The sequence below is a fragment of the Silurus aristotelis genome, assembly GCF_946808225.1.
Source record: "Silurus aristotelis genome assembly, chromosome: 17".
In the NCBI taxonomy this organism is placed as follows: Eukaryota; Metazoa; Chordata; class Actinopteri; order Siluriformes; family Siluridae; genus Silurus; species Silurus aristotelis.
The window spans coordinates 6,992,276-7,053,223 of record NC_139590.1 but is presented as its reverse complement, the minus strand read 5'-3'; the positions used below and the strand labels follow the sequence as shown (position 1 = coordinate 7,053,223).

At 39.6% G+C, this 60,948-nt stretch overlaps 5 protein-coding genes across 5 annotated transcripts; 3 read left to right on the top strand and 2 right to left on the bottom strand.

The window, feature by feature from the left end:
* Positions 1-4,636: 4,636 nt before the first annotated feature.
* On the top strand, positions 4,637-11,234 carry LOC310740571 (GTPase KRas). The gene is made up of 5 exons (XM_083567447.1): positions 4,637-4,949; positions 5,563-5,674; positions 8,611-8,789; positions 9,221-9,380; positions 10,341-11,234. The coding sequence occupies exons 2-5, from the start codon at positions 5,564-5,566 to the stop codon at positions 10,452-10,454; spliced, it is 564 nt and encodes a 187-aa protein (XP_083423573.1). The 5' UTR covers positions 4,637-4,949; position 5,563; the 3' UTR covers positions 10,455-11,234.
* Positions 11,235-11,626: 392 nt separating this feature from the next.
* pold1 (polymerase (DNA directed), delta 1, catalytic subunit) lies at positions 11,627-25,605 on the bottom strand. The gene is made up of 27 exons (XM_083567324.1): positions 25,439-25,605; positions 24,311-24,507; positions 24,121-24,234; positions 23,724-23,864; positions 23,493-23,618; positions 23,232-23,400; positions 23,004-23,118; positions 22,393-22,522; positions 22,102-22,268; positions 21,191-21,295; positions 20,942-21,082; positions 20,731-20,841; positions 20,397-20,588; positions 20,205-20,293; positions 18,995-19,111; positions 18,726-18,839; positions 17,645-17,792; positions 17,459-17,554; positions 17,242-17,379; positions 15,900-16,075; positions 15,664-15,816; positions 15,470-15,572; positions 15,254-15,386; positions 13,784-13,897; positions 13,631-13,683; positions 13,382-13,479; positions 11,627-11,831 (listed from the first exon to the last, which is right to left on the bottom strand). Exons 2-27 carry the CDS (start codon positions 24,495-24,497, stop codon positions 11,744-11,746), a joined length of 3,318 nt encoding a protein of 1,105 aa, XP_083423450.1. The 5' UTR covers positions 24,498-24,507; positions 25,439-25,605; the 3' UTR covers positions 11,627-11,743.
* Positions 25,606-26,944: 1,339 nt separating this feature from the next.
* gys1 (glycogen synthase 1 (muscle)) lies at positions 26,945-47,598 on the top strand. Its single transcript, XM_083567350.1, has 17 exons — positions 26,945-27,631; positions 27,824-28,865; positions 33,056-33,174; positions 35,824-36,005; positions 36,940-37,131; positions 37,219-37,404; positions 38,977-39,121; positions 40,063-40,180; positions 40,280-40,400; positions 40,511-40,617; positions 42,469-42,528; positions 42,609-42,801; positions 42,877-43,003; positions 45,485-45,580; positions 45,811-45,974; positions 46,203-46,283; positions 46,599-47,598. The coding sequence occupies exons 3-17, from the start codon at positions 33,057-33,059 to the stop codon at positions 46,809-46,811; spliced, it is 2,103 nt and encodes a 700-aa protein (XP_083423476.1). The 5' UTR covers positions 26,945-27,631; positions 27,824-28,865; position 33,056; the 3' UTR covers positions 46,812-47,598.
* On the bottom strand, positions 47,239-51,949 carry aspdh (aspartate dehydrogenase domain containing). Its single transcript, XM_083567430.1, has 8 exons — positions 51,860-51,949; positions 51,070-51,126; positions 49,880-50,024; positions 49,651-49,735; positions 49,416-49,565; positions 49,002-49,225; positions 47,762-47,901; positions 47,239-47,679 (listed from the first exon to the last, which is right to left on the bottom strand). Exons 2-8 carry the CDS (start codon positions 51,122-51,124, stop codon positions 47,642-47,644), a joined length of 837 nt encoding a protein of 278 aa, XP_083423556.1. The 5' UTR covers positions 51,125-51,126; positions 51,860-51,949; the 3' UTR covers positions 47,239-47,641.
* Positions 51,950-57,612: 5,663 nt separating this feature from the next.
* On the top strand, positions 57,613-60,365 carry tmem86b (transmembrane protein 86B). Its single transcript, XM_083566139.1, has 3 exons — positions 57,613-58,063; positions 58,360-58,603; positions 59,579-60,365. The coding sequence occupies exons 1-3, from the start codon at positions 58,013-58,015 to the stop codon at positions 60,037-60,039; spliced, it is 756 nt and encodes a 251-aa protein (XP_083422265.1). The 5' UTR covers positions 57,613-58,012; the 3' UTR covers positions 60,040-60,365.
* The last annotated feature ends 583 nt before the right edge of the window (positions 60,366-60,948 follow it).

Sequence of the window (60,948 nt, the reverse complement as noted above, 5' to 3'; positions counted from 1 at the left end):
TTTTATCATTTACATGAAGGGTGTCAATAATTTTGTGTGTGTGTGTGTGTGTGTGTGTGTGTGTGTGTGATTATTTAATTCAAAAAGCACTGAATTGTAATGTGAAGTACAGCATTGAGCAGAAACCTGCTAGACAATCTTCTAAATGTCTCATTTATTATTTACAGAGACACGTGAATTTTCACATACCATCTTGTGAAATTCTGTTTTCACACCTTAAGAAACACTCGAACTGTGGTTCAGTTGAAGCAGACACTCCAGTCAGGGAACAGAAAATGCAGTGTAAAGATAATCAACTCGGGCTCTGTTGTTTAAGATTTAATGTTTCTACTTTATGTTGTTGGGTTTTTCTAGTTCCTCTCATTGTTTTCCTACAATGCCGTGATTATGTCTGAAGAATAAACTAATTCTTAGGTCATCTTTTTTTTTCTCAATAGACATAAATAAACAGAATTGAATACAATTCTACATGTGAAATTTCCCTATGTGCAATAAAACTGCTAAATCAATTACGCATGAATTTAATTATTCCCATTTCTGTATCAGATTTTACTATTTATTCACTGCTAATTAGCATAATTAAGAAATAACGTTAATCATGAAGTAATAGTGCAGGTAAACCTATATTTTCAGTATTTACCATCTGGTGGTATTTACACTATGATTTATTTTCCTCTTGCTTACTTCTCACTTCTTTTTTTTCCACCTCTCTTTCCCTCTCTCTCTCTCTCTCTCTCTCTCTCTCTCTCTCTCTCTGTCCCACTGAGGGCATCTGCTCCACTCTAATCTTTGCCTAAAATCACCAAGATAATCCTTCTTCCCATCTGTCATGAGGATGGGAGATAGGAAAGTCCGACAATCATCTGCATTGGCCTGCGTTGCTGCTGACATCTTCTGGTAAAAGACTGTAAACTCTCTGTCACTCACTGCTTTATAATCAGGCCTATTTTAATGTGCACGAGTGACCAGGAATTCAGATCAGTTCGGTTTTGTTTGTATTTTAACAATGGACAAGGTTTGCAAAACAGTTTGACCTAAATCAATAGATTAGGTATATAAATTGAACATTAATCCCTAATGAGAGAGCCAGGGTGATAATGACAGTGAAGAAAAACTCCCTGAAACAATATTAGATATGAGAGGAAACAGATTAATAAAGGGACCTGTCCGAATCTGCGTGACAGCAAATGTCCATTCATTAGAATAAAGTTAATGTGTGTGCACGAAAGCAGAAGGCATTGAAATGCACACATTACGCATGCATTTGAAACCTGTTAATAATATAACATTACGTCTAGTTTACGTATACGGGCAGTAGTGAGTCATTTTAACCAGTGAGTCATGAAAGCCAGTGTTTCAGTTACAGTGCATTTATAATAAAATAATGCTAATACTTATTCTGAATGGAAATTTAGTGAAGGTAAACAATGAACTTTAAGTTTACCTCAGATACAAACTCCAGGTGGGTCAAGGAGGGTTTTTTCCTCATTTCTTTTATTTTTCATTTGTACAAATCAAAATGAACAATGGATGTGTGTTACGTGGCCATGCAAATGTTTCAACATGGATACTGTATGCTTATTCATCTTCAGTAACATTTTTTCTGTGTGGGATTGTGAGTGGAAGAAAACCAGAGAACCCAGGAGAAAACCGAGAGCTGTGAAGAACGTGCAAAACTCGTGCTGTGAAGTGGCCACATAGGCCACATGATATGGTTCAAATGTGTGTAGAATGTCCCAATACCTTCCAAGTTTCAGTTGTGTTGTAAATTTTTTTATAATAGCAATAAAAAATTTACCTTTCTATAAAATTAACCATTTATAGAGTTTTTTCAATAGTAAAATGTATTCAAAATTTATTTTTTATTTGCCTGCATACTTTTATAGAGGCTTATAATAAAAATTTATTCACCTTGGACATTTATTTAAACAGTTCTTATATATATATATATATATATATTTATTAAGTAGCAATTCAACACTGAACAACATAACCAATAAAAAATAAACAAATATATATATATATATATATATATATATATATATATATATATATATATATATATATATATATATATATATATATATATATATATATATATATAGCTGAGGTAGTTTATATATAGCCAGGAGATAGCCTTTTTTATCTTTTTCTATCTGGTACCATGTAAATACAAAGGCCAATTGTAAATGTATTACACAAACTTTTATAATACACAATACACTATTATAATACACAAACTTTTAAACACCATCCATTTGTCACATTAGTGGTGTTAACTCCAAAGAACATGGTGATTTTTCTTGCTTTCATTCTGCCATAGCAGAGCACAATATCACACACACCCACTCTTAATTGTTGTGAAAGTGTGTGTGTGTGTGTGTGTGTGTGTGTGTGTGTGTGTGTGAGATTTCACTCTTTTTTCAGCATGGTTGTGGGTGTCAAAATGTGGGGAAAAAGCCAAAGAAAGAATTTCCATCTTATACCATTAATTTCAGCATTGTTTCTTTTGTTATCCATCCATCCATCCATATCCATCCATCCATCCATCCATCCATCCATATCCATCCATCCATCCATCCATCCACTCTATCTATCTATCTATCTATCTATCTATCTATCTATCTATCTATCTATCTATCTATCTATCTATCTATCTATCTATCTATCTATCTATCTATCTATCTATCTATCTATCTATCTATCTAATCTATCTAATATTAGTATTAAAATCCTTTCTAAAAAAAAGATGTCAGCATCAGTCATACCTGATAGAAACCAGTCTAAACTCTTGACACTTGTGCTTTTTTTTTACGACAATTTTACGACAGGTTATGCATCGATTATCCAGGATCAGGCGTTCCACACGCTGAATATTCACAGGAATGACTGTGGTGGCTTGAAGTCTTCCGCAGATATCCAAGGGTTTTACACCCTCGTCCACAAGAAACTTCATCACCCCACATTGTTCTATGCACACACTAACACTTTTGTCTGCCACATTGATTAACGGTCTCTAGACTGGCCCACGACATGTGCACCGCCTATCGGTAATAGGACACACCAGCCACTTGCCACTGTGTTATACGACAACGCTAGCACCATTTTTATACCAGTAAAATAAAAAGTCCTGGTTTGACTTGAAGGCTCATTGTAATTTGAGGCTGAGTCCACTATTGAGATGCATTTCACTTTGCTTCGAAAGAAGATACTCAAAACCTTGTGTGGTTTTAATGTAGTTTACAATTCTGCATTCTGGTTAAAAAAAAGCAGAGGGATCAATGAAGGGTTTTATGTCTTCTTTTGAAGCTAGTGTGGAACAACCTGCAAGCTGAAAATGTTGCATGTTACATGAATATGTGCCAAAAATCCTTCAGAAATCTATTATTAGTGTTAACTATTACTTTTATTATTAATTATCGCTGGGAGTGATGAAATGAGAAATTAGAAATGAGTTTATTAGAGGGACAGCGCATATAGGATGTTTTGTAGACAAGATGAGGGAGAAGAGATTGAGATGGTTTGGACATGTGCAGATGAGGAACTTGGGGTATATCGGTAGGAGAATGCTGAGGATGGAGCCACCAGGTACGCGGAAAAGAGGAAGACCAAGGAGGAGGTTTATGGATGTGGTGAGGGAAGACATGCAGGTAGTTGGGTTGAAAGAAGCAGATGTAGAGGACAGGGGGGGTATGGAGACGAATGATCCGCTGTGGCGCCCCCTAATTGGAGAAGCCGAAAGAAGAAGAAATAGTCAAGTCATTTCAAGTCAAGTTTATTTCTATAGCGCTTTTCACAACAGGCATTGTCTCAAAGCAGCTTTACAGAATTTAAGGTGAACGATGTGTATTTATCCCTGATGAGCAGCCATGGCGACTGTGGCAAGGAAAAACTTCCTTAGATGTTATGAGGAAGAAACCTTGAGAGGAACCAGACTCAAAAGGGGAACCCATCCTCATTTGGGTGACATCAAGAGTGTAATCATACATCATTAAACAATACAGAACACTGGAGAGTGAGAACTAACATGAGCACTGAAGTGTAAAATTATGAGTTTCTACAGTCTTTTACAGTCATTTGTGGTTATAAAACTACTGAGCAACTCGTAAAATAGCTCAACATTTGCGATCATCATAGATCCAACTCCAGCTTCTCCATGCCAGAGCCTTGAAACACTCAAGGAGGTCCAGAAGAAGTGTTAATATAGATGTTTTTTTTCTAGCTGGGATGCAGCCGGGGTGTGCGCACATATATGGAGCACTATTGAGAAATGCGGCTCAGTCAATGAGATTTCAGAAAAGAAAAATATATTTAATATTACACTTTTTGTATTTATATTCTATAGCCTTATCAGCAGAGGGATGGCCCTGAAGAGTCTTGAAGGCCCTTTGCTCTCACGGTGAAGGGTGGAGAACCTCAGGCACGGCCCTAAAGACGTCAGTAACTTCATCACCATGTCCTTTTAACGTAAAACTCAAAGCTGATTGGCCTACAGTGACGCTATAACGTTAGGAAAAAACATTCCGCTCTTTGATTGGCTACGCCTCGTTCCCTATTTCCTTTCAGCCAATAGTGTATTAGCTTGTATTAAATAGCAACACCCTATTGGCTAGTTATGTTGATAGTCCCGCCCCTCCGCGCCCACAATGAAACAGGGAGAGTCTTTGCCAAGAAGTGCTAAATGTATGGAGATACGACCATAGTCTCGAATTTGACCCTAATAAATTAATCTTATATTAAAATACGAATAGTTTATTTTTATTCTCTACATTCGTCACGTACTTTTTCGGGGCGAATATAATTGATTTGATGTAAATGCGGATAGTTTTACTGTCGTAAAAGCGACCGTAATGCGGCTCAGCGGCTAATCCGTGCGACTCGTTTACATTCATTTGTTTGCACACGTCGATTTTAAAGCAAGAGGAATTCAAGTTATACACATTTTCAAGGTAAAAGGGATCTATTTCTTATTATTTGTAAACATTCCCAGCCAATGAGTTTGTGTAGTTTTGTTTTTCAGGTTAATTTGGCTGAAATGTTAAGCTGAAGCTAACTCCTTAGCCTGGTTAGCTAAGTTTAGTTGAAAGTCGGGGTTGATAACTTTTTGACAGTTATAACATTTCTTCTAACAGATCATATTAATTCACTATTACCTTTTTTTTTTACACGTTAGTATCGCTCACTTTTCCAGCAACACACATTCCGAGCTTTCGGCACTTTTTTTGAATCGCCAAGTAACTTCTCATCTCAAATAGTTTTATACTCCCTCTGTAGGTCCACTATATAGGGCGATATTAAACCACACTTCCGGTATTCATATAGTGCACTATATTACCTGTGGGAAGCCATTTTGAATCGAGCCAATAATGGATAAATATGATGGCTATTGAGTATGTAGTGGAAACTAAATCAGTTTTTATGGAAATTAATCAGTGATTATGGGTTTCTTTTCTTTTTTTTTTTACCCCTTTCTTTTATTTTTTTTTTTATTTTAATTAAAATTTTTAATAACATTTTTGTGAACTGGCCATGGTGGTTTATTATTTAATTTTTTTCTTCCAGAATGACTGAGTACAAGTTGGTGGTGGTAGGAGCAGGAGGTGTTGGGAAAAGTGCACTCACTATCCAGCTTATTCAGAATCACTTTGTGGATGAATATGACCCCACCATTGAGGTACACTTGTCTGTCTATCTGTCTGTCTGTCTGAGTAACACTATATGAAAACATTTGGTCCACTATGGCAACTGTGCAATGTATGTGTGCGTGTGTGTATATATATATGTGTGTATAATTATATTGTGTGTGTGTAAATATATATTAATTACACATATACCCACACACGTTTAAATAATCCTGATAATATTTTGTCAGGCTAGAGTTATGTAAAACCAACACACTTGAGCGGGAACCCGCCCAGTCATCCAGGCAATGATGCTGTTGAGTCATAGCATGTTGATTTATGACCTTTGTTATTGCTGAAATCATAATAGGAAATGTTTGGTTTATAGTTTGTTATGGAGTGAAGCCAACTCGATACACCAGACAGATTCACTTTCCTAATGTAAACTAAAATGTAATGTTAATGTAACGCTGGATGAAACCTCACTTGCATAGATTATTATTTACGTTAACTCTCCTTGTGCGAATATTTTCAGTCCGGTTTGCAGCCAAAGTGGAGCACATGTGGCTAAATTGTAAAAATTTCACACGGTTGTGTGCGTATTCGAAAAGCTTACTTTTCTTACAACATGTGATTGACTGTGATTGTCACATGATCCTGTTTTCAACAACTCCAAACTGGACTTTAAATTCAGGGGTTCTTAAGCTAGGGGTCTTTTGTTCAATTATTTTACCAATAAAACGTATCAAATGTTACTAACGTTGAAAACTTTTGTGCTCAAATTTGTACAAATGTTTCTGCGAGTTAATAGCATAAATATTTCAGACTGCATTTTCTACTAGCATAGGCGTTGTCATTTTATTAGGTTCTCAATGACAGAGTCTGGCTTAGAAAAGTGTGTTTACCAACTATAGATTTGAGCGTGACGGTAAATAATGTCGTGAACCAACAATGTCATGGCTCAGGGGTCAGAGAACATTCATTTTTGTTTGATGCCGCTTGGACTGAAAACCCTTTTGGGAACCGTTGATTTAACCGGCGGTTCTATTTGGTTGCTATATTTTGTTTCTATTTTGGTTGCTAAACCTGACCATTTTTCTGTATGGGATTCTTTTTTTAAAATTTGATAGTCAGGTATTGTTTTTTAAATGAGCAAATGCAGTGGCATGTGGAAAGTTACAGATGATACATTCCCTTTATATTTTAAACAAAGCAAAAGTTTGGGCACCCTGCATATTTAATATCTATTAGCAAGTATCACAGCTTGTAAACTTTTTTTTTTTTTTTTTGTAACAGCCAAGAGTTTTTCAGTTCTTGTTTGAGGGATTTTAACCCATTCTTCCTTACAACAGTCTTCCAGTTTTGTAAGATTTCTGGGCTGTCTTGTTCGCACTGCTCTTTTGAGGTCTATCCAGGGTAGGATAGGCCTCTTAAGGTAGTCTATCGTGGATTTCAAGGTGTGTTTAGGATCATTATCCATTTGTACTTCAGCTTTTTTACAGATGCTGTTTTGTTTGCTCCTGGAATTTATTCCGAAATGATTTGAATCCATTCTTCCCAATACCAATAAAACGTTTCCCATGCCATTGGCTGCAATACAACTCCAAAGCATGACTGATCGAACCCCATGCTTTACATATGGACTGGTGTGCTTTTCAACAAATTCTGTGCCCTCTGTTCTCCAAACATACCGTTGCTCATTGTGGCCAAATAGTTCTATTTGCAAAATTCAGACACGGAAATTTGTGGTATGGATGCAGGAGAGGTTTTCTTTCTGATGACTCTTTTATGAAGGCCATATCTTTCGTCACTGAACAGTTGAACAGTGTACCACAACTCCAGAGTTTACCGTCAAAATGGAAACCAAATCTTACGAGCAGTTCTCTGGTTTTTCTTGGTCTTTCAGACTTGATCTTGACCTCCACTGTTCCTGTTAACTGCCATTTCTTAATTACATTCCGAACTGAGGAAATCGGTACCTGAAAACACTTTGCTATCTTCTTATATAATTATAATTGATTAATTAAAATAATTGAAATAATTATTGATTTAGATAATTTAATTTAATTGATTACTTAATTACAAATTCATACCAGCAAACTAAAGGTCAAATCTGTGAGACAGTAGGACAGTGAATTTGCACATGTCCTTAAAATCGGTACATTTTTCTTGTTGGTATTGTTTTTTTTTTGTTTTGTTTTTTTACATTGTATTGAAAGTTTGAATGTTTGACAACATTCACTTATTAATTTTCATTATTTTAATTAATTTATTTTTTTACCTCCCTCACACCTCCCTTGTAACCTCCCCCAAGCATCTTATATGAATGAAGTTGTATTTAGATGAAAGTGCTGCATGTTACCGGTGTCTGTGTAAATTAGCTTTTTATTAGTGTCCTTGGAATGTAGTCTGAGGCTGAATGTAGTCCGTGTCAACAATATCGCTTTCCAAAGTTGCTCACCCACACCGAAAAGTCCGCAATCGCACACATGCCTCTGTACTACGCATGAGTAAAATGTAAGACAATGTCGTCCACTATCTTGGCTGAACTGGTCACATGACTAAAAAAAATGCAGTATTGTTTTCAAAAACCTCTACAAACATCGTTTTTCAAATCAATCCACTTTGGAGAGCTTTTTCAAACTGCTACGTTTTTGACGAGTAAAAACGCTGGCCAAAACCAAGAGGACATTTTTTTTTCCCCCAAACGTAATATACTGTACGTGTGTTATTGTTTGCCACACCTCCACCCCTGTATCTTACTCTGTACCATAACCTGCTGTTTAATCCAGAACAATGATCCAGATTCATAATAGAGACCTATAAGACTGTATAGTCGAGGTCTTGGCTCTGTGAATCCAACACACCCATATCTGATTCTCCTTCTACCATTTTGCTTTTAAGTAACGGCTAAACTCGCGACCTCAAAGAAAATATCATTTTTGATTGATTTCAGTCTCGGATGTCGTACTTTCTTTGCTCGATACAGGACTCGTACAGGAAGCAGGTGGTGATCGATGGTGAGACGTGTCTCCTGGACATCCTGGATACTGCAGGTCAGGAGGAATACAGCGCTATGAGGGATCAGTACATGAGGACTGGCGAAGGCTTCCTCTGTGTGTTTGCCATCAATAACATCAAGTCTTTCGAGGACGTGCATCTCTACAGGTATTATTTTCAGTCGGGCTGTGAAAATGTGCACGGACTTTCCCTTCACGTGAGCTGAAAGCTTCCTGCAGGTTTTATCAACACGCATTAAGTCTTATCTTCGATTATTTAAGCACGATCGTCATGGAAATCTCACAGAAGTAATCTTGTTGAGAAATTTACAGTCTAGAACTCAGATTTTTATTTTTTTTCCAGGTCAAAGTCATGCAGATCGTTAGGGTTTTATCGAGGTTACTTAAGCGTTATTTGTATATAAAATTGTCGTAGAAATGAAGCAATGAAAGTTGCTCAGCAATAACTAAGGGCAATTCTCACAACGTTTCACAACTTCCTGTTTTCTGAGAAGCAAAGTTGACGAGCAACGATTTTCTTTCTGCGCTCTGACATGCTGAAATGTTTTCATCTCATCCGTTTATTAAATGTGTGTGTAGAGAGCAGATAAACCGGGTGAAGGACAGCGACAATGTTCCGATGGTGTTGGTGGGAAACAAAAGCGATCTGAGTTCTCGCACAGTAGAGACCCGTCAAGCACAAGAGCTGGCTCGGGGATACGGCATCCCGTTCGTCGAGACGTCCGCTAAAACACGGCAGGTGGGTGAACGCCATTAATGCACACGGGGGAAGGGGGATTCGAAATCTACAAATAAAAAGAAGTTAAAGTTGCGTAACAAATTAGTAGTAGTTTCGTAACTGTAGCGGTTCACAAAATGCTCTCTTGGAAATCTAAGTCCGGCGAGTGCCGGTTGCTGTCTTGCTCATTGTTCAGCAACTTGATCCAAATCAATATGTTCAGTGTATCATGTTCAGAAAGTCAGACGAGACTGTGAGAGTTAATTAAGAACGTGTGAGCGATCGTGAACAAACGTTTTTACTTACAGGTACAACAGTAGTATAACGTGCAGAAATGTAAATAAATAAAGGATGAAATAAATGGCACACGGTTGCTTGGCATTGCTGTTGTCAATTTTAAAGGCAGAATCAAATCAGCACCGATATTTGTCATCACACGTTTGGTTAACGCCCTTATTTGAATACGTTTCCTCATTTCTATAGCAACAGCGACTAGGATATGTGGCAATCCACATAAAATGAAAAAAAAAATAGCTGAAATGGTGAAGTTAAGTATGAGAGGTTTATTTAGCATTTTTGGAAGAAGTCTTCAGTGACTGGTTTTTAGGCTGATTCATAGACCTTCTACAACATTGGAATGCTGACTGCACCCCAGGCCTCCTCACTTCACCTTCACCAGTACCTGACTTTATTCACACCCTTGTGGCTGAATGAGCACAAATCTATAAACACACTCCAAAATCTAGAGGAACATCTTTTCTGTGGAATAGGATGGTCACACATTTTATACCATCATTAATGCAGATGTTCAGGAATTGTTGGTACTAATCAGAATGCACGACAGCATGAAACTCACTTGTTTGAGGCACTGACATTTTGGAAATCTCGTAACAGAGTTAGCATCTGTTCAGTCCTACGCATGGACTCGGTTACGCAGGAACCTGGTAGATGATTTAACGGCGTTCGTTCTCTCCTCCGCAGGGTGTGGAGGAGGCTTTCTACTCTCTGGTTCGGGAGATCAGGAGATACAAGGAGACGAACCGCAGCAACAAGAAGAGCAAGAAACACCCACAGAGACGCTGCACTCTTTTATAGCAATACTTCTGCCCACTCTTGCACTACATTCCTGGAATAGCACTGTGCACATACATACACACACACCTGCACACACTGCTGTAGCATCTCAACCCTTCTTCCTCCACTCAGAGCCAATTTAGAGTAAAGTCCCAATCAGGAAGCCCAAACAGTGCCATGGCTGCTATATGCTCTTTGTTTTTTGTTTTTTTGGGTTTTTTTTTTTCCCCCCAATACGTTTGCAGTGGGGGGGTTGAAATGGTTTGCCAAATGCAGAGGTTCCTACTTGGGCTTTACATATTGTAAATCCTTATCGTTTATGTGGCATTGGACTTGTTTTATAGAACTTTTTATCCTGCCATATCCATATTTTGTAGCATTTGTGTACTCAAATCTCCAGTTCACCTTTTAACACCATGACTCAGTTAAAGGGTTTCAACAGAGCTAGTGCACTACCTGTAACCACTATGAAATTGTGCTTGCAAGGTTGCTATGCAGTTTCCACCACCATGACCACGAACAATGAGTTCAAGCTGCTCCTTATCTTTCTTTCTTGGTCTCCACACACTCTACTTCTCTCTGCCTCATTCTTAGGCTTTCTTTACTGCAAGCAAAGCTAAAGAGATGATTGTATTTTCTCATTTTCATCGTTACGAAGCAGGAAATACGGCCGGATACATTTATTTTGAATTTATCGAAGCCTGAAATCCTGTGATACCTGATGCATTCCTCTCGTCAGAACGAGGAGACCACCTTAGGAGTTGAATGGGATTTTGTTAATAAAAAGGGTTTTGGCTAAAACAGAGTCTCGTTTTTTTCTCTTCAACTTAATCATGTCTAAGTTTTACATGCACGTGGTATATAACTGGCAGGGCATGTGTGCTTCCAGTTTTTATAAAATTATTAAAAAAAAAAAAAAGGGTACATGGATTTTTTTCCAGTTCTTTCAGTATATACTAACTATCCACTTTATTGGGAAACACCTCTCTAGAAGTGTATGAAATATTCAAAAGCAGCCCATCAAGCATCAATAGCCCGTGTGAACGTTACCTGATTGGACCGCATAACCATACAGGTGTTCCTAATCATTTGGGCAGTGGATATTTGGTTCTTGTTCGTCTTGAACACAAACTTACATTTTTAAATTGAACTCAAATAATGGATCCTTTAGACATCTCCAGGAAAGAAGACAATTTTACAAAACGAAAACAATTTTATTAACTACTGTATTGATTGTGTACAAAAAAGTAAGTCACAGCTCTTTACAAACAGAGTAACAAATCCAGCAACAACTTGGAATTCCTGGGATCTCACCAACCGAAACGTGAGACAAGCTTCTCCTGATCCCCGAGGTCTTTCTGAACCTTTTTTCTCATGTAGAAGATGGGACAATCTCGACTAAAGAGAGAAGGCTGGAATTAATTAAGAACACAATCTGTAAGCACCAATAACATTGGCGATTTGTTGTTGACTGTAATAGTAAAGCCTACAAAAAAAAAAAAAACCCTGAAATGCTGATAAGGAAACAGCAGTTTTTAGCAGGAACCCAAGTAAAAATAGGAACTAATTTGCTTCACAAACGTTCCACAACCTTAAACTCCACGATTAAAAAGAAAAATCTGGTTCTTTGATTTAAAAAAGAAAACCAACACCCTGTGCAGTTTATTCAAAATGCTGTGGAAATAAAACATCATGACGAATTAAAATCACTCACTTCCTGATAGTTCAGTTGCGCATGTATCTATAAATGGCTCTAAAGACGTAATATTTTGCTGAATAATGATGTGTGTGCGGAAACAATCATAGAAATATTACATACAGCACATTACAGTTAGTGATGAAATTCCACCAGGGTTTTAATCAACTCTAAATTTGACTTGACACTTGATTGTGTATGCTGTAGTTCAGCGGCAGACAAGTTACACAGTGTCTTTGTATACTTTTGTACTTAATAGGAACATTTATAACTGTAATAAATCAGTACTTTAAAAAATTTCATTTATCATTTTTGTCACAAGACTCTTTGCTTAATCAAGTCATCGGTTTATGTGAAAAGACTGTTACTATCACACCAATCTATCAATATTATATTAATAGAATCAATAAATTAATATCAATAATATTCATTAATCAAACACTGATATCCAATAAATTAGACTTAAAAAATAAAATTAATTTAAATACGGCCACAGGTGTTGTGGCAGGTTCGAGTCTAGAGATTCTTTCATTATTTATTCCTCTGAAAATGTTCTGCTTGCTGTTGAACTGATGCTGAATCGGAGGTTGGTGATAAGTAGATTTCACCAAGTGCCAATCAAAACAGTTCAAAACAGAGCTTGTACTCTACACTGCTTGGTGGCTTGCTGTGTGTTTGACCAGTACAGAGCACTGGGATCTGTACTGTAGAGGTCGACCGATTAATCAGTTTTGCCACAAAAGGTTTTGGCAAAAATCTTATCAATAGTTTTTCCGGGTCGCATTATACAGTAGTGTGTAATCTAGTGTGGCCTCTAGAGGCGAATCACTGACACCATGTGCTGGTTTTTTAAAATTATCTATTTTGGATGTATGTTTTTATTAAGTGTTACTTTTTGTTTCAGTTTGAACGCATGTCTTGTATTTACCTCAATATTTATTAACATATTGAATATATGAATATTTATTTAAATTAGCACATTTTTATGATTTAGTACTGTACATTTTTTTAAATCAAGTTCAGTACAATTTTACATGGAGTGTTGGGTTTTTTTTTCTTTTCAATCCTGTATCCATTTTATAAAACTATCGATACAATTCACCATCAGTCGCCCTCTCTACTCTACTAAATGGTCCAGACTATGCCTGAGTGCATGCTGAGTGCTTGCATGCTGAGTTGGACTTGTGTTTATTAAATGTTAGGAAAATGTGTTAATTTCATACACTAGGCGTTTGTACACACACACACCTACCTGGTACACAGCACATCTTCATGCAGAGACCCTTGGCAGCGCTGACACTGAGTCCACAGGCGAGAGAATCTCTCCTCCAGGACCGACAGGTGAGCAATCTGAACACCACACATGTAATACATTAAAACATCAAAAGAAAGAATAGTCTAATCAGATAATTAAGCGTTTCTTTCAACATATTATTCAGCTATCCTCTGGAATTTAGCCCCCTGTCCCTACCACCATTATCCAATAAGCCTAATTACACACCTCTTTCTGATAAAGCTCAGACTCCTTCTTCTTACAGAAGTCACACACAGCAGCTACAAGAAGAGAAAAAATGCTCAGCTTCAGAAATCATAAATCACAATACATCAATCCTACACAAACCGTCTCACTCACACACACTCTATGGCTACCTACTGTCTGTTTTGAGAACCGCTTTGCAGCCGATGCATGTGCTACGTTTCTGCGCAAAGGCCATGAGGCCACCCACTCTAGAGGTCAGAACAGTCTTACAGCGTGTGTGATCTCCCTCTGAAACAAGAAAACACACAATTACACAATGGCACATGCTTCAGACCTTATTGTTCACCACTGTGATTGGCTCGGTTTTGCTTACATAGACCAATTCGAACAAATCTTTAGACGTGCAGGAAGTGAAATTTCCGTCATTCTTTCAGTGTAAACACACACTGTATCAGCATTATAATAAAACCTGACTAAAATTGCTGCACTAATTTGTGTTATTTTGGTTGTGTAACTATACACATTCATATAAAACCATTTTAGTACAAGACTTTCAATATGAAGAAAAAGTCCTTGTTTTACATGGAGACATTTATTAAATTTATTAAAGTAGGCTGAAATAAATAGCGGTTAAATAGAACATACATACACACACACACACACACATACACACATATATATATATATATATATATATAAAAATCTCTATTATTACCAAAATATCGTCTGAGGTAAATCTATTTAAATTTTTCCTTTTTTTGTTTTATTTAATCAATTTAATTTGTGCCTATTTATCAATATAATAAAGTACATTACATTAATTTAATTTATATTTAAACCAAGCAGGCATTTTATTCAAAACCATTCTAAAAAATTGGAAAATGTTCACAAATGTTATTAATATTAAACAATGTTAATAAAAAGAAAAACGAGGTACGTACTGAACCGTGAATATTATGTACTGTTACACTCAGCATTGTGTGTGTGTGTGTGTGTGTGTGTGTGTCAGATTTCTGTATATATACATTGTTTGTTTTGAGATTCGTAAATTATGAGCTAATTATTTAGTTTTAAAAAACTTTACGTTAAAAAAATATTACTGACTGATATGAGGCAGTAATTTGATGTCAAACTGGATTTTGTACTAAAACGGAATCTACTTTTTGGATGTTACATGGTAATGCAAATCGAAATTACGTCGTATGAAATTACGCTTACGTCACATTTCCCATTCCTCAGACAGTTTCTCAAAAGCATCTCAAATGAGAAATCTGGCTGCATTAATTGATCATATATTTTCCCTGAAATTTATCCCAAATCAACTGCTCACTATATGGAATCAAAGAACACTAGATCTGCTCATCAGGAAAACAGTGCCGTTAAAACACACAAGAACACACTCACACACACACTCACACACACACACACACACACACACACACACACTCACACACTCACACACTCACACACTCACACACTCACACACTCACACACTCACACACTCACACACACACTCACACACTCACACACTCACACACTCACACTCACACACACACACTCACACACACACACACACTCACACACACACACTCACACACTCACACACACACACTCACACACACACACTCACACACACACACTCACTGAGTAATACACTCTCAGCCTTGGTTTCTCCCAGTATAGGCTCAAAAATGCGCAGTAAAGGTTTAGAGAGCTGCTGCTCCAGGTAGTATTCGGTGTCAATAGGTATGTTGTTCTCCAGCACATATATAGGGTCCTGAACACACAGGTCAACAGGCTTTTAGTCAACAGCAGAAAAAATTATGTTAACATTTTGACACTCTTCGCCACCACAATCACCTCGGACTTCATGTACGCTGCTACTCCTTTGGCTGCCTTGATTATGACGTAAGGGACTCGATCGCCGAGATTCGGAGCGCTGCCTGCATCTCGCTTTCTCATCCTACACACACATACACACAAGAGTTAAAGCCTGTGCCCAAAATCAAGGCGAATTTACAACAATCAGAAGACACACACACACACACACACACCTCTCTGCGAGTTCCACGTGAGCTTGTTTGCCTGCGTACTCCTGCGCTGTGCGCGTCAACTCTTTGGTGATAACCAGCTGACTGATGTCTATGCGGTTACACAGCAGGTCTGAGATCACCTCTTTAGCATGGGCTACAGCTCCATCAGGATCTCTATGACACACACACATTTTTTTTTATTTTATCGTGGACATGGCAAATTCTTGAACAACACACTGTAGGTTCCATGCATGTACCTCTCGATGAGAGTTTTTTGAAGGCACATGTTGATGAGGTTGGCCACTAGGGGGCAGTTGTCTCGCCTCACGGTCTCTATTCCTTTACAGTCCATTTTGTCATGATGCTCGGAGCTGGAGGAGAAATACAAGCCTGCGTACCTCTTCTTATTGATAAGTAAATATGGATAATACACCTGAGAGAGAGAGAACAGAAAAAGATAAGAGAGACAGATTGGTTACTGGAAGGTCAGGGGTTCAAGCCCTGGTCTCACCAATCTGCCACACATTCAGGGTCCTTAACCCTCGGTGCTCCGGGGGCACAGTAACATTGCTGATCCTGTGCTCTGACCCTAGCTTCCTACATCAAATAATTTCCCTGTAAGATCAATAAAGTATTCCTTAAAAAAAAATGATGAGAAACATAGAGGTCAAAGAGCAGAGAAAGTTACAGAGACAAAGAGCAAGAGAAAAAACAGATTTGTTGACTTTGAGTGCAAAAGTTTGTTTACCCGTAGCACACAAAATAATTGTTAATTACCAAAAGTAACAAAAAGTAGAGGAAATCTTGGCCTGGTGGTTTACTGATAATGGTCAATTGACACTTTTTTAAAATGCATTTATTATTATTGAAGTTCAAAACGTACCCAAACATGCCAGGGGTATAAAAAAGAAACTAGATTTAGCGCGGTGTCACTGTGGCGACTCCGTACAGAAAAAAGATTTATAGTATAGTGCTTGAAATAATATTTGTATTTTGTTGTAAAGCTGACTTCCATTTTTACCACCATTTCGCAATATGGATACTTTTGCATTTTATGTAGGTCAGAGAAACAGTATCTGGATTCTCCAGCTGGTGGTGCTATTGCAGAGATATACACAGAGATAAACTTTTTTCCGGCTTCTCCCGTTAGGGGTCGCCACAGCGGATCCTCCGCACGTTTGATTTGGCACATGTTTTACGCTGGATGCCCTTCCTAACGCAACCCTCCCCATTTATCCGGGCTTGGGACCGGCACTGAGAGTGGCTGGGGATGGTTCCCTGACCGGGGATCGAACCCGGGTCGCAGCGGTGAGAGCGCTGCATCTTAACCACTACACCACCAGGGGACCTGCAGAGATATACACAGAGATACACAGAAAAAAAAATGCCAGTGCTTGTAAAAATTGCTTCTAAAGGCCACAAGAAGTGAAACTATCATCTTTGCAAACCTTTGCAGTGCCTCAGAAGCAGGAGATGATGAATCAGGGTTAAGTAACAGCTGTCCTCCTTTACCTCACAGCTGAAGAGCTGTTTGTTTATAAACCTGAACCCTGATCTAATAAGCACCCTGCAGTTACAAGTGCAACCATAACAATGTACCTTCTCAAACTCCAGCTTGATTGGTGGGACAAAGTGTGAGGACACCCACTCAGCCGCCTTCTTCCCTACGTCCATCGCCTCCTGCACGGTGTCCACTCCCAGTTTCACCATAACAGAGTCTGTGTCTCCATAGATCACCTAAACACACACAATTCTGAGTCAATGTTCACTGAGTGCTTGGTTCGCCCTCAAAAACCAGTGTGACCGAGTTCCTTACCTTGGCATCAGCGGTACATCCGTTAGCAACAGTGTATTTGGATTCCACAAGCTGCTTAGTTTGTTCGATCATCTGCCTGCCGAAGCCTGTAACACTCTGGGCGGGCACACGGGCACACACACACGGGTTTCAAGCAACATTCAATCATTGGAGGTTCCTGATCAGGTGCATAAGAGTGAGACATACCTGTGAGATCTCCAGACAGGGCAGTTTGCCCACCTGTGCACCAGTGAAACCGTACACAGAGTTTGCGCTGATCTTTAAAGCCAGCTGCCTGCCGTCCAACACCTGCTTTCTGAACGGGTCGGTCTCTTTCTTCAAATCGGACTTTGCCCTGAACACACAACCCAAACAGTGAACACTTACACTACTTAAGTCCTGGTTTAGTGGACTGTGTTTATCCATCCATTAATCCATCCTTTTGCCTATCTCACTATTCATCCATCCATCCTTGTGCCCATCTATCTATCAATCCATCCTTGTGCCCATCTGTTCCTCCACCCATCCATCCATCCATCCATCCTTCTGCCCATCTATCCATCCATTCATACATCCATCCATCCTTGTGCCCATCTGTCTATCTATCCTTCTGCCCATCTATCTATCTATCCTTCTGCCCATCTATCTATCTATCCTTCTGCCCATCTATCTATCTATCCTTCTGCCCATCTATCTATCACCATCCATCTATCCATCCATCCATGCTTCTGCCCATCCATCCATCCTTGTGCCTATCTGCCCATCCATCTATTCTTGTGCCCATCTGCCTATCTATCCATCTATTTATTTATCCTTGTGACCATCTATCCATCCTTTTGCCCATCTATCTATCATTATCCATCTATCCATCCATCCATGCTTCTGCCCATCCATCCATCCATCCTTGTGCTTATCTGCCAAGCCATCTATTCTTGTGCACATCTGCCTATCTATCCATCTATTTATTCATCCTTGTGACCATCTATCCATCATTCTATCTATCCTTTGGCCTATCCATCCATCTGACAAAATCTTCATTTGCATTCCCATAAATGCAACAGTAAAACACCATGTGATGTACATCACTCCCATCAAAAATCGATTTAGAAACCTATTATGTCATGTGCTGGCAATGGTGTACCCAGAAATTCATTTCAGACAGAAAACACTATTCCAAAACATAAAAATCCTGCTTATTCTCTTGATCTGCACGATTAAACATTGCATTCAGGTGAAAGCCAGAGAGCAGCGAGTGCTGGCGAGAAATAGGGTATAGGTTTGTTCTCACCTCTTACGAGCACTCAGGAGGTTCTCCAGGATCTCGGGGAGGAGGCCCTTCCTCACAGAGCTTTTGACAAAATAATCTCCTGTAGGTGTCTTAATGAAGTCGTCTGAAGAGAGACTGACAACACAGAATGCAGAGATTATTTAATAATACAGCATTCTACAACAAATCAATACTCAACCTATGATCATGACATTAACAAAGTGGCACTGGTGGTGGATGAATAGACAAAAAAAGTGTCTTGCACAAGCGCACACACACACATCCCTCACCCCAGTTTCTCTGCTTGGCCCTTCTGCAGAAGTGTTGTGTAACACAGGTTATGAGCCATCATAATTGATGGATACAGCGAGGAAAAATCCAGAGTGGTAATCGGTACACTGTAGTACCTGTACGTACACACACACACACACACACAATATACAGGGAGAAGCTTAAAAATCTATATACATTTGCTTTTTATTTATAGTCCTTCACATCACAGACAATACAAACAAAAATGCTACACAAACATTTCTTGAAAAGAAAATGAAAACCAAACTACTACTGAATTTAAGCACAAAAACTAAATAATGGTGTTGCAGTGCAACGATATCAACAATATAAATAGTTATTCAGTTACCACGTTAGCAAAAACTTATGCGGTTTTGCTTGTTAGATACGCAAAAAAAACAACAACACAATAGCACACATTTATACTTGTGTGTGTGTTTCAAATGTGAATAAATAAATGGAATAAATCAGTGTATAAACACAACACACACACACACACACACACACACACACACACACACACACACACACACACACACACACACACACACACACACACACACACACACACACACACACACGGGATTTCAAGATTCACCAAATAGCCTTTAGATGCGGGATAAAACAATGTGATGCATCGGTTTTAAAAAGTTGCCATTTGTATCCTGATGCATCGTTTTTAGCATAAAATTAACAATTTATTTAGATATAAATATTAGTATTTGCACAATACTTATTATTTAAAAAGGGACCTATAATTTGTGACCAATATTTGATATGGAGATTGATTTCTTCTCATTAAACTGTTTCTTAAATGCATTTTCTGTTACGTGACCGAGTCGTGTCCCGAGAGTCATGCAGAATACAGATTAACATGGCAGAGGTAGAGCTGCATCTGCCAGGAGACTAAATAGGAAAATCTTTTCTTTTCTGCACTATAAAGGCCTGTTTGTTAAAGGGTCATGCGTTAGAAGAAGTCACCTGATTGGCCGATTGGCTGAACCAAAGAAATTAAAGCAAACTCTCTGTACCGCACTGAATTGCTAAGGATAATTTTTTTTTCCATTGCATCGAATCGCATTGTGTTAAATCAACTCGAAATCGGATCTGAATGAGAGGGAATCCTATCGCATCAGTAGCTGCTTCATATTTATCTTTAATGTATCGTATCTTTGGCTGTGTGCGAGTCGCAGCTCGATGCAAACTCACCCCTTTTCTGGCTCTATGACTGTAGCTCCTGTATAATCCTCCCCACCTTCAGTCTTTACTACCGGCATCACCAAGTCCTGCTTCATGGCCTACAATCAGGAACAAACAATTCTGAATGTTTAACAGACCCCTGCGCCTTTGACTCAAGTATGCGAGATAATATGTGGTTTGGCTGTGTATCATTTTACACACCTGTCGTAGTAATTGTGACACGACTTTAATCTGCTGGCCTCGAGAAAGGAGGTAGGTCAGAGGCACACCTGTCACTCTGGCCATCTCCATGTAATTAATCACACACATCAGCTTTTGCAGCAGGCGCAGGGGCAAGTAGGCGTCTTTCAGACAGTAGACGGCTAGACGCCTCCTCGTCTGCTCATTTCCATTCTATGCACAGGGCAGGGGAGGAGATCGTCAGGCATTCATTTTGCTTTGTACAGCATTCAATACAAAATTGCATTGTTGAATTTTAGGAATGGTTTATGTTTAATAAAAAAATAACTTCTGTTCTGGTTTTCCTGCATCTGACCTGCAGATCTGTAATAATAGAGTGCTGAACGTCCTCTTTCTGCTCCTGAAGGAAGTGGAAACTGACGGCGTTGAGTGTGTACGAGCGCAGCTTATAGTCTCTCAACAGGACCTGCAACAGAACATGCGTCAGCTTACAAAAACAAAAATGATTGTGTCTTTTTTGTTAAAACATCCTTTGTGTGTTGTCTGTGTGCATTTTGTGCGTTCACCTGAAGAAGGTCAAACTGCACTCTGCCCTCCATGTTGACGGTTTTGTTTTCTCTGCGGCCCATTTGCTTGCTCTGGAAACTGGAGTCTTTAAGCACTGACCTGATGCCCCTCATACGGCCCAGATAGGGGAAATAATTCACCTGTACACAAACATGGAAGAAGGGAAAAAAAAAAAAAAACACACAAATGATGCAACTAGAATCTCAGTTTCCGAGTTAATCAGACCGCCAACAAATTCACCAGCACACCTTTAAAGCAGCGGCTCTGTTGAGCAGGTATGGCAGGTCAAAGTTCTGAATGTTATAGCCAGTGATGATGTCAGGATCCACCGTCCTCACAAACTCGGCCCAACTCTGAGAACAAAACAAACAAACCAGCAAGCTATGGATTAAATGAATGCACATAATTTGGAGATAAATGTACATTTTTTTAAGTACATAATACATTTCTAATTTAAGATCCCGCGGGAGAATAAAATCATCCGCAAAATGGTCATAAAAATTTTCGAAAATAAAGGTTCTCTATGTTACTGTACATATAGCGCTTCTTCGCGTATCTGTACTTTACTGAAGTATTTCCATTTGGGGAGACTTTTATTGTAACAAATATCGTACTTTTTACTCGACTACATTTTGCAAAATCAGTCGTTCCTTTTTTATTTATAATCGGATAAAAACTTAATTAAAACACGCAGCAATCCACCAATCAGTGTAGAGAGAACGCAACGTTTTTTACTTGTTTTGATTGCCGCTTGGTGGCATCTACAAATCACCAACATTAGTTCAACAGCAAGCAGAACATTTTAAAAGGAATAAATGATGGAACAAACTCAACACCAGTGGTCATATTTGCATATTTTTCTTTTTTTAAGTAGTTGGAAAAAAAAGAAGGTTTTGGCCTCATGATAATTTGAATAGATATCAATCAGTGTCCAATATCATTCTATTAATTGATGGATTTGCTGAGAGTAACAGTCTTTTTTTACATGAACCGAGTTGATCAAGCAAAGAATCTTTGATAAAAATGATATTAGGAACATTATAAGCCATTAAAAATCATAGTACTTTGGGTACATTTAAGGACAAATACATTTGTATATTTGGGCTACAAAATTCAGGTGTCCTGACTTTTGACCATATGTTGACCATATGTTGTATACCTGTAGTAGCTGCTTTTCTTGGGTGAAGCAGAGGATCTGTGAGCCCACTATACTAGAGCAGCTCTGTAAGGTAAAAACAGTACGGATAAAAGGCTCCTTCTCTCCCTGACGCTGCACCATGGAGGCGATCTGAATCACCGGGTCCACCTCAGCTTCCGGAAACACACCTAAACATACAAAACTGCATTGAGAGACCTGCCTAATGACAATAGAAAAGACAACATCGTGTGTGTGTGTGTGTGTGTGTGTGTGTGTGTGTGTGTGTGTGTGTGTGTGTGTCCAGCAATCGACCTTTTCTCCCTGCACACTCAATGTCAAAGCTGAGGACCCTGAGAGGAGCGATTCTCTGCCATTCCCCTTCCGCTGGGTGACTGATCAGGTCTGTCCATCCGATATCCACCTCATACTGACACAGAGACACCTGAGATGGAGAGATAGACAGGAAGAAAAAACAGAGACAAAGACAGAAAGAGAAAGAAAAACAAGACAAAGAATGATAAAAAAGACATTAAGTCACAGACAGAAAGAGGGGAAAATAGGTAGAGAGACAAAGACAGAAGACGACAAATAAGGAAGAGAGAGACAAAAGACAGACAGAGAAACAAATGGATAGACAAGAAAAACACAAGAGAAAAAGAAAGATAAAAGGAGACAGAGAGAAATTTATAGACAGAAGAAAGAAAAAGCAAAACAGAGAGAGACAGAATGTGAATGAAAAACAAGGTTGAACGTGGACAAAAAGAGGCAGAGAAGGGACAAAAACAGATAGAGAGAAATAAACGAAAAAAGAGTGGAATATAATATAATGAGGTGTTGGGTGTGAATGATGAAACGGAGATAAGTGAAGTAATAAAATAAAATGTATCGCCTTAATACGTTTTTATGTTCTGAGGGAACGTTACCTTGCCAGGTTCTCGAGAGTCGGTCTCCCCTACGCTCTTCTCCTCTCTTAGTTTGTACTTCCCTTTAGGCAACTCAATCCAGCAGCACCCCACTACACCAGCGTCCACCATGAACCTGACATCAAACACAGACCCGGAACATGAACCACACAAACCAACCAATCATAGCGCACTTATACTGCATTAATCCAAACACATGCACTGAGTCTTCACATCGCTGTGCCTCACCTGATCTCGAAGTCGATGTTGGCCTCGTACGCAGCGTAGGGTTGACTGGTGAAGTGAGCGAACTTAAAGCCTTGCTCCAGGAGACGTTTGGCCGGGGCGATCAGGCGTGGCATCGCCATGGTGATACGCAGGAAATCCAGTGAACGGTTGCCATGGTAACCGTACATACCTCAATGATGAAGAGACAGAGAGTAAATTAGAATAACCTCTCACACACACACACACACACACACACACACACACACTTAACACGAGACTTACTCTCTTTGCGTCTAACGTCCACCGCTAACACGGTGACAGAGATGTTGTCCTTGTTGGAGCGCATGTCCTTCAACACAGCAGAGTTCAGCTCCTTCTGAAACTCGACCAGGTGATCGTTAGTGAAGCCTGACACCCAAAAGTAAGGGAAGGAAAGACGATGAATGTTAACACATGAAATATTTCTGTTAGTGTTCGATCAAAGTGAGAAGAATGGAGCGATTATGGACTCACCAGCTGGAGCAGGAACATAGAAGTAAGGAGCGAAACCATGTATATGGCAGCAGACGCTGTTTCCAGCGTCGGTCACTCCGAACATTCGGACCACGGGAACCTTCCCCTGGGACTGTCCTGGCATCCCGGCCACAGCAGAACCTACATGCACACGAACAGTTCTTGAGTTCTTCAGTAACTTGATGGACCTTCAAGGTCTGTTCATATTCATGTGGAACCATCCTCACATGCACAAAATTGGTCTCCAAATGAATATAATCCATCCATATAAATACATACATGTGCTGATAAATTAAAAATAAGGTAAAATCGAACTATGACAAATCGACATGAAGGCAACACTCCAGAGTTTCTGGTTATGCTAATAGTTTGAACTCCTCCCACTTTTAAAACTTACCCAGATAATAGTCCAGGTCCACCTGCTGAAAGATTAGCGTGTCTTCATCAGGCTGAAGAGGCGCCGGGGCGGGACGCCGCCAGCGTGGGTTCAGATCCGCTGAAAACAAATCACCTGAGAAGAACAGAGAGAGTCAACTACATAGTCGTTGCACAAACATCTCAGTCTTGCAAACTTACACGACACTTACCCACTGGGATGACATCGTGCCCCGCCTGGCCTTCCCGGGATTCCATCTCCATCTCCATCTCATCGAACAGGGCAAGCTCTTCTTCAAAAAGCGATGGACTGTCCTCCCACTCAGAGCCCATTTTGCCTTTTTTGGCCTGAGATGCTCCGCCACCTGAAGGTCCTCCATTCCGTCGCTTGAACTCCATTCCTCAGAAGCTACAGAAAAACCAAAAGAACATGGGGCTGTTATCTGGTGCATTGCTTGCAAAAGTTTGTGGACACCAACACCACCTTTGGGTGGAACTGGAATGCCAACTGCACTTCAGACAATCTCCTCCTCCTATCAGTGGCTGATTTTAATAATACTTCAAAATCTGGTGGAAAGACTTCACAAGATCACGAGTCTCCAGACATTTTGGGATATAGATTCCCTATTAATTCTATAGTTGTGGAAAGGGGATCACATATGAGATGTTTTATGTTGTTTTTGCATGCAACAATGCAAACCAGGTCTCAGATACATATAATACATCAAAATAATTTCCGTCTCTGCACTTAAAGTGGTGATGAGTGGCATCTATGAACATTCCTGTGATGCCTGCAGATACAAATGACAACAGTAATGTAAAAGCAGTTCCCCCTGATTTGATCTAATGCACAAATCTAACTAAATTAAATGGTATTCATAACACACCTCTCTCTATACGGGGCTCTGTTTTCCACCTTGATTTAGATTTTGCACAAACAAAAATAATTTTTATATATAATACAATCAACTTTGCTGCATCTTTAGAATTGCTCGAAGATGTTAACTAACCGCATAGCCATCGATATTAGCATAGCGTGTTCCCGTTCTCCTACCCATATAACGCCAGGTCCCGCCTCCTGCACTGCGATTGGCCAAGATTTCACCATGAGCGCGAGAATGAACAATCTTAACCAATCAAAATGCCGGACCGAGTACGTTACTACCCAACCAAACTGGGAGTGACGGAAAACGGGTGGGATATATTTCTTTACAAGCAACATCAAAACATGCTAGCTTATAACATTTAATATGCAACACGCGAGGAAACTGAGCGATAGACAAAATTCAGTGTCGCATGGTAAAAAGAAATGAGCGAATAAATGATATTTAAGGAGATACCCTGTTTAGTCAGTGCGAGCCCACTGATCCGTTGTTGACCTGAAGCAATCTCCCGCCAGTTGGATTCACAGACCGAGTCGAGTTCCGTTTTCCCGGCAAAATTACGTAGGACCCCAGGCTGCACGCTGATTGGTTCAAATCCTGGAAGCGGTTGTTCTATGTGCGTCAGCGGCCTTGTTGGATGAGTGGGTTGAGAAACAAAAACAAGAGCGGACACACGGGTTTTATGCAGTCGATCAATCGACCGATCGAACGATTAATCAAACGATTAATCGTTAATTAAATCCATCAATTAACAATTCAATGAATCAATATCAATTCCAAATCTAAATTCGAGGAAAAATTAATTTGATGCCTTTATTGGTCACATTTTCATTACAGCAAAATAATTTCTTTACAAACCAGGAAGTTGTGCTTAGAGCACAAAGTCAGGTATGGAGTGGGGCCCAGGGCCTCCAGGGCCTTGCTCAAGAGCCTAACAGTCACAGCTGGGCAGTGCTGTGTTTTTACATACTCCGACCTTCTTATCAATAACCCAAAGCATTAATTGTTGAGCCACGGCTTCCAAAAGTACTGGAACCCTAACAGAAGGCACATTTTTGTACGTTTTAATCAATCAATATGAATTTTAAAATGCAAGGCTTAATTAATTTAATGCATTTAATTTTAACATATACCGTACAGTACAGTGGAATATTTTTCTTTGGATCTCCTAGCAAAGAGGGTTAAAGGTCCAAAGCTTGGAAGGATCAGATTTAACTCTTGAACTTCTGATCATTAGCACAGAGCCTTAACTGCTGAGCTACCACTTCCACAAAATACTGGAACCCCAAAAGTAGCCAAAAGGCAAAGCAGCACGTTTGTATGGGTTTTATGCAGTCAATCAATCAATTAATCAATATTAATTCTAAAATGCAAGGCTAAATTAATGCATTTATTTGTCAAATAAACATTACAGCACAGAGAAATTTATTCTTCATATATCCCACCATATCAGGATATATCAGCACAGGGTCAGCCATGATACAGTGCCCCTGGAGCAAAGATAGTTAAGGGCCTTACTCAAGGGCCCAACTGTGGCAGCTTGGCAGTACTGGGGCTTTAACCCCCTCCGACCTTCTAAACAGTAACCCAGAATCTTAACCGCTTATACATATATAAAATATTAGCAACTTATATGACTTTACAAGTGTCATTTTTAATAATCTAAAACAATAAAATACAATTTGTACATTAAAGTGATACCTCAGGAGTTTTTATATTTATATTTAGTGGGGTTTTTTTATTTGTACTTAAATAAAATGGAGTTTAATATATATCTACACAGTCCCTCATGCATAACTGTGTTACTGAAAGTCATTTTTGGCCATGCAGTATTGATAAGCAGTGTGTTTCGCATCTTTCAGTATCTCACAGCTTTGTTCCTCAATGCAACACACCTAAGAACATCGTAGGTTCTTCATTTAGTCCATTATAAAGCTAAAGGAGCCGTGTTACCTTTTAACCTTTTTTATTATGTGTTTCTGTCATACATTCAATATATTTTTGTGCTATACAGCCAAATCAGTATATTCAAAGAAGTAATTAATATGTGATTAAAACCTGCTTGAAGCAGTAATGAACACAATATATTTTATTCCTGAGGGGTGATTTGCCAAGAGTAAGAAATGTATCAAAAACAGAGGGTGATGAAGCAGCCATGAGTGAATCATATAATATTAAAAAAATATATAATAGCAATGGACGGAATCGCAACCATTTGTTTATTTAAATGGAAAGAACCTGGGCATTTGAAGATGGTGGTGGTGGATAAGGGAATGATCGGCAAATAAAAAAGATGGGTGTTACACAAGGAGGCAGAAGATTTATAAAGATTGTGTATTCGCTGTACTTTTGGGTGCTTCCATGGAACTTAAATTTACATTTATTGCATTTAGCAGATGCCCTTATCCAGAGTGACTTACAGCTGAGCAGTTGAGGGTTAACTGCCATGCTCAAGGCTCAGCAATGGCAGATTGATGGTGCTGAGATTTCAATTTTCCAAACCAGGTCAATTTCTTAACCACTGAGCTACAACGTGCCCTCCATATAGAAGTATAACATGTTTCACTGTCAGGTCTCAGTCGGCTGGAAACTTTATTTACATACTCCGATTATCTATGGGGTTGAGGGCCTTACTCAAGGGGACCAGGAGTGGCAGCTTGTTGTGGCTCGTATTTGAACCTTCAGATCCAAAGTCTAATGTGCAAAGTCCAATGCCTTTACTACTAACCATGTTTTTTGTCTTTTACTCTGTATTTAAACTGTCAATGAATTTGTCACTTTTGATAATAATTCACCAGACATTACAGCAAGTTAGAATAAACATATAGACAACATTTCTAGTCAGATCATTCTTCCATCAAGTAGAAATACAGATACTCATGTTTAAAAAGACTCCGGTAAAAGTGTAAGTACTGACTATACTTTTTTACTCAAGTTAAGAAGTTTGGGCACTGACATGTACATCCTTAAGTAAAACATGTCGATTAATAATACCTGTTTTAGTGTCATGCTGGTAAATGGACCTCACATCATAATATATAAATACAAAATAATTGCACATTTTGTTATCTAATGAATGGACTGAGAATCCACTATATAAAACACAAGCAAAGCTGATGATGATGAGGATCAGGTGATCAGAAATGTCTCATGAGTCATGTTTACATCACTGACCCCCTCTGTCTCATCTACGTTAGTCATACACATGTTGCCTTCTGCCTTGCTTCATCTGTGGTGTGTGAGAACCAGGAAATAATACACCAGAGGTAGAAAAAGACGTGCAATAACAAGTATTGATCATGTCACCAAAACTAAGTGAAGTACTTATACTAGACAAATCTACTTAAGTACAGTAACTCATTACTTTCCATCTCTCCCAGTCCACAGCAACTGGCACAGGATAAGATCTACATCTATGTGAAAGGAAGCGGATTATTTAAGTAAGGAAGCCAGCTGTTTAAAACCAGTCACGTTCCTCACGAGCTGCCAAATCCCAGCTGACATGACGCTTAGCCAATCAGATGAACGCAAAGCAAAAATTCAGCCAATCACATTTCACACACTGCTGATCTCTCTGACTGGTGTAGGAGGAAAAAAGAAGGTGGACATACAACAGATATGCAATACTGTAGTACGCCTAGTTTGTGTGTTTGTGCGCGCGCACGCGTGGAATAAAGCTTTTAGTAAAGATGAATAGTTATGCGTTCAGATGTTTTTTTGCCTTTATGCATTTCAAACATCAGCTCGCGCCCCGCCTCTTGCGCCACGACCACGCCCCCTTCACGTATCCACGCCACGCCCACCAAGTGGTCCAGTAGCTGATTGATTGGCGCAGATGCGTTCGCCGTGTTTCTGCGCGAGGACCGGACGCAGTGGCTGCAGGGTAAGCGGCTGACCTTGCGTCGTCGCGTTTTCTTGGATCGCGCTTTATTTATTTAGTTAGCGCGTGATAACGCTCGCGCACGGAGGGAGAAAACAAAACACTGTGATGTGTGTGTGTGTCGGGTTGTTTGTCGCGTACGCTTTGCGTGTCAAATATATGTGTTGGCTCGAAGGGAAGCGTTCATTTTGAATGCCCATCTGCACGCGCACTTGGGCATCATTTTTTTGTTGTTGTTGTTGTTTGTTTGTATGTATGTTTGTTTTATTTTTAACCTTCCTCGAATTTCCTTATCATGATTGTTCAAACCTCTTTTTTTTTTTTCATTTTCCTACATGCAAACATCCAGATCATGGATATTCCGCCGTGGTCTTATACATATGAACCTATTGTCACGCCGTTTTAGGTTGCTTTGACCTACAGAATACGCGACAGAATACGCCACGCCCCCTCCCTTGGCACCCATAGCCGACTTCTATATATTGCCTGTCAAAGCAATGGGAGGGAGAAAACCGAACCGAAGATGAAGTAGAAAACCCGGGATGCTTCAGCCTGTGCGCTCCTGTCGAGATACAATGAAGCTACGCTGTTGTTGCGGTTCGCCGTGACGTCAGCGGGTTCCGCGTGGCGAGGAGGCACGTACACCAAACCCCACTGACAGTCTCCTAAACGCGCGCGCGCGCGCCTGTGTGTGTATTATCATGCACGCTCCTTAAAAGGCAAAAGGCGCCTTTAATGTATTAAAAGTGAGTCCTCACAAAACGTCTGGGCCAAATAGTGAGTTTAAGGGTGATGAGGGTTTAAGCAAGGTTTTATTTATTTATTTATTTTTTCACCACCAGTATTGTTCAACATAACAATCCACGTTCTGTCATTGCTCCTAAAAGCTCCGGTCCTCAGTTTTGATGCTCAATCTGTCAGAGATCTTTTGTAAAGCTCTGGTGTGCAACAAGGCCACCCTGGGTTTGACATCTCTTGAGAATGTTTAGATTTTGTTTCATCAAACGTTGGTCAAAAACTTTTGCTTGTAGATGTTTGATCGTGCGGTTGGTTTGCTTTATTCTGCTTAACTTATGATATTGAATTTATAGTAAAATTGGCTATGACAAGTTTTTAACATGCATCTAATTTTCTATGACTGATACTACATATGGATTACTATTTTGCACCTCCTAGAATGCCATTCTAAAGTAGTATTTATTTATAGTAAGTATGTAAAAGATCAGATGATTTCCCTATATGCAAATTTTAAAACTCATTCAAAGAAGAAAAAGTGATAGTCATCATATGACATGCAAGAAAGGCCAGATGACGAATATTAGTCAGACTTTTTTCATATTAGTCAGATGTGTCTACTATTACTTATTTATGAAAAGCTTATGTTGAATGTATATATACTAAGACGTGTGTGTTCCTAACATGACACAAATGTGCATTGACGCCTCTCTTCACATGCCTTTTATGACCGAAATCCCAGTAAGGCCTGTGAGGATTTTTAAAGCTATTCATCTGACCTTCTGTCCCTTATCATGAACAGCTGACAAGCTGCCTGAAGACCTCCCGAACATGTAACCTTTCGCATTAAAGGCTTGTGCTGCCGGGTCGTGGGCCATTCGATCATCAGCGTACCTTTTTTCTTTTTTCATCAGTCACATGAAACGGTTCACCTTGAAACGCTAGAAAGCCGATTGCGCAATCGGGTACTGTATACATTCATTGGTAAACAGTGCTCATGTTTGGATGTACTTTGGATGCTCCCTAAATACACTGGGATTGTAAATGTATTTGTCTTTTTTATAATGCTAACATTATTAAAAACACAAGTGTGTGCTAAGGCTTTCCCGACACTTTCAATTCATAAACGAGACAATTGTACATGTCCTTGTATTCGCCCTCTGGGTAGAGAAGTGATGTAACTTCCTGTGAGTCATGTTACATGAGGCATGGCTACTTCTTATTTTTTTCTACTTCTTCTTGTACACTATTAATGATGCAACACTTTGCCGTTTTTTTTTTTTTTTTTTACCGTAATGATGGATGCGTTGTGGTATTGATTTGGTTTGTACAGGTGTTCCGGTTGGTTCAGATCAGACCTGTTCACACTACCGGCACATTAACAGTCATTAAAAAACTTTCTTTTAAACCATCAGAGCAGAAAATCAGATCAGATCTAAGCACTATAATTTAATATGTGCTTGTAATGTGAATGTAGCGTAAAGAAGAGAGGGGGTGTGGTGTGTATGGGCGTGTGTGTCCTGCAAGCCGAAAGTGATTTACATTGTGTTGTAAATCCTCATTGTTTCATCATGCTGTTTCTACTAGTTTGTTAGGTGTGAGAAGTGGATAAATATTATTATTGAGGAGTGTTGCCTTGGCTTGCTTTCAAATTCCACTTTCTTTAACGCAATTTCTCAACCAATCTCTATTTAGACTGTTATCATCTTTCTGCATGTCTGAAACTTTTTACATGAAGTACGTGTTTATTAGCTTCTAAACTTCTAGCTTCTAAGTTTCTAAGCAATTACATTTTACATTACACAGAGCGGTTATTTGAGTTGCTTGTAGCCCCCTGAAGCAGTCTGTTTGACTTCTCCTATCAATTATGTGCTACCACTTGCAAAACTGACGTTCGCAAAATGTTTTTTGTTTGCCGCACCATAAAAACGATTCCAAAAAAATGTCACGATTTTAGAGTTGAACCCTGATCATGAGTGAAATTCATAATGTAATACTTGACTCTTTTATATTATTTTATTAATCATTCTCACCATTGTGATGCAGGAGCCTGCGATATGCAAACGAGTATCTCATCACCCCACACATTTCATGACCAAGTCTGAGGTTCCGTATTGGTTTTCTGGGGTTGTTTTGATGAGCGATCATGGGTATGGGGAAAGAACAAATCTGCAAAGAAACACTTTTTGCTTTTTATTCACTAAAGGTGAAACACGAATGTAACGTGCTACACTTTGACATATGAAAAATAAAACGCCATGGAGCATGCGCTTTACGCTTCAGGGGTGGGGTGGGATCGTGACGAGTGTATCGGAGAGCATCGATTTTCTGATAGGAGCAGAAAATATATTTTTGTGTAACTAGTAATAAATAAAAGTATCAAAATTGACCTGGTATTACCTCATTATTTTTAATTCAAAATGATGCTTTCACTCTTTGGATGTTAAAGAAAAATTGGGGTAAATGTCTGATCTGTCTCGTTTATTTTGTCCCAGGAAGGATCTGACATGACTGATTGATGGTGATACTTATGGTTTTAAACTTTTTAATTACTTTTTTAAACATGGGCCACATTTGCTTACCTATGGCAATTTTTTTTTTACCAATATTTATCAGCTCTGCTTAAGTGTTTTTTTTTTTTGTTTTGTTTTTTAAGTAGTTGTTTTGAAATACTTTGCACGGTCTGCATCCAGACTACACCAATTGATGATTTTTAAGCCTGCATTATAGATCGACGTGTATACTTTACGCATGATGGTGCTTTTAGCTAGATAGAATCTGGCCACAGCTTCTGTAGATATACGTCTCAAGAATGAATAGGGAGCCAATATCTTGTGTAGTGTGAACACAAAACTGCATCACTGCCCTAGCAGAAGCACAACTAATCGTCAAAATTATGTTTGTTTGGTAACTTAGTAATAAATTTATGCAACATCCTTCCTCCAGTGGTATAAGATAAGGTATACGATCTGCTCACAAGTGCATTCATTATCCTTGGTGTGAACTGCAATGCATTGTGATGTCCATTTGTGAACAGATCAGTGGAGATGGATGATAATGTAGCATGCACTGCCTGTCTGTGAGACTCTTACAATAGTAAAATAAGTTTTTAACATGTAAACGCCATTCCCAAGAGAAACAGCCCTTCGTAAACAACTCTAAAAAACTGTACAGCCTTTTTTAAAATAACTATGCCATCCTTCTCATGCAGATTATGTCGGGCTCAGTTGCTTATTAGTATGCACTCACCACAAACAAGCCTCATTTTCCCATCCTGGGCCTCACACATCTCTTTGTACCACTCCGTCCGGTACAACAATCTAAATATGTTGATTTTATTGTGCAATTATTTTCAGCATTTTAATGAGAACCTTTGTGCGTTGAGGCATGAAAGTTCTTCTAGTTCTATTCTAGTTCTGTTAGTGTGTCCTAGTGACCCTTTTCCTGTATTCACGCAGCATGCCGCTAGCACGCAGTTTCTCCGTGACCTCCCTGTCGGGTCTAGAGGAGTGGGACGAGGAGTTCGATTTGGAGGATGCGGTCCTGTTCGAAATCGCATGGGAGGTGGCCAATAAAGGTAAAATGTCCATCTATAGCATAGAAGGCATCTGTTCTGGGTTGTGTGCTCAGGGACATGTTTCATATAAAGTCAAAAGTCATAATATTTATAAAGGTATTTAAAGGTGTTTAAAGGCGAGCCCTGTATTTTATCATATGCAGTGGCAATATGTATTTTTTTTTATTATTATTATTATTATTGTTTTTGTATAATACCAGCATTACAGATTGTCATTTTGCTATATGACGGATTTACGATTTAACAGCTGTGCGTGTCATTCTAGCCAAGATCTTGTGATTTGCTTTTTTTAATTTAAACTCTGAGCTAATCCTGTCAGGAGTGCTCCAGCGTTCCAGAAGTCCATAAATAAAATTAGCTATCGGGAGAAGTTGATATACATAGTTACAGGTTGAAAACTGCTAGTTGCATGTCCTTTCGACTGACTTTGACACGTGCCTGTTATATTTCTCTCCCCTGAGAAACGGTCCATACTGTGCATTTAAAATACGAATAAAAGTGTAGTAGAATCTAGTTCCTGCACAGTGTGCCTTTTACTCGTGTCACATCAGTCATCAAGTTGCACCAGTCAATTAAATAGTATGGTTATGGATGCACTATAAGTATGAAGACACTTGATCATAAGATTATGGGGTTTTTGAACATCCCATTCCATGTTTTGGTTCCTATTGCTATTATAAAATCCTCCATTCTTCTGGGTAAGATGTACTGCTAGATTTTGGAGTGTGCTTGTGGAGATTTGTGCTCATTTAACCCTAAGGTTGTTAGGAAAGTAAGGTAAGGTGTAGATGAGGTGAGGAGGCATGGATGTAGATACATACAGTAGATGCAGCTGTGCAAAGGGCAGTCTAATGGAAATGGTTAGTTTCTGAGTTCACTGTTAGCACAGCTGAGGAGAAAATGCTGTTCTCAAGACTATTTGTGGTGGCAGTGCAAACTTCTCTACAGTCCATGATTGGGATGAGAGATGTCCTTAATAAATACCTTTTACTTTCCAATAAACAACTCTTGGTAATTCCCACATAGCAATTTTTCTCTGGCCCAGCTCCAGCCCACACAACCAGCTTTTGCTTGGCCCACATACCGCAATGAATTACGGTCCTAGTGTGGACCAGGTCTGGATTCCAGACAAGTTTAATACCCAAAATGACATCTGGCCCATGTCTTGTGAGCCGCCTTAAAATCGGTATACCACCTCTGTCAAACCTGGCCATGTTTGGCCCACATGCTGTATGCCAGTGCCGGATGAATGCCAGCTGGGCCAGATGAATGCCAAATCTGGGCCAAATTTGTTTGCTGACTGGGTTGCTTGAAAGGTTGGGCAGATCAACCATTTCCACCATGTAGTAGAGGGAAAGTGGTAGAGATTCTCACTAGCTCAATATCTCATGAAGGACTGATCAAATGTATGTCTGGTTGATCTGGATTCAACAAACAGATTCAATTTCACAACAGAAAGAGAGAATCACAACAAGATAAAGGTCACAGCATTGTCAAATGTCCATAGGAAAAGGCCAGCACCACCAACCTGCCAATGCCGTGCCCTTGAGCAAGGCCTTTAACCCTCAACCATTAATTTTTTTTATAAATCACTTATCTTACAAATGTGGAACAGTTCTGTAAATGTGGAATAGTTCTTCCATAATAGCTTTGTCATTCAGAGATATTGTAGGTCCATATTCTGGAGTTCAAAGCTCCATTTTTCCAGTCTGGGACTGAGTTCATCTATTTATGCATCTGGATTTATGTGCATGAACTAGCTAGATTCTAAAATCAACCAAAATAGGGCCAAGGTCAAAGCAAGGTCGTATGTTTTACTTCACTGGCTTCCTTTCTGTTATTTTAGGAAATTTCGAGTTTTACTTGTTTGTTATGAACCATAATAGTGACAAAAGGGGAGGCTACTGAGCGAATGAATGTTTATAGCTGTTATAATGGAAGGGGTGAGAGCAACTTCTTTGTATGAAGTGTTAAAATCTACAAAGTGTTTGTTGATCAATAAAAAATGGCCATTAGTGGCAAGTTTCTGTGGTATTAGGTGAATGAAACACTGCAATATAAGCTGTTACAGGAAAATAGACAGTAATAATTCACTCCAAAAAATATAATTAAATACAGGATGTAAATCACAAAATAATAATAATAATAATAATAATAATAATAATAGCTTATAATAATAGTCACCAAAACAAATTCATGTGCGGACATACTTGTAAATAAAGCTCTTTCTGATTTAAATATTATTATTATTATTATTATTATTAATAATAATAATAATAACAACAATACATTATTTTAAAAACTATTTTAAATCTCAGATTTTATGGCAATTACAAATATCCTTGTTCCTCAATTTGCTTCTCCATTACAGAATGTTAATAGTGATGTAAACACTTTCTTACTGATATGGAATGCTTAAATAAATAAATAAATAAATAAATAAATAAATAAATAAATAAATAAATAAATAAAGCAGTCAAATGACAAAAGTGCTGTGATGTTCAGCAACCGCACCATGCTTTGGCCTCAGCTTGCATAAACTGAGACTCAGTGACACTCTCTTTCTCTCTCTCTGTGTGTGTGTGTGTGTGTGTGTGTGTGTGTGTGTGTGTGTGTGTGTGTGTGTGTGTGTGTGTGTGTGTGGGGCAGTTGGAGGCATCTACACTGTGATCCAGACGAAGGCGCGTTTGACCTGTGAGGAATGGGGAGAAAACTACTTTCTAGTGGGGCCCTATATGGAGTCCAATGTCAGGACCCAGGTTGAATTGATTGAGCCTCCGAACGCAGCACTGAGGAGAACTATCGATAAGATGAACAGCAGTGGCTGCAAGGTATACAGACGTGCTCACACACACACACACACACACACACACACACACACACACACACACACACTCTCTTTTTTTAGATTCCATTTTATATTCATTTAGTGGTCATATATCTATCTTTTTACATGCATGTGATCACGAACACAACACACACACACACACACACACACACAATACTCTTTTCACCAACGTAAATCTGAAATCCTAAACCTTCTGAGAGGTGTGTGTGTGTGTGCCCATCTCCATGGTATGCATGTCTAAAAGGTTACAAGCTATATCAATGCCTCACACCATGACTGGAGTCTATTTCAGACCTTTGGCTGAATGTTTGTGTCTGTGTGTATAAGGGAGAGAATTTTTATTTTATTTTATATACATTTTCTGTACTTTATTTTTCTTTATATTTTATTTTATTGTACACAATTAGTGCAAACCTTTTTACACTTTCTCCTACACTGGCACCTTGCATTTGATTGTATTTAATCTGCATTTCTTCTCCACCGATTTTTCAACAGTATGTTATGAAAACAATAATGTCAATAAAATAGTCTTAAATTGACACTTGAAATGGAGTCAGGCGATAAGCCTTTTTATCTCTTCACGAATTGTAATATTAGATCCAGGCAAAAGGGTAAACAAAGCTCGTGCTGAGAGAACCCAGATGCATGTTAGAATTCACGCAGGTCTAAAGCGATATATATTCAAAGAAACAGCGGTATAGTTAAAAAAAATTAAGAAATGGCACCGGTTTCATTCAGTTCCATTAAATAAAGCACATTTTTTAAGTATCTCACACGTGAGTACACCCCTCACATTTTAGCAACCATTTTAAAATATTTTCTATTATGAACTATTATCTGGAAAATAGATTATGCATTACTGTGTTGCATTAGTTTAGATAAAATCACAATGTGTGTGTTTGTGTGTGGTTATGTAGGTGTATTTTGGCCGTTGGCTGATTGAAGGCTCTCCGTATGTGATCCTGCTGGATGTCGGTTTCACCGCCTGGTCTCTGGACCGCTGGAAGAGTGAATTATGGGAAAACTGTGCCATCGGCGTGCCCTGGTTTGATCGTGAGGCCAACGACGCCGTCCTGTTCGGCTTCCTCACTGCCTGGTTGCTCGGAGAGGTGTGTGTTTGTTTGTGAGTGTGTTGGCTGTTTATTTTGCATGCTTGTACATCATTAGTACTCGTCTCTGTTGCGTGTGTGTTTTAGTATGCGGCCCAGTGTGAAGATCCTCCACATATCCTGGCTCATTTTCACGAGTGGCTGGCCGGCCTGGGGCTTGTCTTATGCCGACAGAGGCACTTGCCTGTAGCAACCATTTTCACCACACATGCCACACTGCTCGGCCGATACCTGTGTGCCGGGAACGTCGACTTCTACAACAACTTAGCAGAGGTGAGTGGGTGTATGTATGTGTGTGTCACACAAAACTCCAAAAATGGGCTGGACAAAATTATTGTCACCCTTTTAAAATTGTGGATAAATAAGATTGTTTTAAGCATGTGATGCTCCTTTACACTCACCTGGGGCAGTAACCGGTGTGGGCAATATATAAATTACACCTGAAAGCAGATAAAAAGGAGAGAAGTTCACTTCGTCTTTGCATTGTGAGTGCCAAACTAAGCATGGACAACAGAAAGAGCAGAAGAGAACTTTGTGAGGACTTGAGAAACAAAATTGTGGAAAAATATCAACAATCTCAAGGTTACAAGTCCATCTTCAGAGATCTAGATTTGCCTAAATTTGCAACCCATGGCACTGTAGCTAATCTCCCTGGGCATGGACGGAGAAGAAAAATTGATGAAAGGTTGCAACGCAGGATAGTCCGGATGGTGGATAAGCAGCCCCAAACAAGTTCCAAAGAAATTCAAGCTGTCCTGCAGGCTCAGGAAGCATCAGTGTCAGCGCGAACTATCCGTCAACATTTAAATGAAATAAAATGCTATAGCAGGAAACCCCACTGCTGACACCGAGACATAAAAAAGCAAGACCACAGTTTGCCAAAATGTTCTTGAGTAAGCCAGAATCCTTCTGGGAAAACGTCTTGTGGACAGATGAGACCAAGATAGAGCTTTTTGGTAAAGCACATCATTCTACTGTTTACCGAAAACGGAGGCCTACAAAGAAAAGAACACAGTACCTACAGTCAAATATGGTGGAGGTTCAAAAATGTTTTAGGGTTGTTTTGCTGCCTCTGGTACTGGGTGCCTTGAGTGTGTGCAAGGCATCATGAAATCTGAGGATTACCATAGGATTTTGGAGCGCAGTGTAGGGCTCAGTGTCAGAAAGCTGAGTTTGCTCCGAGATCTTGGGTCTTCCAGCAGGACAATGACCCCAAACATACTTCAAAAAGCACCCAGAAATGGATTACAACAAAGCACTGGAGATTTCTGAAGTGGGCAGAAATGAGTCCAGATCAAAATCCCATTGAACACCTGTGGAGAGATCTTAAAATTGCTGTTGGGAAAAGGCACCCTTCCAATATGAGAGACTTGGATCAGTTTGCAAAGTAAGAGTGGTCCAAAATTCCGGGTGAGAGGTGCAAGAAACTTATTGATGGTTATAGACTGATTTCAGTTATTTTTTCCAACAGGTGTGCAACCAAATATTAAGTTAAGGGTGCCAATAATTTTGTCCGGCCCATTTTTGGAGTTTTGTGTGACATTGTCAAATTTGCTTTCCCCCCCCCCCTTTTTTTTTTGTTTTGTTCCAATATACACAAAGGGGATTAACATGTGAATAGCAAAACGTGTTAATGCAATACTTTTTTGTGAGAAATACTTGATTTTCTGGAATAATTTCAGGGGTGCCAACAATTTTGGCCATGAGAGTGTGTGTGTGTGTGTGTGTGTGTGTGTGTGTGTGTGTGTGTGTGTGTGTGTGTGTGTGTGTGTGTGTGTGTGTGTGTGTGTGTGTGTGTATATATATATATATATAATGTATATAAACTTCTCTTTTTCTCTGTAGTTTAATGTCGACAAGGAGGCAGGGGATAGACAGATTTATCACCGCTACTGTTTAGAGCGCGCTGCAGCACGCTGCGCTCACGTCTTCACCACTGTCTCTAAAATCACAGCCATCGAGGCTGAACACCTTCTAAAAAGAAAACCAGGTGAACCTCCTTCTCGTTCATTAACATCAATCTTAAAAACCTAAACATCTTTAAATGTACAATGTGTATAAAGAGTTTGTAGTAATTTATGGCATGTGAAAGAGATACTTTAGAATCGAAACCTCATCTCTACACTGTGTGTGTGTGTGTGTGTGTGTGTGTGTGTGTGTGTGTGTGTGTGTGTGTGTGTGTGTGTGTGTGTGTCCATGTTTCCTTGTTCTTAGAGAAGAACTGAAAGTTCGTCTAGGGGTAGTGTCATACTTTGAGTGCAGCTCAAAATTCGAAACTAAATCTGAAAAACGATGTGTTAAATAATAGTCTAAATAAAATGAGCACAGGTGCAAAAGAGTACAAATTTCACCCATCCAGACCTATACATAGAAAAACTAACCTCTCCAACTCCTCCATAGCAAGAAGTAGGGATCTATTTTGTCATTCATCCTGCAGGGGTAGAATTCTTACCATTGTCAGGATATTTATAAACAAACTCTGTACTAGCGGTCCATTGGTTTTTACCGATTAATCAGCACTGATAGTTGATTACAGGGACTATCGACTATCTGCAAAAGTCTGTACTGATAGTTTTTCCGGGTAGTTTTTCCGTCGCTGGAGCGGCTGAGAAGGTCGGTTATCATTGTCGTTATGATGCCATGCATGGTCTGAGAAGAGCTTCCTGACTTCAGAGTGTGTAATCCAAGAGGAAATCTTTTTCCAGTCAGTGGTCAAATGATCAAAGATTTTGTGGTTCGAGCTTTAGTTCAACACAGCATGAGGCCTTTGTGTTTACACCAGCTGTTTACGGGTTTTCTCTTTTTATCATTTGCACGTGGTCCTCTGTTGCACAAGAAACTAGTTTTAGCCTGTTGTTTTTTGTTTGTTTTGTAAACAACATATTTTTTTTTTACTTCTCCTCTCATCCTCGCTCTTCATTCTCTTTATAGATATTGTGACTCCGAACGGCTTGAATGTGAAAAAGTTCTCAGCCATGCACGAGTTTCAGAACCTCCACGCTCAGAGCAAAGCTCGCATTCAAGAGTTCATCAGAGGCCATTTCTACGGGTTCGAGGATCACACACACACACACACACACACACACACACACACAAAACTCACACTCTGGTGCATGGCTAATATTAAAACCTTGTTGTTTCCATGCAGGCATTTAGATTTTAACCTGGATAAAACCGTGTTCCTCTTCATTGCCGGACGCTATGAGTTCTCAAACAAAGGAGCTGACGTTTTCCTCGAAGCCCTGGCCAGACTCAACTATTTACTGAGGGTATGTGAAATAAATTGCTTTTCTATCATGTACCAAATACAACAAATCAAAGTGAATCACACAACACACCTGAAACCTCTTCTGCTTGTTGTGCGTGTGTGTATCCTTAGGTAAACCACAGTCAGGTGACAGTCATCGCGTTCTTTATCATGCCCGCTCGCACCAACAACTTCAACGTGGAGACACTGAAGGGTCAAGCCGTACGGAAACAGCTCTGGTAATCATGACGCACTATGAGGACCGCTAACCTGCTAACAGACTTAGCGTATAGTTTAGGCTTAATTAGCGTAGGCCTAGTTAAAACGATCACAAGTATTATACAAGCATAGTTTTTATGCCCTAATAAAACCTAAACTCAGAGGAGGAAGGAACAGGAAGCAGGTTATAAATCCCAAGATAACCAGGTTTATTTAGCTTTACTTTGATTCTTGCTACTCTTGTCTCTCTCCAGTGATTTCATACAGGCACACATACATACATACATACATACATGTTGTATACAGGCATACATACATACATATACATTATGTATGTCTCTAGTCATTTCTTTCTTTTTGCTCTGCTCTTGTGCCTCCTTCACTCTCCCTCCTCTCGTAATGCATATCATGTACAGGTGTGTGATCCTTTCCAATCGCCTCCATGCACAAAATATCCCTCGGCCAAACGCAGCCACACATTTGCCACAAATATCAATTGCTCTTTGGTGTCATTTTAATAAAATTAAACTTCCATTCTTCCGAATGTACAAACTTTACATCAAAATAGTTTTTTTGATTAGTCCTTTAAATTATTAATATAGATATCACAAGGGGGGAGTGGTGGCTCCAGCGGTTAAGGCGCTCCAGCCGATCGGAAGGTCTGGGGTTCAAGCCCCGATATCGCCAGGCTGCCACTCTTGGGCCCTTGAGCAAGGCCCTTAACCCTCTATGCTCCGGGGGTCCCTTACGGGGGAAATATCAAGGTTCGTGACGTCGGAGTGACGTGGGGCCGCCTTCCCGTGGGCTCACCACCTGCAGGAGGGACCGTAAGGGACGGTGCTGTGAGGATTGGGCAGCAGTCGAAGGCGGGGGCCTGCTTAGAAAATTAATGAATGAAGGATATCACAAGGTTTAAAAGAAGTGAACTCTTCTTGATTAATTCATAATTATTATTTGCGCTCAGAGTGAGATGCTTTTAACTCATGACTCAACTCTTTGACTAGTTTTGTAAGGAGCATTAACTTAAACATTTGGTAAAATTAAGGTAAACAGCCGAAGTCAGATTTATTGCCTCCAAATGTTATTGAGTCCAGAACTGGTTGCCACCAGAGATCCCACCACTTCCCCCAGAGGCCTTTACTCCAGGTGCTATGCATGACTGGTGCATCGCTTTGTCCTTCCGTTCTTATCCTGATGCACCCATTGATTTGGAATAAGGTAAATCTGGACGCCTCAGACCACATGACCCATTTCTATTACCCCACAATCCAAACATTATACTCTCTAGCAAAATTAAATTAAATTGAAACATTCCTGTAGGTAAATTTTCCTTGTGGATTTTGGTAAAAGACTGCTTTTAATACTTGGGCACGACTGTACCAATTTACTGCAATCTTATTGGTATAAAACTTTACTTATCGTACATATTATGGGTCGTACTGTACGAATGTGTATGTGACAAATTTTGACAAAAAATGTTATTATTATGCACACTGAATCCTTCCGTAGTTAAAAGGAAAGCTGAGGCCTGAAGGACTGCTGTGATTATTGTTCACATAGATGATTTAATGTGAATTTGACAGAAGAGGTTTTTTTTTTAAATGGACCGGTCTAAATGGAGAAGCCGAACATGATTTTAAGCGCAGCTCTTACGCTTTTAATAAATACAGTTAAATTCTGAATAATACATATTTAAGTAGGCAAGTACATAAGCAACTAAATATGTTTGAATAAAAGCGAGTAAATATATAAACAAATAAATCGGTCAGTAATTAATCAATTGAGAAAACCAAAATTTGCAAAACATTTCCAAAAACTTGTTAGATAAACCAGTTTAGTTTGTACCAACATGTGTTTTTTGTTTTATTTAGGGATACGGCCCATACCGTGAAAGAGCGCTTTGGGAAGAAACTCTACGAATCGCTGCTAGTGTGAGTGTGCGTTTTTTTAAATTTCCCTTTTTAAATGCTTATTTAACAAAGACTTGAATACAAAGCTTTCTCTCTGTCAGTGGGCAGCTTCCAGAGGTGTCAAAGATGTTGGACAAGGAGGATTTCACCATGATGAAGCGGGCAATCTTTGCTACGCAGCGCCAGTGTCTTCCTCCCGTCTGCACCCACAACATGCTGGAGGACAACTCAGACCCCATCCTCAGCTCCATCCGCCGCATCGGCCTCTTCAATAGCGCTCAGGATCGCGTCAAGGTACGTACACACGCTTATACACTCAATTCGGGTACGAGGCAGCCTTACTAAGCACACACACTTTTTCTGTGTCAGGTCATCTTCCATCCAGAGTTCCTTTCCTCCACCTCGCCGCTGCTGCCTATGGACTATGAGGAGTTTGTAAGAGGCTGCCATCTTGGAGTTTTTCCTTCATACTACGAGCCCTGGGGATACACACCAGGTTAGTTATAAAAGCATAGACACACATTATTGAACTATTCTGATCCATTTAATTCATACACCATATTGCCAAAAGTATTGGGTCACCTAGTCGTGAATATCGTATGTTCTTTTTGAGCATCTTGGTAGATGTCCCACTAGATTTTGGAGTGAGCTTGTGGAGGTTTGTGATTCAGACACAATGGTGTAAGTAAAATCAGGTACTGATGTAGGTAAGGTAAGGAGGCCTGGGGTGCAGTCAGCGTTTCAGTTCACCCCAAAGGTGTTTAATAGGATTTACATCAAAGCTTTAAAGCAAGAGATCTTCCACTCCAACCCATGCAGAGCATATCTTAATGGAGTTTGCTTTGTGCACTTGGGTATTATCATGCTGGAACAGGTTTTGGTCTCCTAGTTGACAGACAAGTGAAGGGAAAATTTCATGCTACTGCACCCAACAACATCCTATAAACTTTGGGAAAGAACCAGATACGGCTGGAAATGTCAGGTGACTCAATACTTTTGGCAATATAGTTTATTGAAGCCAATATTTGAGCCAGAGCTTTCAAAGTGTTTTCTGCCAAGTGTCAGGTTTTGTCCCAGTGCCCCAAATCTTATTAAACACCCAACATTATCATTAATATTTTTATAATACACTGAATGGCCAAAAAATAACTATTATTTAGCTACATTCTCTTCAACTTTGATAACAGGCCACATTTAAAAAAATAAAATAAAAAAATAAAAAGCTCCTTGTAATCCTCTCCGACAGAGACAACAGCCCATTGTTTGAATAGCTGAGGTCCTTCACTATCTTTCTGGCCTTAGTCCAGCACCACTTGCTGTAGATAGACTACAGGTCAGGATGGTCAGTTCATGGGTAAATAAAACATTTCTCCCTTCTTTCTGAAAGCCATGATGAACCTTGACATTATTATCTTTTTTGTGGAAACACTGCTGAAAGCTTTTGATCTTACTTTCACTAATTAAGCATTGATTCTACTGTATCAATGTTTTAAAGATCTCGAATTACAATCATTCAAGATTTTGTTTTAAGTTGACTGTTTGTCACGATCCTTCCAGTTTTTTTTATAATGCATCGAACATTTCCTAACCCGATTCCAGCCATTTTCACAAGCCGGTATTCTGTTATTGATTCGAGCAAATAATTTGCTCCTTGTAAAACACAGGATATGTCTCCTGATGTGGTTGTGTAAGAAATGAGAAGCTGCAGAATGCAATTCATCGGCTCTTTAGTTGAATTTCTTTGGCTAAATAGTGCATTTATTACATTTTATTATTGAGTTCACACGCTTATTAGCCTGTTGGACCAGTTACGTGAATTGAATCTAGTTTTAATCCACACCATGTTAATTCTGAAACGGTTATCCGATAAACAAACTTGAATCTAATGTAGGCAGAAGGTTCAAGAATTAAAAGTACTATGGCTGCAACTAGTACACAAAATATTGTGTATATTGGAGTAGTCTTCAGTAAACAAGTCTGTATTATGCTGACACACTTTTTAATTTACACTTGAAGACATTACTAATTGCAAAAATAATTTTTATTGTATTTTTCAGAGGTCTAGGGAGGGGGAAATATATTGTCAAGTGCAAGAACATGCATATTATATTACTGTTATACATATAATTAAATTTTTAATTACCTACAGTATCTCACAAAAGTGCATACACATTTCAGCAATTATTTGATTATATGTTCTCACGAGACAATACAACAAAACTGAATCTTGGATATATTTTAGAGTAGTCATTATGCAGCTTGTTTATCAGTACAGATTTACTGTCCTCTTAAAATAACTTAACAATCACCCATTATTGTTTAAATAACTGGCAACAAAAGTGAATACATACTAAGTGAACATGTCAAAACTGTGTCCAGAGTGTCAATATTTTGTGTGAGCATCATTGTTATCCAGCACTCCCTTAATCCCCCTGTGCATGGAATTCACCAGAGCTGCACAGGTTGTTGCTGGGATCCATAATGACATCATGGAGCTGCTGGGTGTTTGACACATGGGGTTTCTCCACCTTCCGCCTGCGGTTCAGGTCTTGAGACATAATTGGCCACTCCTTCAACTTTCCCTTTACCCTAATCAGCAAGGCAATTGTCATCTTGGTGGTGTGTTTGGGGTCATTTTTATGTTGGAAAAATGCCATTCGGCCCATGTAGTCATGTTTCCCTCAGTGAACTGCAGCTTAGCAGTACCAGCATCAATCATGCAGCCCCAGATCATGATTCTACAGTTAGCTTGCTGGACACCATCTGAGCCAAACAATTTTATTTCATTAGACCACAGGACATGATTCCAGTAATTCATGCTTATGGACAGGTCGTCTTCAGCAAACAGTTTGTGGGCTTTCTTGTCTGCTTGAGATCTAGAGTATATAAAATGCTTTGTAAAAACTACTTGTGTGACATGTGAGGGTCTGATGTCTTTCTTCTTTTCACTCTCTCTCTCACACACACTCACACACAGCGGAGTGTACTGTGATGGGGATTCCCTCTGTCTCCACTAATCTCTCAGGGTTCGGCTGTTTTATGGAGGAGCACATAGCTGACCCAACTTCTTATGGTGAGACACAGAACAAATATGAAGGCTCTTCGATTAAAAGGCTACACATTTATTGTGATAGTGTGTCTTGTTTTGTGGTAAGAATTAAATGTTTTAAAAATAATCCTGTCTTTCTGTTTATCTCTCTCTCTCTCTCTCTCTCTCTCTCTCTCTCTCTCTCTCTCCCTCTCTCCCTCTCTCCCTCTCTCTCTCTCTGTGTTTGTTTGTCTGTCATTTCGTTTTTCTTTCAGGGATTTATATTCTGGATCGGCAGTTTCGCAGCGTTGATGAGTCATGTAACCAGCTGACCTCCTTCCTGTTCCAGTTCTGCCAGCAAAGCCGCAGACAGCGGATCATCCAGAGGAACCGCACAGAACGCCTCAGTGACCTGCTGGACTGGAGATACCTGGGCCGGGTTAGTCACTCACACACACTCACACACACACACACACACACACACACACACACACACACACACACACACACACACACACACACACACACACACACACACACACACACACACATTTTACAAAGTAACTAAACTTGCCTACAAATTTGCATTTCTTTCCATTATTTATATAATTTTAAACCCATTTCACTGAATGCATATGAAGTTGCTGACTGTTTCTTTCTGTTGCAGTATTATATCTCCGCTCGCCATATGGCTTTGGCCAAAGCTTTCCCCGAGAGTTTTGTGTACGAGGCCCAGGATCCAACCTCAGTAAGCGATGGTGTATTTTAAAATCACTTAAATTAATAATTTGCGGATTTAAAGAAATTAATTGTTTTTGTTTACAGGTCTGTAATAATCAGACAATATATGCAATACAGACAAGCAATTTAAAATTTCCTTTATTTCAGGTGTCTTTATTTTTTTCTGCTCTGAAAAAAGCTTTTTCTTTTAAATCCTAATTGTAAACATACACAGTTTGCTCCAAACCTCAAAACCCGCCCCTGTAAATATCTCCTTATTATGCATTATGTGAGAAAGCATGTGGTTCTCACACATAATGTTTTCAATTTTTTTTTCCTCCAGACTACGGGCTTCCGTTACCCTCGTCCTGCCTCGGTGCCACCCTCACCTGCCCACTCGCTCCATTCGTCCCCACATCACAGCGAGGCTGAGGACGAGGACGAGGCATACGACGAAGACCTGGAGGCTGAGAAAGATCGCGTTAACATCCGGCAACCTCTCACTCTGCCGATCAAGGGCAAAAGCCTGGCAGTCGATTTACCTGAGAAAAACTAACACTAAATATACACACTTTCTCACCCACGAAAGCACTGCTGTTCACTTCTTGTTGGGTATTTCCGGGGTTTGAAAAGTAAACCGAGGTATTTATTTGAGAAAAAAAATATACTGTTCACATGAAGAGATACTGTATTTTATTTAGAAAGAAAAAATAGGTGAAACGACGTCTTCCGCACTTGCTAGTAGACTCAAATAATTTTATTCGCCTCTGAAAGGCCTGTCGCTTCAATATGAAATGTTAATAATAGTAATATTAGCCAGTTGCTGTGTGAGGAATGTTTCTCTATACCTCTAGAAAGCCTGTTAAACTAAGAAATAAAAATTACAATAAAAAAAAGTGGGATTGTAAGACGAGGCAGAGCATTTTACCACAAACCAGCATCAGGAAAAATACAGATACAAAGCAATCTGCAATACCACTGAACCCTTTTGATCTTTTTTTATTATTTCATTATTGTTCTAGAGACTTGTCCAAGTTTTATAGTAACCAAGGCACAACAGAGGAAGAAAACTTCTCTGTTTTTGACAATTCTTTCATATCACCGTATACAATCTAAAATGATTAAGCGTCGCCTTGCTGCAACGATAAATAGTTTGTGAATAGAGACAGTTTGTGAATAGACTCTCTTCATAACGACTGCACTTATACACAGAAATAATGGAGCCTACTTTAAAATGAATGTGGAAATAATGCTGAAGCGTATGTATTGTAATGTGCACAAATACAACGTTTGGAAAATCTATCGGTTGTAGAACAAATTAAAATAAATATACATCTATTCTACCACCTCTATTTTGTGTTCTTCTGCAGCATCTACTCTTCTTTTTCAGCACAGATAGACTCTTCCTCCGTGACCTTTGCAAACTGAAAGACAATACATTTGAACCTCTTACGTACACACATCTTTTGGAGCATTAAACATTTCTGTTGTGTTCGTGGTTCGTACCCAGTAAGCTGCTCCAGAATGAAGTGTAGGTGGCACTGCCTGTAACTGCTCCCAGCTTGGCAGGGTTACGCCTCACCGTTGTGACAGAGAAGCCATCCGAGCCGGTCACTTCCACCTCCACGAGGTGATAATCAGCCAGACTGAGTAACACCAACAACACAGAATTCCGATATGAGATGAACAAAAAATGGAGATTTCTGGTTAAAATAGATTGGACCTGTTCCTCACTTCAGGACAAATATATAGAAGTAAACAGACACCTTTTTTTGTAGGTAAATATATGAATAAATAATTAAGGGTAAACATTTTAATTAATCATTTAAGATCCTTTCATTGTGTGTGTGTGTGTCTGGAGATTCTCCTTTACAGTCCTCATGACTGTGTTTATGCACCATGTTATATAACAAGGCCCTGACATTTCTATGTAACCAGGAAAAAAACTATTCTATAAGTTTCTACACATAACATCAGTCCAAGCCCCTTTTAAATTAGAATTAAATTTGAACCCAAATTACTACCTTAATATTTTGGTTAATTGAAGTATCTTTAAATTCATGTTAAAATACAGCTGCACATGTGCATATAACAAAAATTCATTTCTTAAAACTAGTTGTTAACCCAATGGTGTTATATTATACATGTTGTTGGAATATAACAACATTTTTGTTAGCTGTATCTCATGTACTCCTGTACACCTGCAGTTATCCAATCTGTCCATCATGTGGCAGCATGAACTATTCCAGAAACTCCTTACAATAGTCACGCAAAGCCTTTTCTTTATACAGAATGATGTGAAAAGACAAAGCATAGACTGTAAGCAGCAGAACTGCTAGTGGAAGAAAAAAAAAACCTCGGTAATGAAAGTGGTCTGAGATTCGGCTTGTTCGAGCTGACAGGAAACCTACAATTAGTCACATGATCGCTCTGTACCACTGTGGTGAGCAGGAAAGTGTCAAGGAAAACACATATCAAAACTGTGGGACCTGTTGAGAACAATGTCCATTGCTGAAAGTGCTATACTAATAAAATTGAATTGAAATTTTTAGATAAATGAGCTACAAAAGCAGACAATGAATAATAAGATTAGAAATCTAAAATTACACTTGGTATGGACAACCTGGATAGCTGAATATTGTAAAGAGGCCAAACAAAATATTACAATTGGAAGCAAAATCCTGTTTAGGTAAAGCACCTGACCCATGTGAAAAAAATGTTTAAACAGCATGTAAACTTTTCTTACGCTGTATCTGACACAATCTCTCCAGTGACTCCACAGAAGCCCAGAGTCGATGCAGCGATGGCTGCGGCTGCCATGGTGTTCACATTGTTAGGGGCGATAGGGCAGAGTTCAGCAACAGAGCCATGAAAAATCACACGCCTTCCTTCTCCTTCTGACCAATCAGAGAGCAGATTTCCAGCCAGACGGAAACAGGACGGGTGTTTGGACATGCGGATGGAGAGGGCCTGAAGTGGAATGAAACAAACACTGAGACTGACAGGCAAAAAAATTGAGCAAAGTTTAATTAACTGGGTGTGGTTCTGTAAAAATATTAAAGAGTCTAGATCAAAATGTAGTACAAGTAAAAGTACAAGAGTGCTGTTCATACTTCGTTATGTAGTAATATTATATTACTGTAAGTAAAACACTCCTCGCCTTTAATAATCCCCTGTCATTCAGTCTCTGAATGTCCTGCCCACCCCATAATGCACCGCTGGGCACATAAAGTGTGTGTCCATGCTGATTTGCTGTGAGTCTGAGCTCCTGATTTAGCTGAGAATCCGAGAGAGCTGAGGGACTGCCGACCTGTAAATAGGAAACATTTCGAATTAACCGCACAGCTCTCAAATGTAGTCATCATACCTAGAAAAAAGCAACATGTCACCATTACCAGGAAGTGTGCATGTGATAAGAATCGCCCTCCGAAATCTTTGACTATCTGTGGATGACAGACCTCCACTATCACATCAGCGTTCCTGGAAATGTACGAACAAGATTAAGAAATGTCGTCTTAATCTTAGAAGTAAAAAAAGTAAAAAAAAAAGAAGTATCAAGAAGTATTCATGATACTAAGAATGTGTGTGTGGGGTGTGTGTGTGTGTGTGTGTGTGCGCATGTACTTGTGCATAAACTTAGAGAGCTCGGTCAGTATGAGATCTTTAGGGACTGAGCCCCTGAGTTTATCTGCATTTCTGTTCCAAACAAAAGCCAAACCGATTCCAACTTCATTTCCTTCCTTCTGTATGCGATCCACCAGGAACTGACCTGCACAATACACAACAGAGCTAAAAGATCTTTTCATGACTTACTCTAAAATTGCTTAGGTCTTGGGACTTATTTTATGTGTAGATTTTGCCTTGTGTGTTTATGTATTATGATTCCTACATGATGTCCAAAGGACTTGTCAGTAGGTAAATTGGTTTATTAGAAATACTTTTTGTTGATATGGTTTACATGGTTTGGACTGAAAGATATTGAGTGGCCTGCTAAAGTTTGGGGACACCTGATATCTGCAGGGCCAGGGCCAGCAAGGCCTCCTCTGCTGAGAATCAGTGACTTACATCTTTTTGTACATGAATATGTATTAAATTTCTCCCAATAGTCTATTCTTTTTATTGAATGGTCAGAGAATGCACTAAACTCGTAACCTCCATTTGCAGTGAACTGCACAAGCTCAAATATATTCATGTAGATTTAATAGAAGCTTTTTTTTTTTTTTTATTCCACAATGGCTGACAGAAAAGAAGAAAAGCTGGGCATTGTAAAAGAAAGTCAGCCAAACAGTTCAAAACAGTTGGTAACGTTTATCATGGAACATTTATACGTTTTTGTTTTGTTTCCAATAACATTTGCCTTCATTTAAAATCCCAAGAAACAACTGTAATGCACGGAAAAATGCACGAAAAACTGGGGTAATTTTGAGGTTAATATTGATGCATCTGCTAGAGATGATGTATGCAGGTGGCACAGCTGTGGCTGCAGTGAAAGGAGACATTGTTAAATTATGCTCATTGGGTTTCTTGCTTTCGTACTGACATTCACTCTAACTGTATGAGATACCTGTCAGTGATGCAGCGTTTTGTTATACTGCGTTTCTCTATAATATTGATGTTTTTTCTATTACACTGGCGTCATAATGATGGTATTAAGAGGTGGATTGATTCAGGTTGGACATCACTGAAGACCTAGGTGTGAAATTCACCGCCCACTACTGAATGATACAAGCCATTAGTAATATGCTCCAGGGTTTATTTTCTGTATGTTGGATCAGAGGAGGAAATAGTGTTTGTCTAGTTTCAATATTACTTACCTAAATGTCCATATCCCACAATTCCGATTCGTACCGGTGATAATCTGTCAGTCATGCCTACACAAAAAATTAAGATGACATAATGACATGATGTATTCATTTCTGATGTAGTTGATCCATCTGTATGGCCTGCAGTGTAGATTTGCTCCTTCCTCTGAGCTTTTGCACTGTTTAAAGTCTTCCTGTCTGTTTTTTTATATACATTATAGGAGTGCAATGAAATCTCCTTATAATGCAAAAATTCAAATAGATACAGGCCAACACCTGGTTAAATTGTGAGTATTTAAAAAACGGCGAATGTTCTGTGATTTTCACAAACAATTGTCTCTAAATCAAGAAAATATTCAATATCGACTTGTATTTGCACAGACTACTTATGCAAATGCTGTAGTAACATTACGAATATGGTATATGAATACTCTGATCAACATCTTTCTGCAAGCACTTGTTGCTAGTTATTATCTCAAGCTTAATAAATGGCATTTTGTCAGTACCTGCTTTGATTTTACATTCAAGGCCAGTGCTGTTCCAGGGCACACCGTACATATTAACAGAATAAAATAAAACACATCAGATGCATATTAGATGCACCCCATTTAAATCTGGTCACCAGAGATGACACAAAAAATGTACACAAGATCCAAGTATTCAAAATAGCTTCTCCTTTTCCATGCCAAACCTCCTCCAATGCTTCTCATGTCCTAATATCAGTGTCTCTCTAAGGCCTCACTTTTGTCTACAACCCATAATCTCTATTAGTATTTCATAACTTCACCTGCCAGTTCCTCACCTTTTCTCTACTTGTCTGTTTCTATCCGTTCTCCAGCGAAGCTCTTCCTGTATCTGATCAGCACACTGAAGTGTTTAAACCAGGAGGATTATGAGAGGTTAAAGTTCATTGTAGCGCATGAATGTTAATGATTGCCATGTACACAAGACCCACTTTTAGTGATTTGTTTTGCTCCTTTTGCTATTTAATAAAACTCTCATGTTGGATTGACACATGATCCCTCAAAATCCAGCCAGTTTATTACAGGATCATAAATACATGAGGAAACACACATACACACACACAAAAAGAACTCTGTGTGTGTGTGTGTGTGTGTGTGTGTGTGTGTGTGTGTGTGTGTGTGTGTGTGTGTGTGTGTGTGTGTGTGTGTGTGTGTGTGCGAGTGGCTGCATGTTCTTTTTTGTTTTGCTTAATAACAGTTTTTCATTTTAACATTATACACTGAAGACACAATGGAAAGGTTTTGCATTCTTCACTCTTGGCAGGTAAGTTATTCCAAACATCTTGGAGAACTAACCACAGATCTTTTTTGGATGTAGGCTGCCTCAAATCCTTCTGTCTCTTCATGTAATCCCAGATGTTCAGGGCTCTGTGGAGGCCAAACCATCACTTCCAAGACTCCTTGTTCTTCTCTAAGATTTGTTTTTAATGATATTAGCCGTAGGTTTGGGGTCAATGTCCTGCTGCAGAATAAATGTGGGTCCGATCAGATGCCTCCCCGAAGGTATTGCATGATGAATAAGTATCAGGCATTGAGGACACCATTAATCCTGAACAAATCCAACTCCATCTGCAGAAATAGAGCCCCAAACTTCAATTCAATTCAAGTCATTTTTATTTGTTTAGCGCTTTTAACAATGAACATTGTCTCAAAGCAGCTTTACACAAATAATGTGGTGATTAAAAGTGAATATGTTCTTTATAAGTAAGTTTGTCCCTGATTAATGAGCCGGTGGCGACTGTGGCAGAGAAAAACTCCCCGAGATGGCATAAGGAAGAAACCTTAAGAGGAACCAGACTCAAGAGGGAACCCATCCTCATCTGGGTTGCACCGAATGTCCATTTATAGCAGATATACAATGTTACGGGTTACAGTGATGATGATCAGAAGCAAAAAGTAGTCCTGAGTCGGTGTAGCAGACTGTTACTATTAACTACAGTACAATCCATCCTCAAAGCGCCCGTTCTTACTCCGGAATTTCATGGAACCACCCAAGGCGTTGATGAGAAACCATCCCAAGCTGCACAGAGTGGCCTCCAGTCGAAGAGAACACTATCCAGAGGCAGGCCTGGACGATGTGGGAAGATCCACGGAGGGGAGAGGGGCAGGAACTTGCAGGAAACCTCCACCATGCTTCACTGTTGCTTGCAGACACGCATTATTGTACAGCTCTTCAGCCCTTTAGCCAACTTGATGCCTGCTACAGCCAATCATCAGCCAATTAAAATCAGAGTTTGACTCATCAGTCCAGAGCATTTGCTACCATTTTTTCTGCACCCCAGTTCATATGTTTACGTGCATAGTTGAGTCGCTTAGCCTTGTAGCCAAAATGGAGGTACGGCTTTTAAGTCCACAGTCTAAAAGACCACTTCTATGAGTGTACCAGGGTCCCACTGATTTCAACCAAAAAAAAAAACAAAAAAAAAAAAACCCCTGCTGGACATCTTCAGAAATAGAAGGAAAGTAAGCATGATGTATCTTAAATTTGCTGCATTAAGTTTCCTTGGTTGCATCTATGGTCCTAAGAATTGCCTTTTTTGTAAATGTATATAAGAGCGTGAACAACACATCTTAAAGCCTCAGTCCTTTTTAAAATCTTCACCTGGAGAAAACTTGCTGATGCTGTATAACTGCTTGAACCCAGCCATTAGGGGGGCACAAGCCAGTGTACTCTTAGTGCCGGTCCCAAGCCCGGGTAAATGGGGAGGGTTGCGTTAGGAAGGGCATCCAGCGTAAAACATGTGCCAAATCAAATATGCGGATCACAAATGAGAATTTCATACCGGATCGGTCGAGGCCCGGGTTAACAACGACCGCCACAGGTATCGTTAGCCGACAGGGTACCGGTGGAAATTGGGCTACTGTTGGCCGAAGGAGGAGAAGGAGAGGAGGAAGGCGTCTACAGAGACGGCAGGAAAAGGAGCAGTGTAGGAGAGTAGAGGTTCGGGTTGGTACTTTAAATGTTGGTACTATGACGGGTAAAGGGAGAGAGATAGCTGATATGATGGAGAGGAGAAAGGTAGATGTGTTGTGTGTTCAGGAGACCAAGTGGAAAGGGAGTAAGGCCAGGAACATTGGAGGTGGGTTTAAACTGTTTTATCATGGTGTGGATGGGAAGAGAAATGGTGTAGGGGTGATTCTGAAGGAAGCGTACAGTAAGAGTGTAGTGGAGGTGAAGAGAGTTTCTGATAGGGTGATGATCGTGAAGGTGGAAGTTGAAGGGATGATGATAAATGTCATCAGTGCCTATGCTCCACAAGTTGGCTGTGAGATGGAGGAGAAAGAAAGATTCTGGAGTGAATTAGATGAAGTGGTGGATGGTGTACCTAGGAAAGAACGATTGGTGATTGGGGCAGACTTTAATGGACATGTAGGTGAAGGGAACAGAGGTGATGAGGAGGTGATGGGTAGGTATGGTTTTAAGGAGAGGAATGTGGAAGGGCAGATGGTGGTAGATTTTGCTAAAAGGATGGAAATGGCAGTGGTGAACACGTATTTTAAGAAGAAGGAGGATCATAGGGTGACGTATAAGAGTGGAGGAAGGTGCACACAGGTGGATTATCTTCTGTGTAGGAGATGCAACCTGAAGGAGATTGGAGACTGTAAGGTGTTGGCGGGGGACAGTGTAGCTAGACAGCATCGGATGGTGGTCTGTAGGATGGTTTTGGAGGCGAAGAAGAAGAGGAGGAAAGTAAGGTTTGAAAGAAGAATAAGATGGTGGAAACTGAAGGAGGAAGAGTGTAGTGTGAGGTTCAGGCAAGAGGTCAGACAGGGGCTTGGTGGTGGTGAAGAGGTGCCGGATGATTGGGCAACTACTGCAGGAGTGATGAGGGAGGCAGCTAGAAAAGTACTTGGTGTGACATCTGGAAATAGAAAGCAAGACAAGGAGACGTGGTGGTGGAATGAGGAAGTGCAGGAGAGCATTAGGGGAAAGAGATTGGCAAAACAGAAGTGGGATCGACAGAGTGATGAGAAAAGTAGGCAGGAGTACAAGGAGATGCGGCAGCAGGTTAAAAGGGATGTGGCGAAAGCCAAGGAAAAGGCATATGAGGAACTGTATAAGAGGTTGGACACTAAGGAAGGAGAAAAGGATTTATACCGATTGGCCAAGCAGAGGGACCGAGCTGGGAAGGATGTACTGCAAGTTAAAGCAATAAAGGATGGAGAGGGAAATGTGTTGACTAGTGAGGAGAGTGTGTTGAGAAGATGGAGGAAGTATTTTGAGCAGCTGATGAATGAGGAAAATCAGAGAGAGAGAAGGTTGGAGGATGTGGAGTTGGTGAAGCAGGATGTAGATAGGATTAGTAAGGAGGAAGTGAGAGCAGCGATTTATAGGATGAAGAATGGAAAGTCGGTTGGACCATATGACATACCGGTAGAAGCGTGGAGATGTTTAGGAGAGATGGCAGTGGAGTTTTTAACCAGATTGTTTAACAGGATTCTGGAAGGGGAGAGGATGCCTGAGGAATGGAGAAGGAGTGTGCTGGTACCGATCTTTAAGCATAAGGGAGATGTGCAGACCTGCAGTAACTACAGGGGAATTAAGTTGATCAGTCACACCATGAAGTTATGGGAAAGAGTAGTGGAAGCCAGGCTGAGAGAAGAGGTGACCATCTGTGAGCAACAGTATGGTTTCATGCCGAGGAAGAGCACCACAGATGCCTTATTTGCTTTGAGGATGTTGATGGAGAAGTATAGAGAAGGACAGAAGGAGCTGCATTGTGTATTTGTGGATTTAGAGAAAGCGTACGACAGGGTGCCGAGAGAGGAGTTGTGGTATTGTATGAGGAAGTCAGGTGTGTCAGAGAAGTATGTGAGGGTGGTGCAGGACATGTATGAGGACAGTGTGACGGCAGTAAAGTGTGCAGTAGGTACGACAGACTGGTTCAGGGTGAAGGTTGGACTGCATCAAGGATCGGCCCTGAGCCCTTTCCTGTTTGCAGTGGTGATGGACAGGTTGACGGACGAGGTCAGACAGGAGTCTCCCTGGACTATGATGTTTGCAGATGATATTGTGATTTGTGGTGAGAGTAGAGAGCAGGTTGAGAAGAGCCTGGAGAGGTGGAGATATGCGCTGGAGAGAAGGGGAATGAAAGTCAGTAGGAGTAAGACAGAGTACATGTGTGTGAATGAGAGGGAGGGCAGTGGAGTGATGCGGTTGCAGGGAGAAGAGGTGGAGAAGGTGGAGGAGTTCAGGTACCTGGGGTCAACAGTGCAAAGTAATAGAGAGTGTGTTAGGGAAGTAAAGAAAAGAGTGCAGGCAGGGTGGAGTGGGTGGAGAAGAGTGACAGGAGTGATTTGTGATAGAAGAGTATCTGCAAGAATGAAAGGGAAAGTTTATAGGACTGTGGTGAGACCTGCGATGTTGTATGGATTAGAGACAGTGGCATTGAGTAAAAGACAGGAGGTGGAGCTGGAGGTAGCAGAGCTGAAGATGTTGAGGTTTTCGTTGGGAGTGACGAGGATGGACAAGATTAGAAATGAGTTTATTAGAGGGACAGCACATGTAGGATGTTTTGGTGACAAGGTGAGGGAGGCGAGATTGAGATGGTTTGGACATGTGCAGAGAAGGGACATGAATTATATTGGTAGAAAAATGCTGAAGATGGAGCCACCAGGTAGAAGGAAAAGAGGAAGGCCAAGGAGGAGGTTCATGGATGTGGTGAGGGAAGACATGCAGGTAGTTGGTGTAAAAGAGGCAGATATAGAGGACAGGGTGGTATGGAGACGGATGATCCGCTGTGGCGACCCCTAATGGGAGCAGCCGAAAGAAGAAGAAGAAGCTGTATAACTGCTTGTGTCCTGTTGCTGTGCTCAATCTTGCCATAGTTTATGACCTGTTACATTAAACTGTCCTCCACAACTTCACCTTAGTAACAGTTTGGCTTTTTCTCACCCATTTTTAAGCCTCCTACACAGCTGTTTCTGTTTCAGTTAATAACTGTGTTTCGACCTATATATAAAATTGATGATCATTAGCAGTTGCTTGGTATAATTGGTTATTCATACACCTAACTTTGATCCTACAAAATCCCTGACTTTGTACAAGTTTACGAGGAGTGCAGAATTAAGAATTGAAAGTCAAAGGATGGCCACACCAAATATTGATTTGGATTTCTCTTTTGTTCATTTACTTTCCATTCTGTTAACCTGCAGTTTGTCACATTAAATAAAAACAGTTATAAATATAATGCAAAGCGCAAAGCTCTTTATCCTAAAGATTTACAGGAATAACTTTAATTCATTCCTGTTACAAAGTGCTGAAGAAGTACTAGAGACTCCTTCTTATAAATATGATTTTCTAACAGAAGATTTCCCATGATCAAAATTGTTCTATCTCTTTTCTTTTTTCATATCAGTTGTCTATGTTATAAACAAAATAACCTAATCAAAACCAATACAGCTTATAACCAATCAGATTCAAACATTCACCAGCAACTCCCACTGCTCTCCTGCTCTCATGTGGAATAGTAAACCAGCAGAAAAACAAGTAAACCAAATCTCTCATTGTCATTTTTAGTCATAATATATTTGTATTAAAGTAATACAAGCTTTCCTGCCCAACACAACAAATTCTTGATCAGCTAAAACACCAACTTGACTTCAACAGACTTGACCAGTAGCACTGATTTCTACAATATTTCTAGTCAGTTTCTTTCATTCTTTATTTTAATCACCCAAGTATATATCTGTTGTCATGAAACCTTTGTTCGATTTGATGATGTTATCACTGGGTCACAGGTTGTGAATAATGGGGCCAGGCTGTTTAGTGTTTATGGCTGCACAATCTGACAGATCATCATGACGCATCACTCATATTGGTCTAAAGTCCAAACACTGCATAGTCAGTTAGACGCACAGACACTGTTTTCACACTGCAAGACCCTGTGGAATAGATACATCCCATATTGCGGAGAGGGAGAAGGTGAAAGATGGATATCCTGGAGACGGACGCCTTCGATAGGAGACAGCGCAGGAATACGGTAATTACACACACAAACACATACACACATGTACGTACTTTCATGTATACAAAAACACCCAGTGGAACTGACAAGTAATGAAGCAATACTTCAACAGCAATTGCTTCGTCTCAAATACGTGTGTGTGTGTGTGTGTGTGTGTGTGTGTGTGTGTCAAATTCTCCATTTTATTTCTTGTACCTGATTATTTTCTAGCTATTTTAACTGCAGTTTTTGGTGCAAGTAAAATTTTCATATTTTTCATAAAGTGTCTCATGATACTGTACCTTTCTTTTCCCCCATCTCTTTTCCTTCAGTCCTGCGTTCTGTTTTTTTTCCTCCTCCCTTTCTTCACTTCTGCAGCATTGTATTTCTACCTGTGGATCCCCGATTCAGCTCCATCCGTCCTGGCTGCAGGTGTGAAGGCAGCCCCTGTGCTCTCATTGGCTTTCGTGGTGCTGAGTTACAATGGGTGGTGGAGCCTGCTGGGGGTGGCTGGAGGGCTGGTGATGTCAGCAGGAGGTGACACCTGTCTCATCTGGCCACAGCTTTTCCTCCCAGGTAAAAAAAATGTTTAATGTGTGTGGCTCTGGTGCACTGGACATGACAAAATGAAAATTGTATTGCAACACTATTTGCGGTACCGTTTACAATAAACCATGTTTAATACTTTTTTATGTATAATAAAAGTATTATAGTATATAGTATATATATTTAGTATAAAGTATAATAAAGTAATATAGATTATTTGGATAATGTGAAGATGGTGAAGCAGAAAGTATATAGGATTAGTAAGGAAGAAGTGGGAGCAGCTATTAAAAGGATGAAAAGTGGAAAGTATATTGGCCCAAATAACATACCAGTGGAAGCATGGAGATGTTTAGGAGAGATGGCAGTGAAGTTTTTACCTAGATTTTTTAACAACATTTTGGAAGGTGACATGATGGCTAAAGAATGGAGAAGGAGTGTGTGGCACTGATTATTACGAATAAGGGAGATGTGCAGACCTGCAGTAACTACAGGGGAATAAAGTTGATCAGTCACACCATGAAATTATGGGAAAAAGTAGTGGAAGCCAGGCTGAGAGAAGAGGTGGCCATCTGTGAGCAATGGTATGGTTTTAAACAGAGGAAGAGCACTACAAACACAATATTCACTTTGAGAATTTTGATAGAGAAGGTCAGAAGAAGTTAAATTGTGTATTTGTGGATTTAGAGAAAGCATGTGTCTGAGTCCTTTCCTGTTTGCAGTGGTAATAGACATGTTGACGGTCAGACAGGAGTCTCCGTGGACTATAATTTTTGCCAATGATATTGTGATTTGTGATGAGAGTAGGGAGCAGGTGGAGAAGAGCCTGGAGAGGTGGAGGGATGCACTGGAGAGAAGGGGAATGAAAGTCACTAGGAGTAAGAAAGAGTACATGTGTGTGAATGAGAGGGAAGGCAGTGGAGTGGTGCAATTGCATTATGGATAACAGTAAGATTTAAAAAACATCATGTTTCTTTCTAATTTACTTATTGTCTCTCTCTCTGTTAGGAATGGTCTGCTTTGCCCTGGCCCACCTGCTGTATGCGCTTACCTTCCTTACATTACGTTATTCTTCTCACTCCTCGTCTTCCTGGGGCATGTACTTTTTCTACCTACTGCTCTGGGGGGCAAGCACTGGAATTTACATCTATCTCCTGCCCTTCCTCCAGAAGTCACCAGAGCCTGAGGTTTTTGTCCCAGCTGTTGGGTGTTATGCGTTTCTCATCGTCCTGATGGCGACTCTTGCTGCACGAACCCGATGTTCACTGGTTCTGCTAGGTGGCCTGATATTTATGGTGTCTGACTTTACCCTTGCGCTACAGCATTTTAAAGTCATTGAGCATCTGGATTATGGCAGACATATTGTCATGACGACATATTACCTGGCCCAGCTGCTTATCGCCATTGGTGACATAAAGGCAAAGATGGAAGAGCAGGCTGACGAGTTCCGCAAATGGAAGAGGTCATAGGGGAAATGTGGACACACGGAAGTGTGGAACTAATGCAGACTTCTTATGGATATTGAATCATTACTTCTGTAGAAGTGTTGTATTTAAATATAAATGTATTGTATAGGATATAAGTCTGTATTGTTTAAAATTGTTCATGAGGTTTTGAACGACTAGCAAACAGAAATACTATCTATAGATATTGACCTTGCTTATCATTTGAGCACAAATTTGGACATGTTCTGTCATGACAGAAATAAGAATTCTTTTTGGCCTATACTATGTTTCTTACGATATTAAAAACTCTCAAACAGTAAGAAACATTTAATAAACTTCTACGCATCTAAGCATCTTTCCTCATTCTCTGTTCACCAGAAATAAAAAAAGAAATAAAAATATATATTATTGCCTAAAATATAATCTTTTTAAATATAAAATACCATTTATGATATGCAATATTATATAATTTTATACTATCTTATGCTTGAATACTCGATTTTGATTGGCTGTTGTTTGGAAGGTTGAACTCACAGGTAGTTCCGGTCAATTAATCACCTTTCTATATTAATGCATGGTGCCTTTTAAAAAACTAAAACCATGGAGTACTGTCACAGTTACTATCTATCTATCTATCTATCTATCTATCTATCTATCTATCTATCTATCTATCTATCTATCTATCTATCTATCTATCTATCTATCTATCTATCTATCTATCTATCTATCTATCTATCTATCTATCTATCTATCTATCTATCTATCTATCTAATCACCATAACCATATGTAGGTATTTGTTTATTTATAGTTTTTTATTAACACGGTTTATTATTATTAACATTTGTAAACATATTACAGCATTAACAGTTTACATTTTCAAAACAATTTTAAATAAAATTCCTGATTGGTTAAATAACATAAAATAGCATTTA

Bases quoted from the DNA above. Each gene is read 5' to 3' on its own strand.
- LOC310740571 (XM_083567447.1), top strand. From the start codon at position 5,564: ATGACTGAGTACAAGTTGGTGGTGGTAGGAGCAGGAGGTGTTGGGAAA. The intron at 5,675-8,610 runs GTACACTTGTCT...TGCTCGATACAG, and splicing joins AATATGACCCCACCATTGAG to GACTCGTACAGGAAGCAGGT. The intron at 9,381-10,340 runs GTGGGTGAACGC...TCTCCTCCGCAG, and splicing joins CGTCCGCTAAAACACGGCAG to GGTGTGGAGGAGGCTTTCTA.
- pold1 (XM_083567324.1), bottom strand. From the start codon at position 24,497: ATGGAGTTCAAGCGACGGAATGGAGGACCTTCAGGTGGCGGAGCATCT. The intron at 23,619-23,723 runs GTGAGTCCATAA...TTTGGGTGTCAG, and splicing joins CTATGTTCCTGCTCCAGCTG to GCTTCACTAACGATCACCTG. The intron at 15,573-15,663 runs GTGTGTGTGTGT...ATGTGTGTGTAG, and splicing joins CACGTGGAACTCGCAGAGAG to GATGAGAAAGCGAGATGCAG.
- gys1 (XM_083567350.1), top strand. From the start codon at position 33,057: ATGCCGCTAGCACGCAGTTTCTCCGTGACCTCCCTGTCGGGTCTAGAG. The intron at 40,401-40,510 runs GTATGTGAAATA...GTGTATCCTTAG, and splicing joins GACTCAACTATTTACTGAGG to GTAAACCACAGTCAGGTGAC. The intron at 43,004-45,484 runs GTTAGTTATAAA...ACTCACACACAG, and splicing joins GCCCTGGGGATACACACCAG to CGGAGTGTACTGTGATGGGG.
- aspdh (XM_083567430.1), bottom strand. From the start codon at position 51,124: ATGACTGACAGATTATCACCGGTACGAATCGGAATTGTGGGATATGGA. The intron at 49,736-49,879 runs GTACATGCGCAC...GTACATTTCCAG, and splicing joins CTCTCTAAGTTTATGCACAA to GAACGCTGATGTGATAGTGG. The intron at 49,566-49,650 runs GTAATGGTGACA...TCCTATTTACAG, and splicing joins TATCACATGCACACTTCCTG to GTCGGCAGTCCCTCAGCTCT.
- tmem86b (XM_083566139.1), top strand. From the start codon at position 58,013: ATGGATATCCTGGAGACGGACGCCTTCGATAGGAGACAGCGCAGGAAT. The intron at 58,064-58,359 runs GTAATTACACAC...CTTTTCCTTCAG, and splicing joins GGAGACAGCGCAGGAATACG to TCCTGCGTTCTGTTTTTTTT. The intron at 58,604-59,578 runs GTAAAAAAAATG...TCTCTCTGTTAG, and splicing joins GCCACAGCTTTTCCTCCCAG to GAATGGTCTGCTTTGCCCTG.